The sequence below is a fragment of the Rhinolophus sinicus genome, linkage group LG12 (genome assembly GCF_036562045.2).
Source record: "Rhinolophus sinicus isolate RSC01 linkage group LG12, ASM3656204v1, whole genome shotgun sequence".
NCBI lineage: Eukaryota > Metazoa > Chordata > Mammalia > Chiroptera > Rhinolophidae > Rhinolophus > Rhinolophus sinicus.
Genome location: NC_133761.1, coordinates 5,642,208 through 5,714,296, shown reverse-complemented (window position 1 = coordinate 5,714,296; position 72,089 = coordinate 5,642,208). Strand labels below are relative to the sequence as shown.

Here is a 72,089-nt window from a genome sequence, read left to right as displayed (position 1 = left end):
GGAAAGGTTTTGATTCTAATGCATTTTAATTGAATGTCCACGTCTAAGCAATCGGCGGTAGCCTGGGGTTGTGGTCATGTTGCACACCCATGGCAGCAGCTCTTGTGTTATTGGGTCGATGCGGTGGAAGGTTCCAGTAGAAATTGCTGGAGGCAGGGCAGCATTCTACAAAGCTTCAATACATATGTGCACTAGAGAATATTTGCACAAAACGAAAAACTAGAAGAACACAAGTGGAGAACACAAAGGACCCTGCTTCCCAGAGGCAACCAACTGGAATATCCTAGTATATTTCTTAATTATATTTTCTGAATGCATGTTCCATTACATGGTTGAACCATATCACATATACTAAGTCAAAGCAGAGATAACAGAGACAAATTCTAGGTTTTAGGTGGAAGAGGATATGAAGAGGGATTTACTATCAGGTGATATTCAACACGGTGTGGGGGGTGGAGGGGTCATTAGTTTTTCCAATTGAAACAAAATTCAGGGTGTTAGTTATGAAGTTTAAAGTTGCAATGTGTATGCTTATATAAAGGGATCTCTTCAACACACTAAACAACTAGTGAACTCCCTGTCTCCCCCAGTTAAATATTTGTCACCTCTTGAATAAAACCCAAACTCTTTGTTTGAGTCAGGAATGCAACCTTCTGTCAACTGGCCCTTGACCTTTTGTGCTGCTTCCATCTCAAACCCTAGGCAGATTCATCTGATTAAAGTTTGTTCATTGGCTCATTTATTTACTTAGTCATTCATTACACATTTACTAAGGTAGGCACTGGAGACAGAAAAATGAGTAAGACACCTCCTTTTCGCTTGAGGGTAGTACACAGCCTATCAGGGAGGAAAATGAGTAATCAGGAAACATCAATAGGGTAGTAAATGCCATGTTAAAGAGAGGCCTCAGGTACCCACCACTGCACAACATCTTAAAGACCTTGTAGAATTTCCCAGGGCAGACGTGGGGAAGGCCCTCTGTAACCTGACTTGGCTCACACTGCCCAAGGCTAGTACAGGTCATGCTCTTCCCGTGCCAAATTTCCAGGAAGTTGGCACCTAAACCTTTGTACCACCTCCCCTGTGGCCCTCTCCTCCTCTTCCCTTTTCCCATTTCCCATTTCTTCAGCTTCCTCTGCTTCCCAGAAGAGGAAGCGTCATGGAAGGAGTTAGTGCCTTTGCTTCATGGCCACCTCGCCCCCCTGCCCTCCTGTGCCTATTGCAGCTCATGCTGCCCGAAGGGCTGCCTGGCACACTCCCTCTCCACGTCTTCCAGCCCACCTACTCCATTTCCAATGCCCACTAACAGCGCTCTATTTAATGAGGTCAGGCCTGCCTGCCATGCATCTAAGCCATCATGCCATTGTCAACATTGACATTTCACTTTTCTAGTTGTTGAGTTGCCTTCTGCGTGTATAATTGCAAACCTTTTTCCTTTTGGGTCCACTGCTTATTTGATAGTGGAGCCACAAGAGGAAAATGCATCTAGTCAGTGAAATTACGATGGAGAGCATTTAATGCCTCTGCCACCGTGTCTGCACCCAGGTCGTTCTGAATGCAGAGAGAAAAGAGGCTTCCGGTCCTCAAATGAACAAGGGCTGACTGGGTGACTAGGTTGGGAGGCAGGCAGGTCCCTGGACTCTGGCATCAGACGGACGTGTGTGTGCCCATCTGTGTGTCCATGCATGTGTGTGCAGATGTGTCTACAGAGATACGAGTGGGCCTGAGGTGGTGCTTGCATGAAGGGGATAGTGCATCACCCATGTTTTAGGAAGGCAAGAATTCATTCACTCATACACGTTATTCACCACCAGCAAAGTATGTTGGATTCTGACTCTGTGCCAGGTCCTGAGCTCGCACTGGGGATTTAAAAATGAATACATTGAGATTTCCACCCTCAAGCAATACTTATACACTCGGGAATGGAGTTTCTCAACCTTCATGTGATTGACATTTTGGGCCAGTGAATTCTTCGTTGGGTGCAGAGCTGTTTGGGACACAGTCAAACATCTAGCAGCATTCCCGACCTCCACCTTCTAGACGCAAGTAGAAACCCCCACTCCCAGTTGTGGTCATCAAACCTGCCCTCCAGACAAGGCCAAAGGTCAGGAATGGAGCTCAGAGGAGAGGGGAGGTGCTCTGTGTTGGTGACAGGGGAGAAGGAAGGCTGGACGTTTGAAAGGGCAGGTGACCTTATCTCAGGGGCATTTCTAACCCACTGGAGAACCAAGCTCAGAGTAGGGGACTCCTCCCTGGAAGACAGTGCTGGAGGGCTCAGTGTGGAGAGCCTGGGGACTGGAGAGAAACAGAGTTTGCCACCCCAAAATATGCCTCTTTGGGTATTATTTTAGGCTGGTTATTTTTAAGGAACAGCAGACATGCGAGAAGCTCTGAAAACCCAGTAGAAGTTACTCTTTCTAAAAGGACATTTATAAGGGAAATCTCTGAAGGGGACCAAAGTTTTGCCACCCCTAAAACTGTGCCTTTTGGGATATTGATTTGAAACTGGTTATTAAGAAACAAAAGACTCAGAAAGAACTTCTGACCATCCCCCTTCCCTAAGAGATTCAGATGGAAAGGTCTGTTCTAGGAAAGCAATCTTAACATAGTCACCTTAACATTAGACAGGAAGGCGCCAGGCAGGGGTTGGTAGCTAGACACCCCCCTATGTCCCATTGTTTCTGGGTTGTCTAGTAGGAGTTTCCCTGCTGCGTGTGTTACGCTCTTCCTCAGCTACCTGTAAATTACCTATTTCCTTCGAAATCTCAGACCTCTGCCTCCTTTCTCCTCGTCCATAATGGCATATAAACCCCAACTACCCAGTGCGTTTCAGGAAGGTGGGAGGAAAAATATTTTTATTAGCCCCCACTTCTCCATTTATAAGAGTATTTCCTCACTGTACCAGGCCTGCCTTCACGATCAATGTGGAAGACACAGACTTAAAGCTGCATAACCCTCTTATCCTTGCTTACCGTGCTTTTCCTGGTAACCCCCATAACTGCCTCTCCACACCCCGGCATCTTCTTTTGTCTTTAGCTGAAGGTGGTATTTAAGGTAATGGCTTCTGCCATTTTGGCAAGTCAATCAGCTTTCCTGGGTCTCTCCCATGGAAGGAGAGGTGTACATACTAAACTGTAACTTGTTTTTCTCCTGCTAATCTCTCTCATGTCAATTTGATTGTGAGACCGGCCCAAAGAACCTTGATGGGTAGATGAAAATTTTCCCTCCCCAACAGTACAGACCCAGCCCCAGCCTGCTCACTACAGTGCAGTGCGGGGAGCGTCTCATGGGAGCTCAGAGACTCGCCGCTCATCCTCCTGGAGGCTCCGGGGGAGACTGCGTTTCCTTCCTTTTCCAGCTTCCAGAGGCAGCCCACATTTCTTGGCTCGTGGCCCCATCACTCTGACCTCTGCTTCCCTTGTCAAATCAGCTTCTGTGAATGTGAGCCTCCTGCCTCCCTCTTAGAAGGATCTTGGAACAACATCAGGCCCACCCATCGAAGGTGCAATAGAGTCTGCATTCCCGGGCATTCATTCAAGGTCAACCACGATTTGATCTCTGCCTCCCTCCAGTTGGTCTCTCTAGTCCTGGCTCCTTTCTCTACGAGTATGTAGACACCTCTTACATGTCTCTTCCTGCAGCCACACCAGGACTCCCAACCACTGATACACAAAGAGAGCTCCAGCATAGCTACCAGCATCTTTGCTGACTTTTGGTAGCAGTTTTCTACTATCAAGCTGCTGGGCTGGGGGAAGCATTCCTGGCCCAGGTGTTAGGGTCCTGGTACTACATCATGGGCTTGGGTTTGCTGGTGAGAAGTAATCAGTAGGCTTTTGAGGCGCATGATCTGATATGTAGACCTGATTCAACTAGCTCTGGTATGACTATGGACAAGCCATTTTAACTCCTTCACCTGGGAAAAGGTGCTAATGAGCCCCACCTGGAGCGAACTTTAGGGACATTGGATCCAACCACTTTCCCAATTGTTTGGCAAAGGAGCTTAGTTTCTTCTCTGCAATGGAAAGCATATTTGGGTTCAACAGAGTGAATATGAACATAGTCACGGGCACATAGAAGGGGTTCTATAAACAGGAATTATTATTGCATAATTGTGCATGTTGGTCTCAAGGGCATTTTACGTTCTGCCATTTGTCTGAGCTGCTACAATCAACAGGACCCTTTAGGACACTCCTTACCACTTCTGTTGGGGTCTCCCAAGGTACCCTATCGTCATCGCAAGAGCTGCTCTGGTTGTGTCTGGAGTAACAAGACAAATCTGCCTGGGTGTGAGTTAGAACTAGTTATAGACATGCTTATCTTCCTGTATTCTGCAAACTCGGAGTGCAGGGATGGATTTCTCTCCCTGGCTGCATCTAACCACATGGTGCCCAGAATTTGCCCCATCCCTTCTCATTAAGTAAACACATTCATTCTCCAGTTCCATTTCGATGCGAATTCAGCTATCACTCATAGACCCCTCCTGGTAAGACTTTGCATGCCACGTGGCTTTAATGACCATGACCACCCGTGGGTCAGATGCTATTGCCATCATCTGAAAAAGCAGGAAATAGAGCTCAGTTGAAAAGTTCTGCACACGGGGCTGAGCTCTGCCCGAGAGGAGGGTGGGCAAACACAAGACATGGCGAGAGTGCAGCCAGGAATCAGCCCTTCCTCTGGCCGTAGTCTACAAGTCAGGGACACACAGGAGGCTGGATCAGGAGCCAACTTGAGTGTATTTTCTGGGTGGCAATGATGTGAGTGTCCTCATTTCTATAACCAAAAAAAAAAAAAAAAAAAAAAATGCCTTTGTTTCTTCACCTTGGTGATCACGGTTTTCATTTCTTTGGAAATGCTTCTGGAGCAATAGCCATTTGAAACGATTTATTGCTGAAATGAAAACTTCAAGAAGGTGAAACAAGAAAATGTCTGCTGAGGTAGAATATAATTGCTTGCTGTGGAGCAGGCCTGCTGCTTGGTGGTTGCCAGGGTTTAGTGGGTGAAGATGAGGAAGGGGGCATGATGGGGACCCCAACTCCAGTCGTCGCTATGGGCAGAGTTGTTGGTTTCCTCTGGGCCTCTGACACTGCCATCCCCCACACACATATTAAGAAGGTTACATATTTTCCTACCACCTTTTAGTTTGAGGGATAATGGAAGAACATAGTTGTATACAGATAGCAGCTGTCTTTTAATAGATACGCTGGATAGTCCTGAGAAGAGAAACAGTGGCTGGCCTTTAGGAGAAGGGAAGAGGCATGAGCTGAGGGAACCTTCTGGAAAGTGGGTGGCCGGTGGATAAATAAGTAGGAAACAAGGATGCTGATGCAGCCCTGAGGTAAAGGGCACAGGCTGCCAGATGCAAGGCCTGCTCCTCTCCTTCCTAGAGACGTGGCCTCAGGGAAAGGTGAGAAGGTGGGGAGATGATTCTGAGGGGCTCCAGTGAGGGGGAAAGTGTCCCGGGGGATTCCAGGGTGACACCCTGGGGCTGAGGTCCCCTCCCCCCAGCCAGCACCTAGGATTCTGGCCTCGTGGCCCCACAACCGTCCCACGGCCTTTGTGGCCCTGGTGTCAGTGGGTGCAGAAGGTACCTGCCTGAGCCCTCATGCCACATTCTATTAACAGCACAGAGGATGAGCTGCTTCACAGGACAGCTCTGCATCTCCAGTGACAACTGTGGAGCCACATGGCCCCGCAAGTCTGCCTCGCTCTTCAAGCTCCCTCTCGTGCTGCATGAGGGGCGTCGGGAGAGCTTCTTCTCAGTCCCTGCCCTGGTTCGGATGCTGAGCTGCTTGGCTATTATCTCCGTCTTCCAGTCTTCACGTTGCCCTTTAGAAGGGATGCTCCGCCATAGGACCCTTCTTTCAGGCCTCAGAAGAGGAAGCTCCCAAACTGTTTCCAGGGATATTAATTGTATGCGTGATTTTTTGCTATTTTCCCTGAAATTCAATTCCACAGTCCTGCCTGAGAGGAGGACATCTCCACCCCGTGATGCCTCCCAGAGACTTACTGGCCCCTGGAATTTCTGTGATGGAAAATGCAACAGTCTTTTCCAAACAGCAAAGAATGCGTCATACATGTACTCAAAAGTGGCAAATACATGGTTATAGATGGGCTTTAAAGGGGGAAAAAGAAAACCAACTAGAGTGGCTGAAGTCCTTGAGTTACAAGATGAGTGCTTTGACGCATGGGAAAGGAAAAGCAGTTTTACTTCTACGCTTCTAAGTTTTCCGGCTGAACTAATAAGCAAATGGACATGAGACAGATTAACAAGAGAAAATGACCAAATTTATTACATATGTACCTACGGGGGTTCCATAAGAATATGGGACCAAAGACACATTGGGCAGTTGAGGGTTATGCTGTTCTGGAGAAAGAAGTGAAAGGAGACAACTCACAGGTAGATGAGAAAAAGCGAACCTGCGGCAAACAAATTCTTGCTGTCCACCCAGAAACAATGGGACACAGAGGGGAATCCAACAAACACACGTTGCTTGGTTTCTCCCTCTGTCACACTTAGTTCATATTATGTTAACATGATAGCTCCCTTGAAGCAGGTTTTTCTATCTAAATTCTGTTAGACAGGTAAGGGGGAAGGTCAACAATTCTCTCTGAGTCTTTTGTTTCTTAAAAACTAACCAGCTTAAAATAACCAACATCCCAAAAAAGCATATTTTGGTGTGGCAAAATCAAATATATTAATGTCTTAACTAAATTAACTATATTAATTAAATTAAATTAATGAAATAAAAATTAATATATGTGTGTATATATACATATATATATATACACACACACACACACATACATACACACACACACATACATTTCTATGGCTAAAACATTACTATTTAAAATGCATATACCTATATTAATAAAATGTTAACAAGATAATAAAGACCAGACCACAAGTCACCAAAATGTCAATGATATTCATTACGCCTGAAAACACCAAAAAATCTATCATACAATTTATGGTCATTTAACACCCCGAGGAAAGACTGAAGGTAGGGAATATATAAAATGGAGTCACTTAACCAAGCTGCTAAAATTATTAACATTATGAAGATTGAGGCATAAGAAGAGACTCTATTCTTATTCTAACCAGTGTGGGAACTTAAACTTTTTGACTTTCCACTCTTGCGTCAGTGCCTGGGTATACGTCAGGCCTCCAGATAACCCTCTGGTGACCCCTGGAAGAACTCAGGTATTCAGATCATCTGCCATCCATTATCCTCATCACCTGGCATCTGATTGATAACCATCTTGGACCAACCCTAGGGCTAAGACTGCAGGACTGACCATTCTCAAGAATGTGCTTTCTAATAGAAGAACTCATAACTTTGCTTTCTTCTTCAGAACACTTCGGAATTTCTGCCGTGCTATGCTCCCAGTTTGAGAGCTCAAAGACCCTTGAATAAAGGAATCTCTATCATTTATTGCTAACAAAGCCTCCAGACTCTTTTTGAGTTCGTTTAACAACCCCTTGTGCCCTGGAAACAGTTCCAGAGCTTTCTCTTCTGAGGCCTTGAGGAGAGGTTTGCAAATGTGTTTTGTAAGAATTAATATTCTTTATAAATTATTTCCAGCTCTCCACCCTCTGGTAAGATTGCACTTCTAACCTCTTTAATTGTGTCCATGTGACTGGCTTTGGTCAATGACATGTGAGCAGAAGTGACAATGTTACATCTACTGGGAGTGTTACACGCCAGTGAGCAGTTTGCCCTGCTTCCTTCCTATTGGCAATCACTGGATATGAATTAGACAGGGGCTGTTCCATTTGCCTCAGCCTGGAGTGAAGCCAGTGTGAAGCGGACCCCCTGGCCCACCCTTGAGGGGCACCTAGTATGAGACAGAGGTAAAACTCAGTGTTTTTAAGCCTCTGAGATTTTGCATTGTTAAATAACTAGTCTATTCTGATTGAAACAGCTCGTTTTGGCAGATACTAGTCTTGTTTTGTGTGTCTCGTGTCTTCTGTTTTTGGGTCTTGGACAAGACAGATATAACACTAGGCGTACATATTGAAATGGGGACTTGTGGCACAAACAGTAGTAGTACCAGGACCCACGGGGGTTATTCGTATGATACAACTGCTCACAGAAATGGAGTAGATAGAATTTGAAGGTGACCCCTGTGGATAGAAAAGGGGTTCTGTAATAAATCTGACAAGTCCAGTGACTGAAACTAACCTCACAGGGTGATCTGATCATAAATTCCTAGCAGGGCAGGTCACGGTGGGTAGTCACGCCCCAGGCATCTATCTTCTTTAGTAAAAGTGTTATCTTTGCCTTACCCAGCCCTGTCAGTTGTTTCTGTGCATCTAGGTCAACATGCCTTTGAAATACCAGAATAATCCTCTTTTCCAGACCCTTCAGAGGCATAACCACCCTCAAGGGAGCACATTATCTTGTTAACTATCCTGTAATCCAATCATAGGGATTTTCTCCTCGCTTTCTCCCACCTTCATGTAATCTTCCTTAAGTTCCCTCCTGAATTCCAGATATACCAAAGGAACAGCAAAACAGACATTCTCCTGAGCATCTGAGAGCTTGCTTTCCATCGTGTCATCAGTTTGGCTCAAATGCACACTTATAAAAATGCTCTGCACGTTTCAGCGTTTCTTACACCAATATCCTCATGATGTTTGTTTTATGGGTCTGCTTGGCTAGGCGGTAGGACCCAGTTATTTAATTGAATCTAATCTAGTTGTTGCTGTCAAGGTATTTGGTAGAAGTGGTTCATGTCTACAATCAGTTGACTTTAAGTAAAAGACATTTCTCATGATAGTGCAGATGGGTTTCATCCAATCACACCCCCAGCCTGCCCGTTAGAGGACCTTCCTAAACAAAACACACTTACAAGAGACATCGGCGACTTGCAATTTCTCTCAAGAGAGCCTAGCTTCTCAGCATGCTCTCTGAGACCATCCCTGCCCCGGCTCTTGGCTGCCTCCCGAGCATCCTGCCTGCGCTGCCCCTCCAGCCTGCTGTCCCCTCCCCCATCCTATCTCCTGCTTGGTTTTCCGTATGGACATCATGCAACTTTGCCCCAAGACATCTTCAGCACCCACTCACTCTGTACCAGATGCTTGTGAAATGCAACTGGTTTTCTACCCAGTTTTATCCAGTCTCCGTAAGGCATCTCAATTCTTTACAGAAATTAACAAATGATTTCAACACTCATCTTGGCATCCAGGGTGCCAAACATGATACCTGACCCAAGAAGGGCAGGGAGAGGCTGGGCTGGACAAAGCAGTCTGTGCCTGCCACTCTCAGGGCATAAACTTGGCGTGTTATTTCACTGCTCTGGACCCATATATGAAAGATGCCTCGCCATGCTTCCCAGGGAGTTGGAGGATTAAAGACATGTGAGTGCCGAGTGCCGTCTGGATTGTGGTTTGTCTCCTCTTTTGTGACAATTTTCTTCTCAGTTTCCATTGAGCTTTCTTCCTCGGAAAAATCTCAGTGAGTCAAAGGCAAACGTTAATGTTACATGAATGAAATCATGATCATGTTATAACATGGCCCCCCTTTCCGGCAAATGCTTTACTGACTCTTGAGGCTTGACTGACTCTGTGCTGTGCTGAAGGAAAAAGCTTCCTCAGGTCCCCACCCAGCCCAGTGGATTCCTTTTTGACATCAGACAGACTAAATTAGTAATTACCATCGGACACCTCCGCACTGTCGAGGACGGCTTTCAATTAGCAGGCAGCTGCTGCACTCCCATTAGCTAATGTCACCGTCCCGGTGTTTTTTCTGAATGATAATTACAGTGTGCACCAACGCATATTTTTAACTGTTCCCTTTTTTTTTTCCTAAATGGAAAGAATGTCATTCTCTTTCTACAGAAGTGCAGCTGCAGCATTGTTGTCCCTATTAAGAAAATTAAAAATAAAACAAAAAACCTGGACAATTTTCCCCTAACAAGTGGCCACATGAAACCCCAGGCTTTCAGCCTGAAGAGAAAATGTTGTATATTTGTAACCAGTTTTAGCAGCTTGCAGTGTATGTGCGCACGCGTGTGTGTGTGTGTGTGTGTGTGTGTGTGTGTGTGTGTGTGGCATATTTGCAGGAATAATAACTATACATTGCTTAGAATGAAAATTGTCCCCAAAGTTTCTTCTGGACCCCTCTTTTTGGAGTGATCATAAGCTATAAGGGAATGCCCATGAAATAGGCAGCTGGAGCTTAGGAAACCTGTTTATTTTTATTCTGTTTTAAACATAACATGGTACGTTCCTTTGCACGCTTCATCCAGCTTCCCAAATATGATCGAAACTAAGAAGTTAGTATTGGTCCAGGACTCTTAACAGACTTCATTCAGTTGTTCCTTATTTTTCCACTTATGTCCTTTTCCTGCTTGGGATCCAACCCAGAATCCCACATCACACTTAGTTGTCACATCTCTTGTGTCTCTTCTGATCTGCAACAGTTTCTTAAGCTTTTTCTTTCATGCCTTAGACCATTTTGAAGAATACTGGTCATGCATTTTGTGAGTGTCCTTCCGTTTAGGTTTGTCTCATTAGATTGGGGTTACAGATTTTTGAGAAGGTATCACAGAGGTGAAGTGTCCCTCTGGTTGCATGATATTAGGGCGTATGTAACGCCACCCTAAGTTATCGCTGGTGGTGGAACTGACCATGTGGTTGAGGGTGCGTCTGGCGGGTTTCTGATACCAAGGTATTATTTTTCCCTTTCTACACCATATTCTTTGGAAATAAGCCTCTAAGTGTAGGCCACAACCCAGAGGAGAAGCATGAAGCCCCACCTCCTAGTGGGGGGACATGATATACTATTTGGTGGAGTGAAGATTTGGGGAGCCTGGCTCTAATGGTAGATGGGTCTCTTACACAATCTAGGGCCAGTAATTCACACTGTCTCAGCCTCCGTTTTCCTGATATCATATGCTAGTCTGTATAAGCCGCGTCCCATAGTTTGCCCAGCTTGAATGCCCAGTGCTGAGACGGTAAGTTAGGGCGATGGACTTTGCAGTTAGAAAGATGGCGATTCACCCTCCCACCACAAGCTACCAATGGCCTTCGGTTAGTTTCTTAAACCCCATAACCTTCAGCTGTCTTGTCTCCAAAATGGGATGCTAGTGATATTGAGAATGGAATCAAAGGAGTTCATAGAATTATTTCCCTGCCTGTGAGCTGGAAGAACAATTTCGGGTCCTTTTCCAGCTTTGTTGAAACACAGTTCCAACAGTAGTAGCGTGAAAACACTGCACACCCATCCCGCCTAATCCCCGAGTTGTGCACAATTACAATTCTGGTGAAGAAGATGGAGTCTGCATTGCATGTCAGGTGAAAAATAGCTCTGGATCAGCTCTTCCACTGAGTAGAAGACTGTATGCCAGTTGGTACCTCAGTTTTCCTATCTGTTAAACAAGCATGACCAGTGCAGCCACGGGCACAGTGCCCGCCACTTGGCAAACATTCAATTTCTGAGTTAAGTAGCCGGCGTACCCATCACAGACTGCTAATTGCAGAAGAATAGGTGGGTTCACAGCCATGAACTCGTGAAAGGCATAAAGTATCATGACATCCAAAGTGAGTAGCTGAGATCACAGCAGTGGTTTGATTTCAGGTAATATAGTTGGCGTCTATTCTTGAAATAGACAATAAAGGCTTTGAAGGGTGATTAGCCTTTGCCTTAAAAAACTAAATAAATGTACAAATGTGTGGACCATTGGGTAAAGTTTGTTATGTAGAATACATCAGGCATTTGGTGTTGGTAAAACTGGTACACTTTTACATGCTGATGGCTCAACTCTGTTTAGAAAGAAATGCATACATAGTGTAGACAGCACGTCATAAGACTGTTATGTACTTTGATCCAGTGAATGCATTTATGGGCCTCAAACCTAAAGAAATAGCTCAATTGAAGAAAAGAACAGCATCACAGATGGAGATATTTCTTGTTACCTTATATATAATCATGGGGGGAGGAGTTAAGAACTTCTATTCCAGAAATTATTCTGCACCACAATGTTAATTACTAGAAATGAAACAACATATGAAGTACTTATGATAGATTGTTTAGTGCAAATAATACCGTGTTTCCCCCGAAAATAAGACCTAGCTGGACCATCAGCTCTAATGTGTCTTTTAGAGCAAAAATTAATATAAGACCTGGCATTATATTTTATTAGATTTAGATTAGATCCGATCTTATATTAAAATAAGACCAGGTCTTACATTAATTTTTGCTCCAAAAGACGCACTAAAGCTGATGGTCTGGCTAGGTCTTATTTTCAGAGAAACACGGTAATAAGGAATGACATACACATCATGCTTGGAACTGTGAAAATTTGGGAGTGTGTGGACAGACTCGAGAAGACGATGTGCAAAAGTGAAAACATGCTTCTTTTAAGAGAAAAAGAAAGTAATTAGGTAAAAGTTAACCAAACACTCTTTTATGATAAGTGTTCAAACAAATCGTCCAAACTTGAAAAGTTACAAAAAATAGACATAAATGTTGTTCAAATTTCCCAAGGCTCGAAACAAAACACGAGGCCCTCATGAACACCTTCTGCTGTCCGTAAATATTTTTTTCAACCTCCTTCTGCCCTTATGTGCCCCCTCCAAGCTCCTAAATAAAATTCATACAGTCAACCCAACCATTTTTAAAGGATGAAGAGAAACAATTTCAGGACTCTATGGAAGGAGGGAGAGAAAGAGCTTCTTTTCTTTCCATTTTTCTGCAGCTTGTTAGAATCTCAGAGCCTGTGTTATTGAAACCCGAGGGTGACAAGCGTTAAGGTGAATCTATTGCCGAGCCTGGGTCCTTTAATGAGCACATTGATCAGAGAGAAGCTCAAGAAAGCACAGTCCGGTGACACCTGAATGAATATAAATTTAGCCCCGATTGAAGATCTCGCACAGTCGGCCTGTTCCCTGCTGACCGCGTTAGCGAGAGGAAAGAAAAGCAATTTCAGCCTTCAGTCTTGATTCTCTTCACGCTGTTGGCAGTTCTGAAGAAGAACAAGTTATGACTATTTTACCTCTAAAAGCAATGGGAACTTGTCAAAGATTCCTTCCCTGGAAGTGACAATCGAGGATGAGTCTCCTCAGGACTGATTTTGAATCTGAAATCAATCCATTTGCCTGGAGGACGAAGTGCTTCAAACCATAGAGTTGTCCAGAAATTGGACAGGCCGTCCCCTCAGGGAGGGAGCACCCCACCACTGGGAGAATGCAAAGGGGGCCAGGTTGGTCGGTGGGCAAGATGTTTCAGAGGGGCTCAAGCATGAAAAAGAGATTTGGGGAGAGGTGGTGGGCTTGATACTGGTACCTTTCAGAGCCTAACGTTGGCCCTTCATCATTCTAGAAAACCAGCCAGTGGACTGGCAGGAATCACCGGGGGTTGCACCCAGACAGATGGAGTTCTGGATTCTGGCTTTATTATTTACTACGTGGCACTGGCCGGCTCCCTGTGCTGGTCTGTATGTACCTCAGTCTCTGTGTTCATCAAACGGAGATTAGATTATTGTCTCACCTGTAGGGTTGTCATGAGAGCTTTTGTGAGATAATGCTTACAGGGAAAGCGCTTATCACAGTGGCTGTGTCACATGGTCTCAATAAATGTTATCATGACTACGATTATCCAGTGACTTTGCTCTACATTCAATCATTACACATCGAGCCCTTCTTAGGAGCTTGGTGTTTTTACCCACAATGTTTCACTTAAACTCCTGATACGGGCTGAATTGCATCCCAGAAAAGTGCTGGGTTGAAGTCCTAACCTCCAGGACATCAGAATGTGACTGGAGATAAGGCCTTTAAAGAGATAATGAAGGTAAAATGAAGTCATATATGAGGTAAAACCTAATCCAGAATGACCGGTGTCCTTTTAAGAAGAGGTGATGAGGACACAGACACACCCAGAGGGAAGACCGCGTGAGGACACAGGGAAAAGACGGCCATGTACAAGCCAAGGAGCCCTCAGAAGAAACCAATCCTGCCAACACCGTGATGTTAGACTTCTAACCTCTGTAACTGTGAGGAAATACGTTTCTGTTGTCTAAGCCTTCCACCCCGTGGCACTTTGTTGTGGCAGCTGAGGGAGCTAGTATACTCCTTAACCACCTTGGGAGGCATTTTCCAAAAGAGGACACAGGTTCCGTGAGGGCAGTGAAATCTTCGAGCCCACGAAGCTCCCTCAAGGAACTGTGGTGTACACTGAGGTTCACACTTAAAGTGCCTACTACGGTATTTACAGAAGTGAGGGCCTCCTGGAGACAGAGCCGGGACTCATCCCCCTGCTCCATCACCCCTGCTCCGTCCTGCTCTGAATGCTCGTTCTTGCTCACTCCCTGTCCCCGCATGACGAGGCTACCGACCCTTATCTTTTCCTGGCCTTTCTCTCCTTGCAGACTTTGGCACATCAGCACCCTTTGACTTCTGCAGCCTCTTCAGAAGTATTTTTGACACAAACAATAGTTCCGAGTTTTGCTTTTTCAAGAGGCATCAGCACAATCCAGGCAGAGACACTGGTGACTCATTTTGATCATCACCTTAAAGCGATTCCCTCTGTGAGGCCGGACCTGACAGGTCTCACTGTGCCGTGAAATCTCATACTATTTTTATACCCTTTAATCTGTCTTTGAACAGCCTCCTTGTTTGGAATGCCAGGCCCTGGATTCGCAGAAAGCACGTTTTCGAGAGCGGTGAGGACAAATTTGGCCTGTCCTAATCAAAGGTGCGGGGAGCCCCAGTCTGGGGTCCTCAGCTTTTCCAAAGTTCTCCTCCACTGCTTCCTTGTATGGTGGCCTCAGTGGGAACTCCCTGGTCACTTGACAGGGCCACTGGCTGGCTTCGTCCATCTTAGTAACGCAAAGCTCTCCAAAGCAGGATGCTGTCAAAATGTTTCTAAAGGGCTTGTGCTGTTCAGCTGAGTCACTGTTCTTGGAAGGTCATTAGGAAAATGACATTTCAGGGTGAATATCAGGGAAGGGGTCAGGCCCTTGCAATGCCTCCCAGGCACCCTGAGGCCTAGAGGGTGATCGGCTTTTCCCTGGGTTCCTTAAGAGCTTTGTACATTTGTTTGTGTTTTTATTTCATTCAATGTAAGAAGCACCCATGGAGACTAGGCATGAAGCTCACTATTGCATTCACTTCAATGTCTTTCTTTTGGATGATACAGTGAGTTCCTTTGTCTTATTAGGAATTTAAGGTGGGGGCACACTTCTCCTGCCCGCTGGAGATCCAAACCAAGAGAACCGCACACACGAGCATGATAGCCAAATGGGAAACGACTCCATTTAATTCAGAGACTAGCTGGGCAGGCAACTTGTGTGTTTTACTGCCAGGATAGCTGTGAAAGCTGAGTTGGAGAAAGGGGTGTAGCCTTGGGTCCCCCATGGATGCTCTGACTTTCCTTAGGACCCTCCACTAGGACCCATCTGCTTTGGCCAGGACTCAAGAGAGGCCCTGAGACCCTAACGTCACCCCCAGAGCGGAAGAAGGTCAAACAAGACCCCATGGGACAAGGCCTGTCCACAATGCTTATTGCATGGGGGAAGAAAGGGAAAGAGAGCCAGCCCCGGACGTGGGGTCTGCAGGACTTGAGGCCGTGGCCCTGTCAGTCGAGCATTAACTCTTCTCAGTGATTTGGGAGGTTGTCAGAAAAATTCCCTTTTCCTTGTGGGAAGAATGGGAAGAGGTATTTCCTGTTCCCATGTATACCAGGAGTAACAGAAACGTAAGCAGAAAATGCAGAAGGGCACAAAGCCCCTCGCAAACACTACATCTGGATGGGTCCTCCAAGAGCATCGGGTCTGAGTCACCATTGTTTGGGTGGGAAAGCACATGAGTGAAGGGACCTGCCAAAGGGCCACACGGTCACTCCTAGCAAAGGGGTGGTTCGAGGGTGAGTGCCCTATTCCCCCATCTCCTCTGTCCTGAAAGCCTACTGATTTGGGGACATTCCTTGTCTGACGACTATGGTCCAGCCACTCTGAAGTTCACTCTGCAGTGAGGAATGAGCTGTGATCTTCTTGAGTTCCTTTCTCTCCTTTAAACTTTCAAATGAACATGCGTCCTTGGGGAAGAGGAGATCTCTGAGAGCCAGGAAGGAACCTCCCTCTGTAACCAGCCTCTCCCCCCGCCCTCCAAACCACGGGGTTGCTAATAAACTTGTTTTCTTGCAAGGGGACATCAAAGCACTGAATTTCCTTCTCTCCACTGGCTCTAGCTTTATAGGCCAGAGGTCAAGCCAAGAAATGCAGTGGAATGTCACCTTCTAACCAAGCAAATAGGACAACAGATGAGTTTAATGGGATGGGTTCACGTTGGGGATGGGATTCAGCGACTGGGGGAGTTGAGACATGGATGGTAGAGCCCGGCTCAGTTATATGGCCGGTCTGCCTAGAGCAGGACACTTAGAGTAGGGCTGTAACCCCAGGTCCCAACACTTGGAGACCAGGTTCTTCATCCACAGAGGGACGAAGCCAAAACAGTGTTATGCAGGACCATTCATGTTTCCCAGGGTCCCTGCCAATTACTCAGCTGAGCAGTGAACACCCATCTCTGGCCAGTATGCTTAGAAGCCTTACCTCCTCCACATGGGAAGGGGTGCAGGTGGAGCTTGGAAGAGGCAGCACGTGAGCAGCTTCTTGAAAGGTGACATTCAAGCTCACTAGTGGGGAGGACAGTTCCTGCGGAACAGAGGGAGCGGCACAGGCAATGCACAAAGGTGCAAATTGTCACGGTGAATTGGGAGCTTTAAACGATTATGTGTGGCCAGAGTTCACGGTGGGGGTGAAAGGGGAGAGGGGATGAGTCTGGGAGGATGATCAGAGACCAGACCACCGAGCTGCCTACATGTCCTTCCAAGTTGTTGGCGGTTTTCTCTGAAGGCATTTGGAAGCTACTGAAAGTTTTAAGGGAAAGAATTTTCCGCCTTCCAGCCAAGATGGAGTAACAGAGACCAGACTGATCTTCTCCCTTAAAACAACAAAAAAACAAAAAGCAAGCAAACAAACAAAAACCCAACTGGACAAAATCTATGAAATAGTTTTCAGACATTGGGAAAGGGGCAGTATAGGACAGCAAACCCCGAGGGAAGGGGAACAAATGAAGTCAGCTCTATGAATACTCCTGCATGTTGCCTGGGAAGTTTCCAGGCTGTGGTACAGGGAGACGGAACCCAAACCCCATCCAGCGATCCAAGAGTTTGGAGACAGAATTAAGAGTTGGTGTAGGGCAAGGTGGCTGAAATTGTCTGAGCAGTGCTCCAGAGAGAATACGCCACAGACAGAGAGGCTTCCTGTGTACCTGTGGCTGCTCAGGGGCAGGTAGGGCACTGGGGGGTGGGCCCTAATTCTGTCTCCAGGCTTCCAGCCAATCCCCATCCCCAGCCTCGCTCTTCCTTCCTAAGTACCCCTGCTCTGCGTGTGGCACCTTTCAGAGGTTCTGCAGGACCGTTCGGCACGTTTCCCATCTCACATATCTGTTCTCTGCTTTGGATCTCATTTTCTCCTCTGTTACCTGAAGTTAACGATAATCTTAGAAATCTTAAAAGAAGTAAATGAGGTGAAGCTGGTACGGAGCCTGGCACAGGGCTTGGCACACGGATTGTGGATGAGAAATGTGTCTACTTCCATCCCCTTCCACCTTGCCCCACTCTCCCCTCTTCCTTCCTTTCTTCTTTCCCTCCTGTTACCCTTTCCTCCTCCCAAGTATTATGCATTCATATATTTCAACCACCTCAGGCTGCTTTCAGGACAGCGGTTTGTAATTACTGCAGCATGGTGTATAATGTCTGTGGCAAATTTATTTCCTTTCATACTTCTTGTAAGTGTTGCTGACACAGAATGAACGTCTCAAGTCACTCAGAGGCAAACAAATGAGACGGAAAACCCGCCAGCAATAAGGCTGGGTCGGGAAGCACATACAGGTTTCAAAAACTGCTCTCGTCTTTATCTTAAACTGTGTGGTAGTTAGAGGCTTGTCTGGGAAGATAACATGCTTCCCTGTGAACGGGCCTGACCCTGACCTGGGAGGGACGATGGGAGGTTTAGCGCCGGCTCTTTGTCAACGGCCCTGTCCAGAGTTTACCAGAAATGGGAGGGAGCTAGAGGTGATCCGACCCACACAGTGGCGCTGACCCGTCTCAAGGCCAAAGCATGCAGCGGGTGGGCCTCTCACACCCTCCAAGTTTCGCCCTGGCCCACCAGGCTCCCCGTCTTATTTCTCTAGTCTACACTTGTCCCTAGCACCTCGCCCCTTGCTTTTTATTTTTCATTAATTAATTCAGCAAGTATTTATGGTTCCCATCATGGGGCCAGGTGTCCTTCTGGGCACTGGAGACAAAAATGAATGCGCCTCTGTGCTTTCCGTCCAGGTGCTCACAGGTGGCCGGGAAGACAGGCACTGAATAGGCCCTTTCAGTTCTGTGAGGCTGGTGGCAGCACACAGGTAGTTTGGGGACAGCAGAAAAAAACAACCCCTAAGCCTGCCTGGGGGGCCTCCGCGAGTTTCTGGGAGAACTGAATTTTAAAAAGAGAGGAAAACATTTTTTCACAGCCAAGGAAACCATCACCAAAACAAAATGACAGTCTACTGAATGGGAGAAGATATTTGCCAATGATATATCTGAGAATAGGTTAATATCCAAAATTTACTTAAAAAAAAAAACTCTTACAACTTAACACCAAAAAACAAAAACAAAACAAAATCCAATTAAAAAATGGACAGAGGGCCTGAATAGGCATTTTTCCAGAGTACATACAGATGGCTAATAGACATATGACAAGATGCTCAATGTCACTAATCATCAGAGAAATGTAAATAAAAACTACAATAAGTTATAAACTCACACCTGTCAGAATGGCTATCATCAGTAAATCAACAAACAACAAGTGCCGGCGTGGATGTGACGAAAAGGGAACGCTTGTGCACTGTTGGTGGGTTTGCAAACTGGTGCAGCCACTATGGAAAACAGTACGAAGGTTCTTCAAAAATTAAAAATAGAACTACCACATGACCCAGCAATTCCACTCCTGGGTATTTATCCAAAGAAATCTAAAACACTAATTTGAAAAAAAAAAAAAATGCACCCCTATGTTTACTGCAGCTGTATTCACAATAGCCAAGATATAGAAACAACCGAAATGCCCACCAATAGATGATTGGATAAAGAAATTGTGGTACATTTACACAATGGAATATGACTCTGCCATAAAAAAGAATAAAATCTTACCATTTGCAACAAAATGGATAGACATAGAAGATATTATACTATGTAAAATAAGTCAGATGGAGAAAGACAAATACCATAAAATCTCACTTACATGTGGAATCTAAAGACCAGAATAAACAAGCAAACAAAATGGAAATAGACTCATAACTACAAAGAAAAAACTGACAGTTGCTAGAGGAGAGGGGGTTTGGGGATGGGGGAGAAGGAGAAGGGATTAGAAAGTACAAATTGGTCAGGGGAACTTGAAATATAGTGTAGAGAATATAACTAATAATATTGTAAAGACTAAGTTGGGTGTCAGATGGGTACTGGACTTATCAGGGGGATCACTTCATAGATTATATAAATGCCTAACCACTGTGGAGTACACCTATAATGATACTGAACGTCAACTATTATATATATATATATATATATATATATATATATATATATATATATATATATATATATATATTTAGATACATGTATATACATGGCCAAAAACATGTATATACTTTTTTTTTTTTAATTGGGGATGGGGAACAGGACTTTATTGGGGAAGAGTGTGTATTTCCTGGACTTTTTTCCAAGTCAAGTTGTTGTCCTTTCAGTCTTAGCTGTGGAGGGCGCAGCTGAGCTCCAGGTCCAGTTGCAGTTGCTAGTTGCAGGGGGCGCTGCCCACCATCCCTTGCGGGAGTCGAACCGGCAACCTTGTGGTTGAGAGGACAGGCTCCAACCAACTGAGCCATCCGGGAGCTCAGCAGCATCTCAGCTCAAGGTGCTGTGTTCAATCTTAGTTGCAGGGGGCGCTGCCCACCATCCCTTGCGGGACTGGAGGAGTTGAACTGGCAACTTTGTGGTTGAGAGCCCACTGGCCCATGTGGGAATCGAACCGGCAGCCTTAGGAGTTAGGAGCATGGAGCTCTAACCGCCTGAGCCACCGGGCCGGCCCCTACACATTTTAAGAAAGGAAAAAAAAAACTATTAAAACTATAATACTCAATATATACAGACAACAAAAGATGAATACAAGTCCTGTTTGACTTCTGCAATGACAAGAGGTGCTCAGAGTGGTTGCCATCAGCGTCTAGACACTTCTGATTATGGCAAACGATTGCTGGAGCAACGCTGACCAACGTGTCCACTTAGATACATTTTTTTGGCACCCCTGGTATATGGTCACAAGATGTAAAGCTCAGCACAGGGAATAAATTGACGGTATTAGAATAGCTATACAGTGTCAGATGGGTAGTAGACTTGGTTGGGTTATCACTTTGTGTGGGGTGTAAATGTCTAATCATTATGTTGCTTTGCACACCTGAAATTAATAAATAATAATAATAATAATAATAAAAAGAGAAAACCAGAGCTCGTCTAGGAAGCATTAGGTTGAGGAGTAGAAGCCACTGCTCCAGGTGGGAGAAGAACCTGAGTGTGATGGTAGAGCTGAGATTTGGGTCCAAAGGCCAACCTCTCTCCTCACGGCCACACCGCGTCCAGAGCAAGAGGCCATGCGGAAATGGGGGCGCTATTCCACTTGGTGCAAGAGACAGTCCAGACAGCTCACACTTCACGTCCCAAACCTCTTCATCTTCAGGCGTGTCTACACCCCACGACCAGACCATTCTTTCCCCAAACACGAAACGAGGTAATCCTCCAAGACGTTTTTGGACTCGGTCGTGGAAGGTCCAGGGTCCAAGCTTCTTGCCTTTGTCCTGCTCAGTTTCCTGAGGGAAACCACACAAGTGTGGTGACCAGGGCAGTGGCATCCGGACGTGCAAAGCACCTAAAATCCTCTCCAGGAAATTGCTCGCGGGGTAATAACAGCCTTCTGCCCGGTCCTTGCCCAGAGCCAGGTAACGTGTGAAGTCCTCTACACCCCATGTTTTCACTTACTGAATCCTTGGAGCATTCACAAAGCAAGTGGATTTTTTACCATCCCCATTCTGAGTGGAGAGAACAGCAGCTCAGAATGTTTAAGAAACCTTCCCAAGGTCACACAGCCAGTAAACGGAAACCCAGAGGTAGATACAGATCTGACTTCAGCATCCTCCCTCCCACTCCTGCCACATGCAACACAATGGGAGTGAAGTGGACGTTTCCTTTAGAGATCCCAAGTCATTTCTCCAGCATCAATATACAGCCCCAAAGAAAAGAAAACAAACCAACAAACTCCCTGAACAAAAATCTCCCTGGGATTTCACAGGGATCAGTGTAAAACCAGATTCGGGCTTGAAACCTGCATTACCTTTATAATAGACAGGAGAGACCTGGCTCAGACAGATCATAGGCGCAATATCAGAGGATTTGCCTGCCATGTGGCGGTGTCACCCAGATCCTCGGAGCATTCGTGAGTGGCTGGTCATCAGGGAAACAGGAACGGCACTGCGCTGAGCTCTGCTCAGTCCCCACCCGTGGAGGCTGAGGCTTTAAAGGTCTCTGATGAGGGGCAGAACAGGCTGCCTGTGAACGAGTCCCCTTGTCCCTGGGAGTGTGCCAGCAGGGCAGAACAGGTGCTTGCTGGGGGACCTGGCGGGGACCCCTGCCCTGGAGAGTTAGCTGGGCAGATAAAGCGAAGCCCATGAGAAAGGGACTGTCTGGAGGCCTCACAATACTCTGAGGTCAGCACCAGGCTCAGGTCTCTCCCTGCAGAGTCCTATGGGCATAAGGAGTCAGGGAGAAAGGTGGCACGCAGGACACTGAGAGCCCAAAGGGCACAAGGCAGAGCCACCACTTAGATTAAGACCCTCAATCCTGTCCCCAGTGTTACCCGGCCCAGGCCAACGCCCAGGACTTAGGAAGTGGAAAGTGGATATTATTAGGGAGCAGGGGGTGGGGATACCCTTCCACACGCTGGAGCATCCACAGAAACCAGGATCTACAGGGACAATGAGCCTTGAGCTTAGAAACAATGGACTTAAGGCCACATTGCGCTCCATCAACCTCTCCTTGGGGACTGCATGAGACTGGTTGTTGCATGAAGCCATGGCTGTTGTCACCTTGACTGATGGATGGGGCAGCAATACCAGGCACATTCCTGGGACAAAGAGATGTGCTTGGCCTGGCAGGAGTGGGTGGGAGGATGTTGCTGGAAACGGGTTTAGCTATGAAGCAGACCCTGTGTGCACGGGAAGAGTCAGCAAATATGTGAATGAAGGCATCTCTGTGTCCAGCTGGGAGGGAGGCAAAGACTAGTTGCACCTTATTCCGGCAGACAGTTTGGATGGGTCAGGAATTGGAACCCAAATACGCCTCTTTATTGTATTTTATTATTATTATTGACTGCCACTTCGGCTAACAGCAAACTTAATTCCTTTTTGGAAAACACTTTCCCATTTGGGGGACTGTACATTGAGGTGCCGACTCGGGCCTGAAACTAGACCTACTGAGTAATCTCTCAGGGCTTGCATCTTGAAGAGTAAGACAAGAGCAAAGACAACAATAAGAAAACAAACACCACCAGTCGGCCTCATTCCACTTAGAAGCATCTTCCTGCCATTGGAGAGCCTCTTTGAGTTGCAAGAAATGGAAAAGGCAACTCTTACCTGGCTTGAAAAATAAGAAGTACATTGGCTCAAATAACTGAAAAGTCCAGGCATAGAGCTTGATTTGGCTTACAAAAAGTTTGAGCCAAATTCATTAAGAATTCGGGATTTTAATCTTTTACACTAGTACCCACTACATTGCATTCATGGATGGTCAGTCACTCACTCCATTCTCTCTCTCCACCACCCCTAGTACCAGTGGTTCCCAGGACTTATGCCTTGGGAACGGGCTCAAGTCAGCCTGCATTTGTCAAACTCAGATAAAGGGGGAGGCGCTTCAACGGGAATTCCATTTCAAGGTCCATTTCCGTGGGAATTTCAGACAGAATCTAGGAGTGTTACAAACATGATTGATACTGTGAGAACCAGATTCTGGTCTGGATGAAGCCCTGACATCTCAGAAACGGCTGTGGTTCCAAGCTCCTTCCTGGAAGCGGTTGGGAGGTTTTCACAGATGCAAGGAAGGAGGACTACCCAGTGACGGGGAGCACGGCTGAAATTCTCATTTAGGAAGTTATCTAGCAAAGAGGGAGCAGGCAGCCTGCTGCCATTCATTCAGTAAATACCTACTGAGTGCAAAATTTGTCTAGTTGCTATTCTAGGCCCTGGGGACAGGAGATGGACAAAGAGACAAAAATCACTGCTCACAGTGGCATGTTTTCTAGTGTCTTCCTGTCCTTGGTAATATTCTGCTCATCACTGAGACCCACCTGAAACCATAGCATTCATGCATGAAGCGTCCACACATTCATATATTCCATCAACATTCTCAAATGTTTACCATGCAAGGCATTGAACTTTGAAGAAGCATGAGAAAAGGTCCTTTATGCCAAGAAGCTCACACTGTGGAAGAGGAGAGGTGGCAGGTAAACAGGTTGTGGTCTCGGTGCCATTGGGGCAGTGGAAGAAATAGGACAGACTGCTATGGCAGCACAGAAAGGCTCCTAAACCAGACTGAGAGTGAGGGCATCATCAGAGGAGGTCTTTCTGGGAGAAGATTGGTGAGAAAGGCACCCAGGCTTGGGGCGGGGTGGTGCATCTCTTCTCCCCGTGGCAACCTTCTCCATCCTGTCTAGCTCCCCTTCCCACCTGTGAGCTCTTGACTCCCAACTTCACTGTCCTAAAACCCTGCTTCCCTTCCTCTCCCATCCAAGCCGTGATCTTGAAAACATCCCCTACCCCCCAAAATCCTCCTGCATGCTAATTTCTATCTCAGCATCTGTCTCTCTGAGAATCCAGACTAAGGCTGCAGTGAGTTTATCTGAGCAAACATCAATCTGAATTGGGCAGCGCTAAACTGAGAGTGGTTAGGAGTGCTCCAAGGACAGGAGCCAGGGGAGACACTGCTATAGGGAAGACACAGAAGAACAGCAAGAAAATTATTTCATTGGCTACAGCTTGAGCAGGTGCCTTAGGAAAGGTTACTTAACTGTTTGTGATTAGTTGTGCTTAAGTTTCATTTTCTTGAATTCGAATGCATTGACTCTGGCTTAGGTTTTGGTTTGCATGTATGGGCTATCAGTGCATTAGAGCCACATCCCAGTCTAATGGACTCCTTGTTTAATTTATTTAACACTACAAATCCACAGTAATCAAGACATGTAAATCAACGGTACAGCATTAAGCATCCACAATTAAATTCTCACATTGTTGATCAACTGATTTTCAACAAGTGTGCTAAGACCATTTGATGAGGAAAGAATACTCTTTCCCACAGAAAGATGCTGGGGCTACCTGATATCCACATGCAAAGTATGAGGTTGTGGAGGAGACCCAAGATGGCTGAACAGATAAACACTGTGCCTGCTTCCTTCCATTAACACATGGAAATCACAACTAAATTGCAAAACAATCAACCTGGAAAACCATCTGAAAGCTGGCAGAACAGAAGTTTTTTAACTACAAGTATAAAGAAGCCACAACGAGACTTGCAGGAGTGGCAGAGACACAAACTGGGCTGGTCCCAAACCTCTGTGGCACATGAAAGTTGGGAGGGAAACTTCAGCCATGGACGTTCCCCCCAGAGGGGTGAGGGACCCCAGCCCCCAGCTGGCACCCCAGCCCGAAGTACTGGTGCTGGGAAGAGGAGCCCGAACACCTGGCTGTGAAAAACAGTGGGGATTCTGACCATCCAGGTGGGATGGAAAGTGGCAAGAAACCCAGGTGTCCTCTTAAAGGGCCCTCACCCACCGCACAGACTCATTCGCTCGCAGACACTCACCTTGGGCTCCAGCGGAGGGAAGGTGACTCGAGGGACATCAGAGGCACACGGTGAGCAGACTGAAGTATGTGGCTTCAAGGCCAGCGCTGGAGGACAGTGCCATTTTCCGTGTGAGATGCTCCTCCTCCCGTGCAGCCGGCAGGCGGCCGCCATCTTTAGCGTGCTGAGCCCACCCCCTACGCTTAGGACCAAATCAGAATCTGATTGGTCTGCTGAGCTCTGAGGCTCCACCTTGCTGACTCACTGAGACCCTGCCCCACCCAATTCCCCCAACACCTGAGGCACTTTCTCCATGAGCAGCCAGCCCCACCAGCATTGCACGCTTTCTTGGAAAACAATCATAGTCCACAGGCCCCAGGCAGGCAGTGGCTGCCCTCACTGTGCTCTGAGACTTGCTGAGTAACTCCAGGCACAGCACTGGGACCAAATCAGAGTCCATGATAACCTGGTGACCACAACACTTCCCACTGTAGTGACTCTCTGAGACCCTGCTTTACCCAACTTGCATACCGCACGAGGCTTTGTCAGTGACTGAACCTTAGGGGAGTTGGCAGGTGGCAGCAGGACTCGGGGTGTCCTAGCTTTTAGCAGAGCTACCCAAGGCCCAATAGTGGTGGCAGCTGTCCTCAGTTCACAGTGTGGCCTCTCCCACATGCCTCTAGGTTTAGCACAGGGAGCGAAAAACGGTGGATCACTTTGTAGCTCCTTCCAGGTAGTCCCTGGCTGGTCACAGGCAGTGGGTGACCTGAGCCTACACCAGAGCCTCTCCCAAGAGGCCCCAGAAACAACATACTTGGAGGCTGGCTTCAGACCATAACAGAACGCCTCTCAATTAGCCCCACAAGTGGCACACACAAAGGGTGGTCTCAACAGGCACCAGAGCCTGTTGGGGTGAATCCCACTCAGTGGGGTAAGCCCCATACATAGAGCCTGTAAGCTATGGACATGGCCAAACCCCACAGCCAGTCAGCCTAGGGGTCAACCCCACCTACTAATGTGCCAATAGCAATTAAGGCTCAACTATAACAGGAGGGCACATACAACACACACAAGGGATATTCCTGGAGCAGATGACCAGGGAGACTGTGCCAGGGCCCCACAGGGCACCTACTATGTAAGGCCACCCGGCCAAGACTGAGAGACATTGCAGATCTACCTCATACATAGAAACAAACACAGAGAGGAAGCCAAAATGAGGAAACAGAAATGTGTCCCAAATAAAAGAAAAGGAGAAAACTCCAGAAAAAAGAACCAGACAAAATGAAGGTAAGCAATCCACCAGAGACAGAGTTCAAAACAATGATTATAAGGGGGTTCAAGGAACTTAGTGAGAACTTCAACAAAGAGATAGCAAGCATAAAAAAGAACATAGAAACCATAAAAAAGAACCAGTCAGAAGTAAAGAATACAGTAAGTGAAATGAAAAATGCACTAGAAGGAATCACTAGCAGACTAAATGAAACAGAGGATCAAATCAGCAATTTGGGAGATAATGTAGCAGCAAAAAGAAAAAAGAATCCAAAAAAATGAGGATAATTCAAGAGACCTCTGGGACAACATCAAGCATAACAACATTTGCATCATAGGGGAACCAGAAGGATAAGAGAGAAAGCAAGGGATTGAGAACCTATCTGAAGAAACAATGACTGGAAACTTTCCTGACCTGGTGAAGGAAATAAACATACAAGCCCAGGAAGTGCAGAGAGACAAAACAAGATAAATCCAAACAGGCCCACACCCAGACACATAATTAAAATGGCAAAGGTTAAAGACAAAGAGAGTCCTAAAAGCAGCAAGAGAAAGGCAATTACTAGCTTATGAGGGAGCTCCCATAAGCTCGTCAGCTGATTTCTCAACAGAAACTTTGCAGGACCAGAAGGGATTGGCACAGAATATTAAATGTGATGAAAAGCCAGGACCTACAACCAAGACTACTCTACCCAGCAACGCTATCACTTAAAACCAAAAGGACAGATAAAGAGCCTCCCAGACAAGAAAAAGCTAAAGGAGTTCATCACCACCAAACCAGTATTACAAGGAATGTTAGAGATTCCTTTAAGACATAAAAAAGGTCAAAATTATGAATAAAAAAATGGCAATAGCTACATATCTATCAACAATTACTTTCAATGTAAATAGATTATATGTTCCAATTAAAAGACAAAGGAGGGCTGAATGGACAAGAAAACAAAACCCTTACATATGCTGCCTACTAGAGACTCACTTCCGATGGAAAGACACACATAGAGATGAAAAGTAAAGAGATGGAAAAAGATAGTTCACAAATATGAAAACAAAACCAAACAAAAAGCTATTGCAGCTAAAATTATACCAGACAAAATAGACTTTAAAACAAAGGCTATAACAAGAAACAAAGAAGGACCCAGTAATCCCACTTCTGGGTATTTATCCCAAGAAATCCAAAACGATACTTGAAGGGGACGTGTGCATCTGTATGGTCATTGCAGCATTGCTTACAATGGCTAAGATGTGGAGTCAGCCTGGCTATCTGTCGATGGAAGAATGGATAAAGAGGAGGTGGTACATATGTACAACGGGATATTTCTCAGCTATGGAAGGGAATGAGTTCTTGCCATCTGTGGCAGCATGGATGGACCAGAGGGTATTGTGCTGAGTGGAGTCTGTCAGACAGAGAAAGACAGATGCAATGTGATTTTGCTTTTATATGGAATCTAAAGAACAAAATATACAATCAGAAATAAACTCATAGATACAGAGAACATTTCTCATGGTTGGCAGACGGAAGGGGGGTTGGGAGTATGGGTGAAAAACGAGACGGGATTAAGAAGTTGTTAGACAGAAGTCATGGGGATGTAGGGTATAGCATAAGGCATATAGTCAATAATATTGTAATAACTGTGTCTGGCATCAGATGGGTACTAGATTTATCAGGGTGATAGAGGAGAGGGGGCTGGGGTGCCAGGTGAAGAGAGCGAAGGAGTTAAGAAGTACAAATTGGTAGTGACGAAATAGTCATGGGGATGTAACTTAAAGCATAGGGAATATAGGCAATGATACATCAATAACTATGTATAGTAACAGTATTAGACTACTCGGAGGATCACTTCTTAAATTATATAAATATCTAACCACTAGGCTGCACACCTAAAATTAATATAAAGTAATACTGAATGTCAATTGTAATTGAAAAATTAAAAAGGGAGGGGAGGCGAAGGGCAATAAGTGGTCCAAATGTCCAGGTATAAAGCAAATAACATACAGCATGTGGCATACAGTCAATACTAGTGTGATGGCTGGTACAGCGTCACAGGGTTGCTGGGTTTATTGTGGTGATCACTTCTTTAGGTATAAAAAGTTGAACAACTATGCTCTACCCCTGAAACTCATGTAATATTGTATGCTAGCTATATTTGTAATAAAAATCTTTTTAAAAAGTACCTCTTCTTCATACTGCACAGAATTATTTCAAAATGGATCATAAACCTAAATGGAAGAGCCAACACTGTAAGTGTCTTAGGATAAAATATAGGAGTAAATCTGCAGGACGTTGGGTTAGGCAAAGCCTTCTGAGACTAAAAGCACAAATGGCAAAATAGATAAATTAGACTTCATTAAAATTAAAAACTTCTGTGCTTGTAGGATGCCATTAAGAAGGTGTAGAGTGACCTGCAGAATGAGAGAACAGATTGGCAAAGAGAGACTAGATATGTCTTATAAGGAACTTGTATCTAGAACATGTAAAGAACTCTTACAAGTCAGTAATAAAAAGACAAATAACTCAACTTAAAAAATGGGCAAAGGACCTCAGTGGCTACTTCTTCACAGAAGAGAAACAAATGGACAACAAGCACATGACAAGAAGCTCAACCTCCTTCCTCTTTGGGGAAACGTAAGTCAGACCTCAGTGGGATACTGCTTTGCATCCACTCAGATTATTATAATAAAAAATACAGACGGTAACAGGCGTTGGCAATGGGGAGAAACGGGACCTGTCATACTTGTACAGAGCGGGTGTCTGTAGCCACTGCGGAAAACAGTCAGGCCTTCCTCAAAAGGTGAAATACAGAGTCACCTGCGACTCAGGCGTTCCATTCCTCGGAATACACCCAAGAGAAACAAAATTATGTCTGCCTAAAACACTTGTTCATGAAAGCTGAAAACAGCATTACTCAGAATAGTCAAAATGTAAAAACAACCCAAATGTCCATCAGCTGATGAATTAATAAATAAAATGTGATGTATGCATACTATGGAATATTATGTGGATGTGGAAAGGAATAAAATACGCATATAGGCTACAACTGTGTGTGTGGTGTGTGCATAGGGTCACCCTGAGGACGTTACGCGGAGTGAAAGAAGCCAGTCACAACAGGCCACACGTTACAGGAGCCCATTTTTAAGAAAAGTCCAGAATGGGCAAATCTACAGACAGAAAGTAGCTTAGTGGTTGGCTAGGGCTGGGGGGAAGGTGGGGTGGGGGTAGAGTGATGACAAAAGCATAGCAGGTTACTTCAGGGCTCAGGAAAATGTTCTAAAATTGATCATGGGGATGGTTGCACAATTCTGAAGATACAAACACCCACTGAATTGCATACTCTCAATGTGTGAAGTGCACGATAAGACAACTGTATCTCAATAAAGCTGTTAAAAATGAAAATCAGGCCTCTAGACTCTAAAGTGTATGCTTGGTCCTGGCAACAGGTGGCTTCTGGAAGCTGGTTTTCCCCGAGACCAGGGCAGGAGTGGGGGGACCGGAGTGTCCTTTACTTCTGAGTGAGCAGGAGGGGGCTCTGGGTTAAGTGCAAGTGTGGCAAGGACATCTCCGGGGGTCGCTCCTGGGGTCCTGTCTCACTGCAGACCTGCCTTCTCACTTCATTTATAGTCAAACTCCAGTTTTTCCTGCGTCACTGGGGCTTCGGCAGCACACAAAACTGGCTTTGAGTTCGGCTCGGCTGTGGGAAGCTCTGAGACACTGGCAATTTCCCTGGTCTCTGTGGGGTTCAATCTCTTCATCTGTCAATTTCAGGAGAAAAAGAGGTGACTCGCAGCAAGTTTGAGAGCCTTAAACAGATGAGGCTTCAAGCAGGGAGTTCGGTGTCTGGGCCACGGTGAGTGCCCAGCAGTTGTCTCTTCATTCCGTCTCCCTAATGGGGGACATGTTGGCACTGCTTTTAAGCACCTGGAGAGATCCTTGTGAATAGTGGGGCAAACTCATCTGTTCTCTTACCACAATGATAACGATGATAAAGAAACCGCTGTCTCTTAGCGAGGGCTCTTCCATTTTCAAGAAGGTTTGCACATCTAACGCATTCAATGCTGGCTCAGCCCCCTGCGAGGGGCCTGGGATGAGGAGGCAGGAGCCAGTCGTGGGGGTGCCTTTGGAGAACTTTCAGGACAGTTGAGTTGGCCTCAGATGGCCCAGGCACCACCCCATGTCCTCACTTTTATCTCCAACCTCTTGCTGGGTCCAGGCTGCTTCCCCATCGCCACTGGCACATTCGTTCCTCTAGTTTGGAATGAGCAGTTCTGATAAGTCCAACTGATGCTCGGAATCCTTGGGAGGTCAAGGAGCTTGGGACCCATGTGTCATCTGTACAGTGATGGAAGCCAGATGCTGCAGAGGGACTGGAGCCAAAGGGAAAATAAGAAGCTCAGTGAAAGGTCTAGGAGCCCGGATGCCTCCCCGACCCCTGGGTCAAAAAGGCAGAGGAAACGCTCACAGCTCTGCTCGGACACCCTGCATCTCCAACACTTCCTTTGGGTTCCCATTCTGAGCACCTACTGCATGCAACCCAGCGGTGCCCTGGGAGGGGCCCAGGAGGGGCAGGGAGAGGAGTCGCTTCCCATCCGGTGCAAGCTTCTTATCTTACTGCACAGGGGACACTTTGAGGATTGGTGACGGTCCACGGGCCCCACTGAGGAGTGATTGTCTCAACCACTATTGCCCAAACAACAAAAGAACAACACGATATAGCAACAGCTTACAGCCGCTATCGGATATTAAGCTTTTATAATGTGTCAGATACTGAACTAGCGCTGTATATATGTGGTCTCATTTAATCCTTAAACAAAGTAATCTTACCCTTTTTTTCTCAAATGAGGAGATTGAGGCTCTGAGCAGCACATGACATACTAGCTTGTCACACAGCAGGTCAGTGGTGGCACTGGAGTCTGCACCACCTCTCATTTTGATCCTTACTCTGCCCATCACCGATGGTAGCGACTAATTGTCCCATGGCGATGGGGCCACGTGGTCTGTGAGGAGCAGGACGAAGAGGTCAGCTTAGCAGCTCAAGTCTGGGTGGGCTGACGTCAAGCCCAACGGTGTGACCCAGGGCAGTGGGGCGGCAGGAAGCCGTGGGTGGAGTCAGTTGGAATAGGTGACCTGGAGCTGTTCTGTGAGGTCTGTCCCAGCCCTGCCCCCTTGTCCAGCATTCAGTGGGGTATGAGCTGGGGTCCCAGCATTTTGGGGTTGGATCCCAGCTCTGCTACTTCTGAGAGTGGTTTGTCCTTGGCAAGTCCTTTCACCTCTGTGCTCCTTTCTTCATCCATAGACTGGAAAGTCTAGTCACATCTACCTCCCCAGTGCCATCGTGGGAATGAAAGATGCTCCACCTCAAACGCTTACTTAGCACAGTGATAGCTCACCGGGCCTCCTCACGTGTCACTGATGTTGTGACAGTCAACTGTGAGTGCGCTCTTAAAATGGGTAGCGATGTCAGCTCGTTTTCAGCTCTGAAGATCAAGCATTGTTCTTAGAGGGGCGTGGTAGATAATGAATGTTTGACACAGACACACATCTTTTGTCTGAGCACAAAATAAGCTCACGATACCACATCCTATTTGGTACATGACACCTGAAATAGTCACCACAAAGCACTAGAGGAGAATTGAACTTCTTCCCTTTGTCCTGTCTTTTGTCCAAAGCCTGTGTCAAAAGACAGTGGCAGACACTCTAGTTCACAGCTAGGAGACGATGTGGAGGCAGGAAATTGATCCCAGAGGAGATGCTTCAAGAAGAGAGAAATAGACGTTAGCAAGGACTGGTGTCTGTCTAACTGCAAGGCCATTATTCACGTTATTCTGTGTGAATGGTGCCCTGGACTTTCACAACATGGTGGCATTCCTTTATGTTGTGCCTTTAAGTTTGTCTTACAGGGGCAGCTCCCAGAGCCACACGGCAGAGTTGGCTCACCAAGGGACCGGCTGCCTGGTTGTGTCTGCTCTCATCATTGTTAGAAAAATGGATCCCTCGCATCTGCCTGTTTCTCCAGGTAACTCCTTTCTAAATCAGTCTTGTGTGGATTCATCTGACTGGCAGACCTTAAATCACATGGCTGTACCTAAGCAGCAAGGGAGGCTGGGAAATGTAGTTTTTTTGGTGTGTGTGTGTGTGTGTGTGTGTGTGTGTGTGTGTGTGTGTGTGTTTAATTCTCACTTCCCTCATGAGGAATAGGCTGGATGGCAGAATTTACTTGGAAGAGAACAATCAATACACAGAGAGTGTGTACAAAAGATTTTAGACAGCTACAAAAGATGGAAATGAATAGCTATGAAGTAACTAAGTAGGGTCAAGACATACTGGCCCCTCCTGGGATAAAGAGACTCCATCGATCCTGAGAGAAGAGAGAAGGAAGAAAATGTAGTTGACACTGGGGGCTGGTTCTGGAGTGGTCAGGCATCTGAGGGGCAGCTCAGCTGACTCCTGAACCCTCAGAAGCTCTCACACCTCTCCCCTAATCCCCATCACCACCCAGGAAACTTTTGGGTACATGGGCCTGGCAAGTCAGCTGTGGGGCCACTTACCAAAGCATTTGTTCCTTCAATGTAGAGACACGTGGGTCCTCCCTCTCACCAGACGCTGTGCTGGACCGGTGCAGATGTGAGTAAGAGGTGGTGCTTGTCCTAGAGGTGTTCTCTGTGTAGTGGGGGAGAAAGCACCTGAGCAAAGCAGCAAGTGCAGTGCTGCCCAGGATGAAAGTATGAGTCAGGAAGGCTTCATGGAGGAAGAGGCACTTGAGATGAGCCTAATGTAGGAGTTTGTTTACAAGGCAGAGAGCGATATGGTGTGGAATCATTAGAGCTGTTCATCCAAATATTGCTGGCTCTCTGCTCTCTGGGCCAGGATAAGACAGGATTCCCAGGCCCCTTGAGTTGCTTTGGCCCATGGAGCTGAATGGAAAGTTGAAGGCACAGTGCATGGTTTGCCATGTTTGTTCCCACTGCTGTGGTTCTGCAAGCACATGCTGAGCCTCTGTCTGCCTGGGTCACAGAGGGATGACAATGAGAAAACACTTCCTAACCCACCTCCCTGTAACACCTTGGAACATGTAGAACAAGGTTTAGGGGATGTTTGTTTCAGTAGCATTACTTAGCTCACCTTGACTAACACCTAAGAGCATCCCCATGGGCAAAGAAAACAGCCCAAGAAAATGCCTGGAGGTGAGAAATACCCCCATGTGTCTGGTGAACCTGGAAGTTCCATATGGCTATTGTATAAAGTAGGAGACAGAAAAATGGAGAGGTGGGCAGGGCTGAATATCGAAGGCTCTGTTAAGCTTTACACAAGGGCTGAATCTTGTTTTCTTGTGAGCAGTGGGGAGACAGTAAGAATTACATTTCAGAAAATTTTCTTTAATTGTGGAAAATGGATTGGAGGTAGCTATACCTGGATACGGGGAGATCAGTGAGGACCTTGCTTTAATAGTCCAGGTGAAACTATTAAAGGTGAGCCTGGGTTACAGCCATGGCGTGGAGGTGGAGAAGAGGATCGCATGGAGAGGACGCAGAATCTGTAGGACTTGATGACGGCCTGTACCTAAGGGGGAGGGACAAGAAAGAGGGCAGTCTCATCACAAAGCCTGTGCTTCACCATCCTCTAAGCCAGTTTCCTTTTGATAAACGCTTTTGCAAGCATCTGTTTTGATGCTCAAAATTGCCCTCGAAATCCGGTTGAGCAAATACTGTTTTTACTTTATACATGAAGAAACCGAATCTCAGAGAGGTGGTGGATGGGTTACTTAAATGTCAAAAAGCTTGAACTCGGGTCTCCTAATAGCTAATCTGTTCTTTTTTCATCTAAATCACCCTGAATTCATTTACTTAGATATTTTAGGGGTGAAATTAGTTTATATGGGGGGTGGGGAGCAATTAGGTAAGAGGGGATTGATAGTTGGTGGAGCTGTTGCTTTTCAGCCATAGTTATGCCCCTGATTTATCTGCAAGGGTTCAGGCATATGCTACACACATAAAAAGCAACATGCTCGAAGGAAGCACCATATACCACAGTCTGGATTTATAAGACTCAAATGAGTGAGTTTTATTCCGCTGGTAAAAGCTTTTTTTTCCTTCTTACTCTATCAAACTATTCCTCACAGGGTTTCTTAAAAGAGCAATCTCAGTCTCCCATGATGCTTTTAAAATGCAATTTATTGCACACAGTTTATTAGCATTCCATGGCTTCGTAATGCAGACCATGTTCAAAATGGCACGCATCCACTCGTAGAATTATGCCAGCTTGAGACGTCATTAGTTTGGTATTTCTAGTTGTCTTCTCGGTTGTTTTGGATAGGGACACAGAGAGCCCAGTCAATTGTGTGTTTTAAAATAGCTTAATCTCTCCAAATCAAACTCAAGGTGGAATACTCTATGGAACGTCATGAACAGAGAGGCGGTGTGGGCACCGGAGAGGCCACCATTGGGAGACCTGGCTTCTGGTGTTCCCCTTGACCTCCAACACGCTGAGACCTGGGCCAGCATCCCGTGTGAATCTCACTCTCCTCTTCTGTAAGTTGAGGACATGCGAGGCCAGTGGCTTACACTTATGCATTTATTCCTTTAATGATCTGTTCATTTATTTAATGTTTTTCAGCTGCTGAACCATTACCAACCCCCCTCTACCCAGAAAAAAAAAAAAGAAAAGAAAAAAGAAAACGAAACATTACGCAGAAACCCAAAGTATAAAGCAAATAAAAGCAAACAGCTCTGGGTTGGGGGGTCTGACTCTCCTGGCCATCCCTTATTCCCATGGGAGACCGTGGCTGTGGGAGTTTTTCGGTTTAGGTCATCATTCAGGTACCTTCTTGTTTGGGGTCCTCCTGGAAGGTGTGAGTCTCCACCCTGCCTCAGCCACTGAGTAGCTCTGAGAGCTCAAGTAGGTCACGAAGCTGCTTCAGGCCTCTGTTTTCTCAGCTGTGAAGTGGGGTGGTAAGAAGCATATGACACTTGAAGGGCTCTGATAAAGAAATCCTAGCACATCACTCACACACCCCCGGGGACAGACAGCCTGTCTTCATGCATTCCTCCAGCATGAACCCTTGGCCAATGTTTGTTCTTTTCCAAAACTTTTGTTTTCCAACAGACATTTACAGGAATTTTACCAGATGAGATAGAAAAGTTATGAGGTTTTAAACTCAGTTATCACACAGCTCAGAAGGGCTAGGGCTGAGGGCTTGGCCCCACGCAATTGCCCTGGGCATGGATTGTTTCTTCAGTACTGCATTTTAATCAATCTGAATGGCAGGGTTTTAAGACATCCTATTAGTGGAGATGTTAAAATGTTAAAAAAACAAAACAAAACAAAAACAACCTGTCTTAGACTCAAGGAAACAGAGTAAGAATGATATGCCCGATGCCTTGAGCCTCTTTTACAGACGGGACAATTGATTCTCAGTGAGTCTAAGTATGTCCCACTCAAGGTCACACTGCTATTAGTAGTTAGTGGAGTGTTGGCCTTGAGACCCAGCCATGCGTCTCCTGTCCTGTGTCTTCCTGGATCACATTTGATCCCAGAATCATCACTTCCCACCACTGTGCTTTACACCATAAATAAACTCCTTTTTTGTTGGGGCCATCAGGGACCATTCTCAAGGAAGTGGGGTTAGGCAGGAAGGATATTCTGTCCACAGCTATTTCGAATGAAACGAAAGTTTATTCTTACCTTAACTTCGACAATTCTGGGGCTTTATAACAAAAGAAGGGTGCAGAAGTACTTCGATCACTCTGTCAGTTTTTTCGTTTGTTTCTGTTTTTTAACTCTTTCTTCATTTCATCGCTCTGCGTCCCTTCAGGACTGTGCACTTGGGCGTCAACCAGGGCAGTGACAGCTGCAGAGGAAAGGGCAGGTGGCCTCCTCTGACCCCTTCAGGCCCAGGGCCCACACGGAGGGCCATGAAGAATGTGGGGGCTTTGCTTTCAGGCACCGTTGGTGGCCCTACCTTAGCTCTATCTATAGGATGTACCAAAAAAGTAAACACAGGGAACACTGCATGTGTCTTCAGGAAACACATTTTCACACGTCAGCAAAAATCAAATAAATTGTGCAAATATTTGACTAATCCACCCCTATCTTTAGAAGCAGGAGAAGTCAAGGACCTCAGCTGTTTGGGGATGTTTAAACTATCCAAATACAATCATGGCACTCACGCTGTGGAGGGCAGAGAGATAAATAAATGCCCATCCCTACAACCGAGCAGCAACTCCAGATGGAACATTCTGGTTGATTCGGTGTGGAGGAGAGAACGTGGACTGTGGAATCAGGCAGAGCTCGGTTTGAATCCTTTGTGAATCATTAGCAATCTAAGGAGGCTTCACAAGATGCTCCAGCTCCCTGAGCCTCAGTTTCCTCCCCTGTAAAATGGGGATATTAAATTTAGCCTACAAACCATCTGGAAATTCCATGAGCTGGAATTGTTCTTGACACATCTCAGGTACTCGATACACTGGTTTCCTCCCCTATAAAATGGGGAGAGATTTTAAAACTGAACAGCGGACCATGGGGCAGGATTGAGACACGAGGAATCCACAGGCACATGCCTTTGATTTGCCTCAATAATTTGTCAGGTCTGAGGGGCAGTTTTCAAACTTATCTGGCCATAGAACCCCTTCCCCCCACATGACGTATATGTAAACCCTGTGGAACTAGATTATAAGGAGTTGTTGACCTGTGGGCCTATCCCTGAGCCCACTGGAATCTTGGTTTAAAAAGGTTCTCTACCAAAGGGAACATGCACCAGTCTGCCACCAGCACAACGGCCCCCGGAGAGGGAGCCACTCGGAGAACTTCATTCTGAGAGCTTGCGCTCTGTGGGGATCTGGTTGGGTGACCTTGGGCAAGGAGCTTCACCTCTCAGAACTCCAGTTTTTCCATCTGATACACGGGGGCAGTGCTAGCCCTCCTTCTGCAGAAGTCGTGAGCAGGGAGAAGGAAGTTTGCAAAGTGCTCAGCGAGGTAGCAGGTCCAGAAGGGTGGCCTCAGAGCTCCAGCTTAGAGCTCTTTGTGCTCCAAAGTCGGGCTGGCCCTGCTGACAATGTGTGGCTTTTTTCTCAGCCAGCATGAGCCTGTTGGGACATCTCTGTCTGTGCTTCCTCCTTGGAGGCTGGGCGGGCCTCTTTGAAACAGCTGGCGTGTGCGTTTCTGTCCTCGAAGCATTGTCTCATAAACCATCTGGCAGAATGGTGCTCCACGCTACCCAAAGGGAGGCTGAAGAGCCCGTCCAGCGTGGGGCTGGTGAATCGCTAAGCCCTGCCAGGCCCCAAGCGCTCGCTGTATTTCCTGGTGAAGGAGGATGTAATATCATTTAAAGAACTGTTCAAAAACAAATGAGAACAATTGATGGAGCTGGGATCCATTCACGTGGAAGAGAAGGAAAAAACATGACTAATCATAGCATGGTAACGAACCTCATATGCTTTTCTGTTTGCATTTTTCCAGAGCAGTTAGGCACGTGTGTGCTGAGTTATCGGCCTGTAATTTCCTGTCCTGCCCTATTCCCCACCTGACACGGGGAACCATTTTCTCCAAGTCCCCTATTGCTGCTGTGGCTGACATTAGGGTTAGATAGCCACCTGCAGCCTTGGGGACTGAGTCACCTGGTCCAGGCAGATTTGCTCTGTCTTTTCAGGGGTGCACATTCTTGCTTCTTCTGCCTCGTTGTCAGCCCAGGCGGCTCAGGGCCCAGGCCGCCCCTCTGGAGTCAGGCCTGGAGGCCTACCCCTCTCTCCTGCTCTCTGGACAAAGGCTGCTGGGATTAGGGTGAGATGAGTGAGGCACTCAACTCAGTGTGAAATCTAAGGGGGTCCCAAAAACCTCAGGTATCACGGTCAATATTTTACTGCCAGATTAAAAAATAAAATCAAAATAAATGCAAAACATCTATGATGAACAAAATATCAAAAATTGTAACAAAGACAGAATCTGATGCGTCTGCACTTACTTGCATGTGCCTAACCCTCTCCCCATTGGACATGTCCTTATTTAAAAGACATGAGATTTTACTCAGCATCATGTAGTTTCTGCATTAACTTTGATTTCATAGAATATTGAATTGAACGTTATTTATCTTGATGACTGAGTTTCTCGGAGCCGTGTTAATTTTCACATAGGAGGGAAGTACCTCTCTTACCTAACCCTAGTCCTTGCCCTACTTAGGACGCAACGGACGAGAGGCCACGGTTCCCCTGAGGATACTGGACAAGTATCTGCCCATGCTCCCTAGGAGCACGGCCCCCAAGCTTTAGAGTTGGAGTGAAGGGTTTGGGTTGTGGGGGGATGTTGTGGGAAGCCTCACCGTGGTTGCAACTTTCAACAGAGCTCTCCCGTTTGGTACCAACTCTAAGCCTGACTGGTGATTTGTTCCAAATATCTGGTGGCTGCTCGATTTTGAAACCTCACTGGTGCTCAAACCTGCTTACCGGATGCCTGAGGAAATGAAGAAATAAATCCTCAACTGCATTTTCAATTACTTGTAGAAATCTCCCTGAAGAACCCCCGGTCTTGTCACACTCACCATGCCCAGGTTCTACCTCATTATCGTTTCTCCAACTGCAGATGTTGGAAGAGAAAGCTCTTCCCTGGGCGACAGCATCGCACAGGTTAGTGCAGTGGCCAATCAGGAACAGTAGTAGTAACCCAAAGTATAGCAGCTCTATATTAATGGAGATACTGCATTGAATTTTTAAACATTGAGCAACTGTGAACAGATAGAACCAGCTTTCTCTGCAGCGTATAGTTCACCCCTCACACAGAGAAACCAACTTTCCCTCTGAAGATCATCGGGAGGTATAAAAGAACAAAAACAACATTGACTCAGAAAGGTGAACGAGAACGAGAAGCCAGAAAAAGAAAGATTGAACTATTTTTATAGTCACACCTGGCTGAGGGTGTCACTAACTCTCCAATGAGAAGAGATTTGAGTTCAGCAAAATAAAACTGTACAAGGGAATGAATGCTAAATATATTACTGGGTTCAAGTTAACTTCATAGTTTATTTTTTGGTGTGGTTGATTCATTCTCAACTAACCTTTGGATGTTTGTATAAAGCCCTGAGAAAAGGGATCCCTTAGGTTGTGGGTAATCTGAATTGATTAGCCCGACACTGAAAAAAATGCCTTAAAAATTCTGGTGCCTGTGTTGGGAGAAGCTGGTAATAAATTCATGCTGGAGAAATGTACTGAGCATGGCTTATTCAGGGATGGGGTACCCTGCACCATGCCAATGGTCTCTGCTGTTTTAGAGCTCCTACGGGGTATTGGGCCGCATGTAGAGCACGGAGGATGAGAGGGGTTAAGGCTCAGTCCTGGGACCACAGTCTGTGAGGTGAGGCAGGTGTGCTCACCAGCATGGGCCCAGTGACAGAAAGGTCATGGCAGCTGTGTGCCAAGGATAGAGGGCCCCTCGGTGAAGACCTGATGGAATCTACTTTCCCTGAGGGGTTGGGGATGCTGCTGCTTCAGAAAACCTCTGTACAGTTGGGGCCATTCAAATGGAGTCTTGAAGGAATGCTGACCATATGGCAATGGAAGGTCGAGCAGGGGCCACTCCGTAGCCTTGGAAGGTGAGTGACCCTTTCCTGTTAGTGGCTTGCCAGGCTGACAAGTGCACAGGGACGTTCTAGGTGGAGCAAACCCCCACATCAGGAAGTTGTGCCTTTGGAGACTTGAGTTTCCTTGGGGTGCAGGAGTGATGATGGTAAGGGATGTGGTTGATGAGGAGAGGGTGTAGCTGGTTCATAAAGGGGCTTGTGTGTCTCACTAAGAAGACTTTCTCTTGCTTCTAAAGGCTGTTAGCTATGAGAGGTTTGCATTTGGACCATCAGGCAGTTGATCTCAGGGAGGACAGAGGCAGTGGCTCTCTGATTGCCTCAGGGTCAAAGAGCTTGTTGCCCCCTGACTTGGGGCTCTGATTTTCAAGGGTTTTTAATCTGGTAGGGGGACTGACAAGCGCCTTCTCTGCTCTAGCCTTTTAGAAGAGGTTGGCGTCAGCCTGTATTGCAAGGTGCTGTTCAGCTTTATCATTCTCCAAACGTATTTGCAATGTGCGCCTGGCTCTGTGCCGGAAACATCAATATGGACTCTCCCAGGTAATTCACATAACAGCTGGAAAATGGGGCATCGTGGCCCCATGTTGAGAAGAGGAAACTGAGGCTCAGAGGTCACATGTAGGACAAGAGGAGCTATGGCATAAATCAGGTCTTCTGACTCTGACGTTTCATGCTCTTTCCATAGATACACATTGCCTGGTAAGTCCCTTCCTTCCTTTTCCTTTCCTCCCTCCACCTTCCACCCTCCTACTCTTTCCTTCCTTCCCTCCTTCCCGTCTCTCCCTCCCTCCCTCCTTTCCTGCCTCCCTCCCTCCTTCCCATCCCTCTACGTTTCCCAATCGTTCATCTATCACACATTGACTGAACAACATGAGCCCCCACCTTAGTCCCAGGGTCATCAGCTACCTGATGCGACTCTTCCAGCCTGAGTTCAGTTCAGCAAATATTTCTTGAGCAGCTTCTATGTGGCTGGCATCGTCCAAGCCCTGGGGATTCCGTGATGGATGAGACAGGGTTCCTGCTCCAAAGACCTCTGCCTAATGCAAGAAACAGATGTATGCACCAGAAATTACAGTGCACTGAGATAAGTGTTACAATGGGCTATGCACATACCCCTCAGGACCTCATTTCCCCCACATAGTAAGATCAATGATTTATTTCCAGTTCTGACACCCCTGTGCACATGCTTTTGGAATGAAAAGTCAGAGCAGGCTGTGCAGGGTCTGCGGGCCTGCGTTTATGCCCAGATCCAGCTTTCATGGTCTCTGGTGTCTACCATTCCGAATTCCTTATTAAATAAGGGGGGAAGCTGTGCAAAGTTTACATTTTAAGTTTTAATGCTCAATGAAATAATAATAAAACTTGCACAGAAATTTTCATTTGAAATGACAGAGTTCTCTGTGTCAGTGAGTGATGGAAGGATGACTCCGGATGTGCTGAGTGTCTTACAAGTTCAAATGATAAATCGGTTCAAGGGAGATGGTCAATATTTATATGCGAGAGTAAAAGTTTGATTCACTCATTAAATATTTTAAAGAAGAGAAAATTAAAAAGTATTGACATATGCATAGGAAAAACTAAAATAAACATTAAGGCGATCAAACAAAATGTTAGAGTGTTTGTCTCTGGGTCGGGGGGTTATACATGGTATTTATTTCTTTTTCCACATTTTTATATGTCTTCCAAAAATTCTGCAATAAGCATGGATTGCTTATAGTTTGAGAAAATAGACATTACCTTTTCAAAAAACTCTTGGTGGCTTGAATATTGAATTCTGTGAGTGGGCTTTCACACGCCCAGACCTTTCACATGGAAGGAATTCAGAATTGCCTCATGTGATGCTTTTTCATTTCTAAAATGAAAATTAAATAGGTTTGAAATGCATTTAACGAGCATACTTCCTAAGTAGACCTATGCAAAGTGAGCTGGGGGAGCCGAAACGCCAGGCTTCTGTAGGACAACCCCCTGCCACAGTGCCTAAAATTCCACTGGCAATTATGAGACCTCACAGGGACATCACACATGTTTAACGAAGTGGATCAGAAGTGAGTTGACACCTCTTCTCACAGATAATAATAATGAGATAATTCCTCTGGGGTAACTAGATCTTGAATTATTTTGATTATTTGCAACCCAAATGGCTGCCCCTCTCTCCTCTCATTCCTAGATGTACTGATAAATGTTCAGAGACGCTCTCTCGTTGTTTTGGAACGTGTCACACTCTAAGGACATGCCATGAGAGGAAACAGATCAATACGCTGACTATTCACCTGATGAAGGAACTGGGGATGGTGCGTTGGATAATTGGTTGTAGAGAATGAATGACAGAGAGGCCAGGTGGCATGGGGTGGTCAAGATCATCCTTTTGCGAAGTTCCTGGTTTCCCTAATTCATCCTCTGCCCCTGATGGCTGCATGGTGGCCCATTGTGGGAGCGATGGAGACAGAGGGCATTTGGTATCAGAGCATTGGGACCCTGGCTCCTTTCCACCACAAGCTGCTGTGTGACCCTGTGCAAGAATTACCCTCTCTGTGCTACAGTTTCCTGACTGGTACAATTGAGAGGATTTAGTCCAAGGGGATGGAGTTCAATTCTGCAATTCCAGGTACTGACGTCTCATTCAGCAATGAGGACGTGATCAAGATTCATCCCGGAGCGCCCTTTTAATCTAGCATTTGTGGTCACAGAAACAGGCTTCTTGTAGAACAAAGATCAGACACTGGACACACAGGAACCCACATCTGCCTTGTAATGGGGTAGGTCTATGGACACCACGACAACCAGCCTTGACCTGGGACACCGGGCCACATTCAGCGCTGATGCCCTCCCAATGCCCTTTCTGCACTGCGAGCTGTTCGCTGAGCGCCCCTCGTTCACACAGTATCAGATAGGAGATCTGCTGCCTACGACAGAAATCTGACCGCAGTGGCGAAAATAAATAGGATTTATGTATCTCCCAACACAGGAAACCCAGGGGGAGGCCGTGGAGGGCCTACCGGAGTTCTCAGTGATGCCGGCAGGCTCCTCCCTCCTAATCCTCTGCCATTGCAACCTGGTGTATAGAACGTACTCACAATCGCAGAAATAAGGCAAATGTTGCTTCACTGGGAAGCCGCCTTTATTTTTCTCCAGGCGGCCACAGTGTAATCTAACGCATCCCAAGACACATTATACAAAGGTAACATCGACGACCTTTGTCCTCGGTCTAATCCTCACATATCCTGGACATCGCCAGTGTTATTAATTCACGGCCCCGTGATAATGTGGATGGGATGGGTCACACTCCAAGGACATGTCATTTGAGGAAACATCAATAAGGCTGACTATTCTCATGGCAAAGGAATTGGGGACAGCACGCTGGTTGTAGAGAATGAATCACTACAGATTGGCCATTGGCTTGGAGGGGAAAGGCCAAAGCTCCTGAGTCAGCTGTGTCTCTTACTATTTGGGAGATCCCTCCACTCTATACAGAATCATAGAACTAACAGTAGTAGACAGAGAGTAATAGAAGCAATGACGATGGCAACGGTGTTGATGTCAATTGAACCTTATCGGATTGTTTTGTGAACTACTTAAAATGAGTTAAAACAAAGAAAAACCCTAAAACCCAGAACACTGACAGACCACTCTTGTGATGGAAATAAAGATCAATTATTAGGATTACAGTTCTTGGAAATGCTCAAACAAGAAGAAAGAAAAAATGCTTTGAGGAGCAGTGAGCTGTGATACGGGGAAAGCTTTGCCCCGGAGCGTGTGCAAAGCGATACCTGGCAGAGTGTTCGACTTGGAAAACATTCCTCTCTGTGAGCCAGACCCGGGCTCTGTTCACCTTTGCTGCCTTCGGACACTGGCCCCTTAGTGCTCGTGGACACTGTCTTGAGTCGGCCTGTTATGGTCAGGGGCGGGTCTTCTTTTCTCCAGGGTCATGTACAGAACAGCGATTCTTCCAAGGGGGCCGGGCAAGGGGTGTTTTGTATTAGTATCGAATGGACTGAGGGAGGGTCTTTGTCAGATATATTCCCTTCAATTCACCCTTAATTCAGGAGGCCACTGATAGCAATGACACTTTGACTGTCACTGTCATGAGGGTAGGAACCAGGCCTGCACTCTCAGCAGTATCTAACATATAGTAGAGCCCCAATAAATATTTACAGAAAGAAGGAAGGAGGGAAAGACAGAGGAGGAAAGGAACCCCAGGTTGTTGGGACAAGAAAATGACTTCCCCAGGGTTAGAGGTAGTATTGGCTACTGGATTTGGAACTTGAACCAGAGTACAGAGACGTGTTCTGTGTCCTGCTCCACCTTCCCTCTTGGAGCCTTGGTTTTCCCTCTTCATCAAACAGTGAGGTTGAATTAAGAAGAAGAAAAAGGTCACCTTTTCTGACACCTGATGTATCAAGATGGCGACATCTAGAAGACTTGCGTCGGGCTCTGCAAGCCTCCCTCGGTGCTGACCTATCACGGGTACTGGGATGAGGTGAGTGCCAGCTGTATAACTGTACTCACAATAACTGATGTTTATTTCCATCACAAGAGTGGTCTGAATCCGCGTGTGCTCAGTCTGATACCTTGTTTACTCCTCATGAACATGAGGTGACTTAGGTGTTGGATCATCCCATGTCACAGATGAGGAAAGTGAGAGGCAGACAGGCGAGGTATCTTGCCCACAATTGGTGACTAAGTGGAGATCCAGTCAGTCCGTCAGCCCTTCCATGGGCCGTTAGGGCCCGGGGACCTGAGGACTGAGCTGACCAGTCTCCAGGCCGAGCACACAGTCCTTTGGAGAGAGTCCACAGAAAACTGGAGGAAACTGCTTCCGTCTTCGCAAAGTCTGTAAGCGCTCTTTGCAAAGTGACCCACCTGAAAAGGTGCCTGGGCTCTGTCAGCGTTTCTTTCCCTCCTGCCTTCATTACCTGCACTGCACTTCTCTTCCCACTTCATGAAAGAAAGCCATCCCTTTTCTCCATCCTGAACCTAGCCGCTGGGACAGCTAACAAAGGGAGGGACTCAGTGAGCGCCAAGCTAAGGAGTTTCTGTGAGAAATAGTGGAGGCGGCGGCATCTCATTACATCCAGACATCAAATGCGCGCTGGGGCAAAGCTCTGTTCTCCTCTCTCTCTCTCTCTTTACCTTTTAATCTATTTATCTTCTACCTATCTATCTACCCATCTATCGTCTCTCTACTCATCCATCCATTTATTCATCCATATATCCCGTCTTCCATCTCGTTTAATGTGCGATTTCAGGCAGGAGAAAGTTAACAGTTCTTGTGCATTAACACATCTATTTGAATTTTAAAATAAAGTCAGACTTTCTCTTCAGATAATAAGTTGGATCTGACTGAAGTTTTGAAATAAGGACTAGTTTTGCCGGTTAGGCTATATGGAAGAAATTTTCTATTTATTAAATAAGCAAAATAAGAAGCTCCAAGGTTTTGATAAAGTTGGTTTAAAGCACTTCAAAAACGCTAGAACTAACTCTGTCCACTATGCATTGTCCACTGGCCACATGTGGCTACTAAACACTTGAAATATGGCGAGCCCAAATTCAAGTGCACGTAAGTGTAAAATACACACTGGACTCCAAAGACCTAGTGTAAAAAAAAAAGAGTGTCTTGTTAATATTTTTTATAATGATTACATGTTGAAATGATTCAGTAATATTTTTAATATATTGAATAAAATAAAATGTATTGTTAAAATTAATTTTACCTGCTTTTCTCCTCATCGTAGCTATTAGAAAGATTTAAACTTGCACACAAGGTTCTCATATTTCTACCGGGCAGTTGCAGCTTCAAAAATAAATCCCTTGGGATTATTTAAATATGTGACAACATTTTTAGATGTCTACCTAAAATGCCAAAGTGGGACATGGTTTTCAAAATTCTCTTACAATTAATTTTTGTACACAAGCAAAGACTCCTTTTCATTTTTGTTTTTTTTTACAGGTGGGGGCATTTTGGCCTAGAGAAAGTGCACGACTTGCCCCATTTTGTGGCTGTGTGAGAATTCTGCAAGGGTCACAGAAGATTCACTTGCATCCTACAGACTCTTGACAACTGTTAGGGAAGCCGGCCTTTAATAAATTTTCCAGACTCCGAAAGAAGTGTTCCCTTAGAGAGCGTCGCTTTCAGCTGTGCTCTGAGACCTCCCAGCATTTGTTAACTATTGCATAAGGAGCTGTCTGTCATCTGGCCATGCAGCTCCTGGTCCCCTTCCCCAGAACTGAAAGAGAGTTTGGGCTCGGGGAAGAGTGCAGGCAAGAAGGTGCAGTCTGGTGCCATTTCCAGTTGATAATTTGCTGAGTGGCCTTGAGAAGTCCCTTCCCCTCTGAGTCACACATAGATGATTTATAAAAGGATAACATTAAACCCCACTGAGCTACATGATCCCTAAGTACTCTTCCAGCAGTGACATGCTGTGACTTGTCACCTCAGTTTCCTCATCTGTGTGATGGGCATAAATAATACTTCCTCCTGCCTCCTGGGGGGAGTGATTCAATCTGCACACATCACTTGCTTAGAACAGAATGTGGCACATGGTGTTAAGATGTATTTGCTCCTTCATGAGGTCTTCTCAAGTCTGTGAAAGCACAGTTGTCCCATTTTACAGATGACAATGCTGAGGTCAGCCTCAGAGACACGCAAGTCCAACCAGCATGTTAATGCCGGGGCTGGTCAGGATTCAACCCCAGGAACCCAGACTCCATCCCACAGGCTCCGCTTACATTATTACTATGCTTGTGGGGAACTTCATATAATATCAAATCTACCATTTTAACCATTCCAAGTGCGCAGTTCGGTGGCATTAAGTATGTTAACATTGTCGTGCAACCACAACCACCATCATCTCCAGGACTTTTCATCCTAAACTGAAACTCTGTCCCCATTAAACAATAAGAGCCCATTCTCCCCTCCCCCCAGCCCCATTCTCCTTTGACTCTGTGAATTTGGCTACTGTAGGAGTCATGACTACCTGCGCTTTTGTGTCTGCTTTTTCCTCAACATAATGTCCTCCAGGTTCATCCATGTTGTAGCAGGCGTCAGACTCCCTTCCTTTTGAAGGCTGAGTCATACGCCATTGTATGGATATACCTATTTTGTTTGCACCATATTTTGTTTGTCCATTCATTTGTTGATGAGCATTTGGGTTGTTTCTACCTTTTAACTACTATGAATAACACTGCTATGAGCATGGGCATACGAATATCTGTTTGAGTCCTTGTTTTCGATTCTTTTGGAATATACCCAGAAGTGGAATTGTTGGGTCATATGGCAATTCTATGATTACATTTTTGAGGATCTGCCATAGTGTTTTTCCACAACAGCTGCACCATTGAAACAGGCCCAGGTGGCACCCCCATAGTAGAGGCCTTGCCACGTCCCTGGCCTCACCTTTCCTTCACCTTCCTGTAGCTTAACAATAGATCAACCCTCTGTGGCTCCAGCTCAGAATGTCCCCGTCCCACCCAGTTCCCTGTTTTAGAAAATGACCCTGAAACGTATGATTAATGCCCTTAGGCTCACTGATCACAATTTCTGTGGTCTGCCAGGCTACTCCTACCCTTGTTCTTGGGTGGCTGGCTCCACCAGACAATCACGTAGCCACAGGAAAGTCTCCACCAGTCCCCTGGAACCCACAAATAGCCTCTGGAGGAACGCCCAGATTTCCCCTTAAATACCCCAAGCCGGTCTGAGAATGTGAAGGCAGTTTGTGGAGGTGTTGACCCGCTGCCTTCTCAGACCCCCGGTGCTCTGACAATAAACGCTTATTCTATGGCCCAAGTCCTGTGTCGGTCTATTGGCTGAGGGGTGCAGGCAGCACTAACCCCGGACGCGTCAGGCCTCCGGTTTCACCATTACACTCCCACCAACAGTGCACATGGGTTCCGGTTTCTCCTCACCCTCACCAACACTTGTCTCCTTTGTAATTCCAGAGAAGGGCCTAGCCACAAACTCTGGCTGCTCAGCAAGCTTTGTGTCGCCGTGCCCACCGAAGGGGCCTGGCAGCCCCTGTGGTGACGCATGCAGGCCACTGGAATGACTGGAGCCCAGGGCCACACGTGAGCGTCGGGACACCAAAGCCCGGTCTCCAGTCAGGTTTTTAAAGTCAGGCAAGTCCCCTCTGTGTCACTGTGTATCTATTTCTGTCTCCCATAAGATTTAGCACCCACCCTAAACAGTAAGACCTCATCTCAATTCTAGCCTACATTACACCTCCAAAGACCTTGTTTCCAAACAAGGTCACATTCTGAGGTCCCAAGTGGAGTTTTGGGAAACACTATTCAACTCACCACACCCCCCTTTTTCCTTCTTGCACTTATGGCTGCCTGATAGAACCTCTACTGAGTCGTTTGTTTTCTGACTCCCAGACAAAAATATAAGCTCCAAAACGGCAGGGATTTGAGTCTGTTTGTCACTGCCATTGCCTCCCAGTGGGTCCTGGCAGGTGTCGCGGGGCTCCATAACCATGTGTGGGCTAGAAGATGGAATGCTGATGCCCCTCAGGGGCTGCTATGTCAGCCGTACCCCGTTAGGCTACAGATTCTCTCAGTCTCTGGAGCCCGGGGCCCCCTACACTGTGGGCACTGTCCTTGCGCAGCCATTGAGAGAGAACTCTCAGGGACTGCCCCCCAGCCAGCCCAGCCCAGCAGGCAGAGCTACAGGGACTCCTGCAGCTTTTAAATGGATGACCTCTCCATGCTTGTTGGCTCTGATTAAAATGGGAAAGCATGGGGTGAAATCGACCAGGTGGGTGGGTGATTATTAATGCTATAGTGTAGGGTTTGTCACTTGCTTTTACTTTACTTTTGGAGTTTAAAAGAGCCAATCAAATCAAATCGAAAGGTAATGCATCCTCACTGAGAAGAAAAAGAAGACAAAAATTGAACAATAACATATAAAGAAGGAAAAAAAATAAAGATCATCTACTGTCCATGACCCATAGGCAAGCAGGCGTCTTTGGCTTATTCTCAACCAAATCGTTTCCTATGCAGTGCGAGTCCTGGCTGAGATGATACCCTATGTTAGATTTTAAATCATGCTCTTTTTCCTTTACAATTAGGCCATGAGCATTTTCCACATCATTAAAGACTAATAATAATTGTTACCATTTGTGGAGTGCTTATACTGTGGCAGGTGTTAGGCCAGACGCTCCACCTAATTTGCTTTTCATTTTCACAACTGCCGCACGTGGTAATGACCAAAGGTTGTGGTTGAAAGGACAGGCTCTGGAGCTGGATGACCTGGTGTCAATCTGGCTTCATGGCCTCTGAGCTGTGCGGCTTTGGCCAAGGTGGGTGTATTCGTTTCCCGGGGCCACTGTAAGAAATTACTCTGAACTTGGTGGCTTGGCTTCAAACAATAGAAATGGATTGTCTGGCAGTTATGGCTGGAAGTCTGAAATCCAGGGGTCTCTGTAGGCTCTAGGAGGAGGCTCTTCCTGCTTTTTCCAGCTTCGAGTGGCTGTTAGTGATCCTGGGGCTTCAGTGAATCATGGGTTTATGTGTCTGTGTTGTCACGTGGCTTTTGCCTGCCGTTGGATTCCGGACGCACCCTAATGCTGGATGACCTCATCGTAGTGAATTATATCTGTCATGCAGGGTGTCATGGAGGGTCTCTGGTCCCACTCCCCGCACAAGAATGCAGGATACGGTGAGGCCAAAAAGGAGCACCATCGGAAGCGTGGATAGGGGTTCATACCACTATTTCTCTCTGGTGGCTGGTCGAGACACAAAAGCAAACATCGGCCAGTACCCCAACAGGGGGGTCTTCCTGTAGCTCAGTCTCGCTGGTGGCTGGGTGAGACACAGGAAGTACGATCCACAGGATCCGCAATCCGCCATCCACGCTTGCTAACCCCACTTGCTAGCTGCAATCCGCCGTCCGCTTCTCTGCCAACCAACCAACCCCTGGCTAACTGCAATCTGTGCTTGCTAGCTCAGCCACAGCAGTTATATTAGTGGCCAATGGCTAACTGGTTACAGCTGATGGCCATCTACTATCCGAGCCAGCACCTTTCCAAGTGAGGCCGAAAGCCTGGAAACTGCTCTCTGGGACTCTGTCCCCACAATATCTGCAAATATTCTATTTCCAAATAAAGTCACTGTCATGCATGGTGCCATGCGGGGTCTGTAGTCTGGCTCCCCACATAAGAACACAGGATATGGTGAGGCCAAAAAGGAATACCCATGGAGCCACAGATAGGGGAGTCACACCACTATATTCTCACTGGCAGCTGGGTGGGAGACACAAGAAGCAGGATCCACACCATCCGTAACTTGCTGTCTACTTCTCTCTGCCAACCAACCTCATTTGCTAACTGCAATTCGCCATGCTAATCTGCTCTTGCTAGCTCAGCCACCATCTTCTTGCCAGCCCCCATTTTCTGCTAGCGTAGCCATGGCAGTTATATTAGCGGCCAATGGCTCACTGGTTACAGCTGATGGCCAACTAGTCACAGCTGATGGCCATCCAATCACAGTTGATGGCCATTTACTACCCGAGTGAGCAACTTTCCACGTGAGGGTGAGAGACCGGAAACTGCACTCCTGGCTCTGTCCCCAGAGTCACATTCTAAGATTCTGGCTGGACACAAATTTGGGGGGGTCCTATCAACCCAGTACAGTGAGTAGCCTCTCTAGTGGTCACCTTCCTCATGTGTCAGGTGCCTGTCTCACAGGGCAGTGATGAGGGTATGTAGGTGTACATACAGCGTAGGACAGCGCCGGCAAGCTGCAACTTCCAGGCCACATTTGTTGTAACCATGAGGCAGTCATTCGGTCATCCCCATCAGTCTGACAGGAGGCTGTGCCTCAGTAGGGCTAAGGGATGTCGGCCCTTCAACCCAGCATGACACAGCTGGCGAGGGAAAGCTAGAGCTGCTGGGGATATTCTTGGGAGGGCACAAAAGACTGTGTCCCCCCAAATTCATATATTGAAACCTGTCCCCCAATGTGATGGGCTTAAGGAGGTAGAGCCGTTCGGAGGTGGTTAATGGAATCCAGGCTCTTATCAAAGCGGTCCCAGCGAGCTCCCTCACCTCTTCTGCCCTGTGAGGACAGAGCGAGCAGACAGCTGTCTCTGAACCGGTAAGCAGGCTCTCCCCAGACACTGGGTCTGTTGGTGCCTTGACCTTGGCCTTCCAGCCTCCAGAACAGTGAGATACACATTTCTGTTGTTTCCCAGTCACCCAGGCTGGGGTATTTTGTTACAGCACCCTGAGCGGACAAAGATAGACATGTCACCTTTTCAGGAGACAGTATCAGAAAACAATCAAGGGAAGAGGCTTTTACACCAGCCGGAGCTGAAAGGACTCTGTACTCTAGTCACCAGCTGTGTGGCCATGGGCAGTCACTTAAACTCTCTGAGGAGGTTGGATGCAGCCCTAACTGCACCCAGGTCACAGGGCAGTTATGACTCAAAGCAGAGCTGCATGGGGCTCGTAGCCCACCAGGAAGCACGTGGAAAGCACTCGATGACAGCTCTTATTATTTTAAATTGAAATCTAGCCTGCTGATTTGACATGTTCATTTGTTTGTTTTAAAAATACCCTCCATTGCTTTTCTCATTACAGAAGTCATTTATGTTCATGATAGAACAGTTAGAGCGCCTAGATACGCAAGGGGGATCACCCGTGGTGTCACCACCCAGAAATAAAACCTACTGATTACCCTCTAGTAGTACATTTACACAGGTAGGAACATAAACACATGCATTACGCCGGGCTATTGTGCTCTTTTCCCAGCTGCATTCTGTGAGTATGTTTTTCATGTGATATGTGTACACGTATTTATCCTGGTATCAGGCAGCTGTATTGCAGGATACGGAACCACATCCTTATTTAGACATTGGGTGGTTTCCTGTCTCACGTTTGGTTCGTTTCCATAATGCGTCCTTTTCCACAGTGGTGGCATGGATCTGTGATGTAATGATGGGGTTTCTTCTGTGTCCAGACCAGGGCCCACACAGGAAACTGGGAATGTCATCAAGGATTCATTTATAAAGCTTCTCAGCGTTCCCAGATCATCTCCATGGCCCGTCCCAGTGGATCTTTGCTACGCGAATTTGGGCTTCCCTTTTCTAGGTCAGGGGAGTGAGGGTTCTGAGAGGCCAAGAAAATGTCCCAGGAAGTGGATGGCAATGCCTGTACCTGAATGCAGGACCTCTGTCTCTTAGCAGAAGCTGTGTGTGTAGCAGAGGTTCTGCCACACACAGAGCTGGGGGCTTAGTGACAGGGCACTTCTGCTTATGCTCTCGTCACCATGGCTGGCTCCCCTGGGCCACCCACCCAGGGGAATAAACAGACAAACCCTCACTGTGCTTTAGGGGGGGTCTCAACGTCTTCTACCATTAGGGGAGCTTGCATGTTTGCAGGAACATGTAGAGAAGATGCTTCTCCACCCTCCTTTAAGCTCTCACTCTGCAGACCTCTATCACAACACGGCTGTTTGCCCTCTGCTTCCTTCCATAGTCTCTGAGCATTTTGAGGTGGGCTTTTTGTTTTCTTCAGCCCAGACGCTGCGCCTAACACAGAAGGGAGTACAGGAAGAAGTGTGCTGGTTGAACCCAGTGAATGAAGAGAGATTAGTGGTGGAATGTCAGGTCGTAGCTGCTGCCTGACCAGAGCCTTCCCTCATCGCATATCAAAGACTCCTCATGCTTACCTGCTTTATACGGATTACACAGGGTTTACTTATATCCATCATCTTATAAGGAAGGCAGAGTTTAAACTATAATGATGTAGTTTCATAATGAGAACGATTTTTTCCCCTTTTGTATTCACTTTCCTCCTCGATTTTATGTATCACGAGTGGCACCCTAGGTAGCACGGTGAATTCTTATTTTTAAATATTAATTTAATGGGAGTAAATTGGTGCTTTGCTCATTAATTGATTTTTGGCAAGTTTCTGCAGTTTAGGAAAGTGCTCGTTTCTGTTCTTTTCTCATTCGTATCTTGTAGTCTCGTTATACTATTTTTATTGCCTGTTTGCATGGGTTCAGTGCAAGTAAAGAATTTAGTCATGAAGACTGTAGTGGTGACAACTTTCCCCTAGATTATTTTCTGTTTTTTATTGTAGTTAAGTGCTTATCTTCATAAGCTTAGCATTTTTGCATAGCATTTTAGAGTCCTATCTCTTCATTTTTTTTCATTTGAAACTCCTTAAAAAACTTTAAAATTTACAAAGTCCTCCCTGTCAAACAGATTTCGTAAGAAGTTAATCTAATTTAATATAAATTTTTATGTTTGAAATTCTCATAGTTTACTTTTGATTTCATCTAGAGGTTAGTTTGGTGCCAGTTATGAAGTAAGACTGCAATTTCCACTTATTGGTTTATCTTAGCCATGTCGTAGCCATCTACACACACACACACACACACACACACACATTCCTTTATGTTATTTTACACATAAGAACACTGATAAATAGAGAGGCAAATTTTCATGGACTCACCCAGTTAGTTAGTGGGAGATCTGAGAAGTAAGCGCATCTGTGTGGATTCCCAATTTCATCCTGTTCCATTGATCTCACAATTGTCTATCCTTTATCTCACAGACACAATTTATTAATGTCACTTATTTCTACTATCTTTCCAATCAGACCTACAGTAGCTCTCGAGTGCCTGAAATGTGGCTAATCTCCGCTGAGATCTGTTCCAAGTATCAAACACACACTGAGTTTAAAGACTTGTGGTGTGTGTATGTGGCGTGGGGAGGAGGAGGATGTAAACTGTCTCGTTAACACTTTTTATATTGGTTTACTTGTTCAAATGATGACATATTCGATATATTGGACTGAGTAAAATATACCACCAATGTTCATTTCACCTATTTATTTTCACTATTTTTAACGTGGAAAAATAAAAATTCTGTGTGTGGCTGGTATTATGGCTCTACTAGACAGCACTGAAAACTCTATGTGGCTCAATCCTGTGCGGGGATTGTATTTCGTTTGTTTGTTTTCTTTTTATCTCACCATTTTATAACAGCAATGAGCACAGTTCCCAGCACATAATAGGCACTCAGTAAATATTTGATAAATGAGTGGGTGTGTGACTAAGTGAACTACACAACTACAATCAAACTCCCTTCTGAAAGGACCTGATTTTCAAAGGTCATGCTGGCCAAAAGTCAAGCTTGAAGGGATTGGTTAGGTCACATGATAATGATCAAAAAATGTCCCTTAGTCATGAGGGATCAACAGGAGCAATCCAGGAGGGGCCGCAAACTCAGGCCACACAGGCAGCCTCCTTGAGAACCCTGAATTTGCAACAGGGGTGTCTTCCTCCACGGTCTGATGTCACCTTGGCCAAGCACGGACAAATCGTATGTTTCTGCTTACATCAGTGCCATTTGCAGTCTCTCTCTCTCCTTTTCCTCTTGAGCAAACAGGTATCACCCTATAATCAAACTCTCTCTCATCTCTTCTTCCTCAACTTCTGTTTAAGCAAGTCCGATGTTTTCCTTGCTCAGCCCACCACCATACCCACAGGTGGACAGCACAGCAGCGAGGGCTGCAGGTTCAGGAGCTGGAGGACCAGGATTGGAAGCTCATCCTTCCTGCTTATCAGCTGTCTGATCACGGGCAAGGCACTTTACCTCTCTCTGCCTCCCCTCCCTCATTTATAGAATTAGCATTGTAGGTTTAGGACAGTGTGGGGGCACAGTCATTTCTGGATAGATGTGAATTCTCCCCATCAGAAGATGGCAGGGCCACCTCAAACTCATTCTAATTCACAAACCACCGTCACCTTTTTGTTTATCTTTTCTCCTGCCTGAGTCCCATGAACCACAGTCTGGAAGCTCACACATTCCATTCCCCCACCAAACTCCTCATTGGTAAGAGGGTGTGCAGTGAGGACAAAAAGTACAAGGCATGTCTCACCAGACAGACAGAAGGCATGGGCTGGCCATGGGGGGTGATCGAAAGGACCCTAGATGGGGAGAAGCAGGCCTGAGATATTGCCACGGCCCTGTTGCTAATCTATCATTTGTAATTTTCTCTCTCTGGGAATCAGTTTCCTTATCTACAAAGAGGAAGGTGTGGAAGCTGATAAGTGTTTCCCAAAGTGTTTTCTGCAAAGCTCAGGTCCTATCAAATGGTCATTGAAAAACGACCTGACTTAGTTTGTGTTGCCCCAAAAGCACACTCGGAAAAAAGGGTTTCGTGACAAGTGAATTCATCAGGAACTGATCCCAAGAAACACAACGAGGATTGGAGAAGTGAGACAAGGGTGACAGGAAAGCCAGCAGAGGGTGTGTCAGGAGCCAGCTGCCAACGTGGGGAGGTGGGGCTCCATCTTCCTGGGACCCTCTGAGAGACCGAGGAGAACATCCCCTGGGATCATTCTGCTGAGGGATGGGGAACAGGGGGTATTTAACACCCATTGTTGGTGGGTTGTTCTTGGCAGCGTTGATTCTGTCTGGGCTGAGAAAACTCAAGCAAAGAGAAAGAAGCTGCTTGAGTTCAGAAGCCACTGGAGTGGACACATGGTGTCCACCACGGCCCGGGGCACTCCAGGGGGACCAAGGAGGCATGGGCTGGGACCACGTCCTCTGTGACACAGGCCAAATGCCTCTGTCACTCCACCTTCCTCGTGGGGAGACGGATGTGCCACTTTGGGGGGCAGCAGAGGGATGGAGGTCTTGAGGTTGGCTCAAAATCCTGTCCCTGCCACTTAATGATTGTGTGACTCAGGGCAAGTTTCTTAATCATGTTAAATGTTACTTCCCTTATTTGTCAGATAAGAATGAGTGTTGAAGCAAGGATTAAAAGAGAATAAAACATACAGAGCCTTTTCCCCAGTGCCCCACATGTACTTAAACACTCAATTACTGTTGCATATTTTATTTTATCATTATTATACTGAAAGTTATGCAATAGTCTATGGGAATGAAATTGGTATAACTAGCTTTCCCTTCATGCTTATCTACAGATATTTTTCTTCTTTTTTTTTTTTTTTTTTGCCATGTGAGATGAGGCCTGACTTTATGATTGTCTGTGAGACATGAAGAGCATTCTCCTGCCACAGGACATTGACTCAGCAACAAATCCAGGAATGACGTTGGCTGGAAATTTCCTAATTTCTTGGGAATCCCTTTGATGCCTCTTCATAGAAAGACAGTTGTGCAAAGACCCCTGCATCCTGATCTGGTTTAGCCAAAGCACACAGGGCCACCCCCACGTCATCAGTGACCCAGAGGCCCTGTCCTCACACCTGTTTCTCTGCTTGTTTTTTCAAGGGAGTAGATGAAAACCAGGCAGTTCTGGTTTGTTTGTTTGTTTATGGTTATAATTAGAGAACATCCATCTGCAATGAGATAGCACTTCTATGTGTGGCCGTAAAAGGCTTTAAGTCAATCTACGTGACAGAGGTTTACTAATTGTAGGACCTGAGGAGAGTCTCCTAATTTTGTGCATTTTGCTAAATGGGAGAAATAAAACCTACCACTCAAGTCGTTTGGGAGCCAAATGAAAGAACATACGTCGATCCTCTTTGTAAACGCTAATGGACTAAACAAATAAGTAAACTGCTGGATACGTGAGCAGTTTATAAACATGTCCAGAAGAACAGAAAAAGGGTTGGTTACTGGCATGTGAGACTGAGTTCGTTTTAAAATGTATAGTGGAATGCTGGTTGCCAAAGGCTGGGGGAACAGGGGGATGGCGAGTGAGTGTTCAATGTGGACAGTTTCAGTTTAGGAGGATGAAAAGTTCTGGAGATGGATGGTGGTGATGGTTACACAATAATGTGAATACTTAATGCCACTTAACCGTACATTTAAAAGTGGTTTAAATGGTAAATTTTGTTATGTCTCTTTCACCACAATTAAAAAAATAAAATTAAAAAAAAAATGAAGGGGAAAACGTGTGTCCATGCAGTAGGGTGTCAATTGGGATCCGAGACACCCGAGACGCCTGCAGGGTTCTGCCCACCTTCTGGTATAGAAGACGGTAAGGTGGAGGGAGCGCTATGATCCAGGAAGAGAGGGGCTCAGACTGAAGACTCCACGGCTCTGGACGCACAGAGAGCCCATTGGGGGGGGGGGATGCTGGATATGCTTCCTGGGCTTAGGTCAGGGGGATGGATTTGATCCAGGCAGAGGGAAAAGCCAGTCTTAAAGCTGGAGACAGGAGAGAGCCCAGGACATGGACATGTGTGGGAGCCGGGGACAGGCCCCGTGTGGCAGGAGAGGAGAGGGTGAGGGGGGAGAGGGTGAGGGGGGGGAGGATGGGGCTGGAAAGTGAGAAGCTGCCAGATCAGCGGGGTCCCCTTGAGTCATTTCCCCCGAGGGCACTGGGAAGCTAGTGGAGAGCTTAGGAAGATGAATGACAGACACAGTCAGATGAGCCTTTCTGACAGCAAAGTGTGGCAGCAGCACGGAGAATGGAGAACAGGAATGTTTGCCATGCAATGCGGCTACCTCCGCAGCAGCGGCAGTGTCCACAGAGCTAAGCGGACAGATGGGAACATGGCGAAGGGTCGAGACGGGAGGAGGAGTCATAGGTGGGACATGGCTTCCTGGCTTGGGCAACCAGATAGTGGAGAGCTGGCTGGGTATCTGCTGCCTGGACATTTGGGTGGGTGGCTGGCTGGCTGGTGCTCCACCATTGCACCTCTGTGCCTTTGAACACACTGTTCAACTCGAGATATTCTCGGTCCCTTTAGTCCTCGAAAATGCATCTCAGGCCGCCCCTGAGCAGCTTCTTCCACGTACCCTCTTTGGGTTCCATGGCACCCTGTAATTCCCGCTTCCTACCCACTTGGTTAGACTTGCCGGCTCACTTCTGTGCTGCTATGCACATTAACGAGAGGACGAACTGTGTCTTTCTTCTTTGTGCTCCCTGTGTCCGCCTCATAGAGGATGTTAGTTAGCGCACGATGAATGAACGCACAGGTTCACCCAGATTTCCACTTCACCAGACGATCAGCCCATCAGAGCAAGAGCCATGCCTGCCTCGCCCCATCCTGTTTGTACCTCACAGGAAGGGTCTGATCATGAGTCACTGGTCCGGTTTCACTGGCAGGGCTGGCCTCATGCAGAGGTAGCATATGGATTTTCTTGAAGGGTCAGATATGAAAAATGTATCAACAAATTTTTGCTCCGAGAAACTTCTCTAGTACCACAGGACTCCGCACCCCAGCATTCTTTCTACGTCTTTCTTACATGGACCTGGGAGACGGAACTTTCCCTCTCAGGGCTTTGGGCCTTCGAGCACATGCTTATGAACTTCTTCACTCTCATTCTTTTCCTCCCTCCCTCCCTCCCTCCCTCCCTCCCTCCCTCCCTCCCTCCCTCCCTTCCTTCCTTCCCTCCAACACCTTTAATCTGCTCTGGCTACAAAAGCCCAGGTATCGGTTGGCTGATTCTTGACACTGTCCCTCACCAATGAAGGGGGTGATGGCAGATGGTGGTCTTCCTGAGGGTGTGGCCCTGGGCAGGAGGTTCATTTGAAAGAACACTTAGGAGGTACGTGACCGCTTCATCATACTTCTAAAGATCTGTGTGAGAAACAATAGTCTAGGCAAGTTAGGGAAACTTACCTAGATGTCAGCTCCCTGAGAAGGAGCCCCAACCCCGAAGAGGGGGTGCCTCTCTGTGAGTTGGGGCCCTCAGCTCCCTGTGCACTTGGGTGGGTGTGCTTCCTAGAGGCTGGGTATGATTTAGGCTGAGGCGTATGTGGTTATCTTCAGTGTGGGGTCACGGGTGGGATACAGCTCGGAGAAGTTTCTGCAATCCTAAGGCTGCATCTGTTGCAGTATTATATTCCTTCAACCCATCCCCCACATTTTCAGCTAACTTGTTAGCATCTTGAATGGAGGAGCCATATCTCATAACGCCAAGGCTGTGGTCCCAAATACGTTGGGTTTGAATCTTTGCTTCCTTAGCTGTGTGACCACAGGGTAGTTGCATAACCTCTCTGAGTCATAATTTCTTCCTTCTAAAGCAGGGAACCCCCCAACTGCCTCATGGGTTGCCATGAAAATTACATGAGATACTGTATGTGAAATACCCAGTGCCCCCTCTGGTACAGAATAGGGGAGCAGGGAGCCATAATTATTTATTGACTCTCAGCTCTGCATCTTTGGCATGTGAACTTGGAGAAAATGATAGAACCCCCCTTGGGGATTGCATTAGTTGACATACGCAAAACTCTCAGAACGGTGCGTGTCAGTCATATGTGCAGCACTAAGCACTACACACGGTAAGGGTTAGCAGTGACTATTACCTGCAGCATGTCCTACACCCTACAGATCCCCAGCCTGTTCTCATTAGAGCGTGTCCTGTAATTCCCAGTCTTCACCTGTCTTCTCCACCACCCGCAGTAAGGCCTCCCTGCGTCCCCTCTCCCTGTCTCCTCCTCTCCGTCACCTGTACAGAGCCTGGATCATAGCAAAAGTCCGAGTCAGCCATGGACATTAATGAATGAAGAGGCCACTATCACCAGATACTCGGCTTTGCAGCCCTGTGTCCAGCTCATTTACTGGATTTCCCAGGAGCACTGTCTGAGGAGCCCAGACCTCAGGCCAGGGCCCCCACACTGCACGGCTGGGGGAGGTCCCAGGCACATCAGCGTCTCTGCAGATGGTCCCCACTGGGCACCCTGATTGCTTCGTGAATGTTCTCCCTGAGAGCTGTGCAGCCTCAGTTCCCTACCTGCAGTGCAGGCTCTGTGTAGGGAGCCCTGGCCCCCCAGGGACACCCAAGCATGGGGTGCAGGGCCTGGGGAATCAGTGCTTCCTGGCAAGCCATACTATTTAAACTGAGTCTGTGTGGTGATAAAATATCCTAGGAAAACATAAAATGCTGGCAGCCACATCTCATTTGCGACTCTGCAGCTGGGTACAGGCTGGGGTTGGGGCAGATAAGAGAGAGAATGCTGGGGGAGTGTCTGGAATTCCAATTAGTCCTGGGTTTCTCCCAGGCTGGACCTCAGCGACTCAGGGCTGACCCTGCTTTGAAATATTTGGCCAAAATGGTGTTGACATGAAGCTGTTTGTATGGTTTTCCTGTGGGAACCAAGGCCTGAAAGATGGGTCTCCGCGGGACTTATTTCCTACCCCTCGTATGGAGTCCCATGTTGGGAAACGGTGTGGCCTCTCCTGGGAAGATGCTGTGAAATACACCCAGGAGTGTGTTTGGGCGTGCGGGGTGGGGAGGGTGGAGCCCTGTATTTTGAAGTTTGTGGATTGTGTACAATATAAACAGACCCCAATTTGCTCAACAAAGCCTAAAAGGTTCACTTGCTGGAATGGCCCTGGCTAGCTCAGGGACGGAAGGAGGAGTTGCTCAACGAAGGTGCCCAACGGCAAGGGACCATCGCATTTTGGGACAGCGGTGCAGCAGGCGTATGGGGCTTGCTCAGAGCCGGGGCAGGTAAACGCTCTCTGTAAAGTGCACAGAGTAAATACCTTCCCCTCTGGGGCCAGCTCTGACCTTTCAGTGCCAAAGCAGCCATAGATGACGCATGCACGAAGGAGCACGGCTGAGACCCAGGACATTATTCACAAAAGCAGGCGGTCAGCGCTGGGCTCTGCTCCAGCTGGAGCTGAGGCACGCAGCCCTTCTGAGCCTCGGCGGCATGACGGGAGAGGCAGGGGGGCTCCTGGGAGTAAGGACTACGCGTGACCCCTACCAGGGGCTTCAGTGAGACCCTGTGCCCTCTGCGTATCAGGGCTCTGTGAGCGCAGTGACGGAGGGCAGGTCCCAGGTGACAGCGGCCTGGGCATTTCCGGGACAGTGAGAAAAAGGCCTCCACATCTCATCCAGCACCTTTACCACAGGACCTCTGAGTGGGAGTCGGGCAGCTCCAGTGGCCATGGGCGGCTTTGGAGCTCCAGGTCCAGAGGATGACGTGCTCAGGCCTGTGGGGGCCTCCATGGGGAGCACCCAGAGGACTTTCTGGGGTGGCCTGTAACCCGGCTACCTGCCTTCCTTCCTCAAGTATCTATTTAAAGTGCAGAGCCCTGGGTAGGGCCCTGGGGACACGGCGATGCCAGCCACAGCGCTTCTCCTACACACCTCTAAGCTCAGTGGTGGCCTTATGTAGCTCTCTGGGCATCTCGGAGGTGGGGAGGGATGTTCCCTTATTCTAAGGTTGACAACCGTGAAGTGGATACCCACAGCAGCGGATACTTTGCACGCCAGGGACACAATAAGGTCCACTCTCTGCCCTGGAGACACCCCCTGTTCTGGGGACACAGAAGAATGTGTCATGCAGCACAGGGACAAACCAACCCAGAACAGAGAGGGTTTCTAATGGGTCCTCGCCATGGGCTCAGCTCTGGGCCAGGCCCTGTGAGGAACGCAGGCTGAACACATCCTTACTGCTGTGTGGGTGTCTCGGGCCTCGGCTGTGTGGGGCCATCATTTCCTATTTAAATAACGAGCTCATGTGTGGACGAGATCCAGACTCCTCTCTCATGCTGATAGCTCCCGGGATCCTCAAGCCTTCCCCTTTGCCTCAGTTTCCCTTGCTTTGGTTTCATACTTTGACACATGATGCTAACTGTCACAGGCACGTCCTCCTTCTCTGTCTTGCTTTGTGTCCCCTGAGACCCTGAGACAATGATTCAGTATGTTGTTTGTTGGGGAAATCATCCGTGCAAACCCTGGTCCTGGAGCAGGGAGTTAGATAGGGGAGGAAAAAGGGTCAGGGAAATAAATGAGCGATCAAGCCAGGTACCCCTGCGGGGAACTGGGGCTCTGTCCACCCAGAGACTATGACAGGCTGCGGGGGACGCGTTACACATTATCCTCACTGAAGGAAGCTGACACAGGTACCGAGCGCTCTCTGTTACTGGCTGAGGGCTGGTTCTGGGGGCTAACGCAGGCTGAGCGTGCTTCCTGGCCATAAATGTATCCCCCAAAGGAGCGGCATGGGTGTCTTGGGGGGGCCTCCTGCTGCAGACCTACGGCACCGGCATTTAATGGTGGGCACTGTTATAGGACGTGGGGCTTCCACCGATGCAGAGTGGGGTTGGCACACACCTGCTGTGTAGACGTGAACCTAGTCTAGAATGCTCACAGGTGGGGTGGAGGAGGGGTGGAAGAAGAGGGAACCCACTATTGAGCAGAGCCTTCCTGCCAGCCCCTGCAGGGACACTTTCCCTTTGTATTCACCCTGTCCCTATGGCCTAGCCAGCGTTTACAAGTGTGGCTTCCGGAGCCAATGCTCAGGCCGAAATTCAGGCTCTGCCAGCTCCTAGCCATGCAGCCTGGACAATATCTGGAAACCCGTCTTCTGTAAAACCAGAAGAACACCAGCAAAGGCCTCGTAGTGAGAGTAAATCAGGGGTGCATCATTGACAGTCCTAGATGCCCTTGACACCTGGAAAATGTGAAATAGGTGCTACCAGATATCATAAAGATTGCTGACATCGTAACCACAGCATTCTAATTCTTAACTCCTCTAAATCTATTCACTCTCATTTCTATTTTGCAGTTGAAGGAACAGGCTCATACAAACCGGACGCCTTGCCAAAGTCACAGGGAGAGCACGGCAGAGCTGGGTTTCTCAACCACAGCTCTCTGGCTCCAAGTGCTGAGCACTTTGCATAAGCTCTCTTCCCTCTGTGTATCCTGACGCAGACCACTCCGGCTGTCTGTTCCCAGGGAATCCGACTCCTGCGCCCCCGGCTCTGTCAGTTCAGATTCCCAGCTTGCTTTGTGACTCTCTGCTTCCATAATGAGTTCTCTGTCAATTACCAGCTCCTGCCCCGGCCGGCTCCAGGTCAGGACAGGCTGATTGTTCTGTCAGGCTGGGGTCTGGGCAGGGCATCTCAATTTGGGCAGCTATTCAGTGGTCAATCCCAATCTAAAACAGAGACAGCAGGGCAGCCTTACGCCCAGTGATTTCTGGAAACCAGCCAGCCCTTCTCCCCAATAAGACACTCAATTTCTCAGCATGGAGTTTTCCACGAGACATCTCATGCTACGCCAGGCTAGTCCTAATTGTAACTGGTGCTGGCGAATTCCCACAGGAGCTCTTCAATTCTTTATCTGCCGACCCTCTGGGGCTATTTTCTACCTTTGGGAAAGAACCCCTGTACCCCCCCAAAAAGATGTTTCTTCTGATCCTGGCTAGAATATATCCTCTGATTCCTGCCCCACCTCATTCAAACCACTGGCAGTCTCATTAATTTTTTTTTTTTTTTTTTTTTTTAAATCTACCAGAATATTAGCTTTGGTCATTGGGGTGGTGGCTGGATGGCCTGTGTCTGATTTCTTTGTAGACCTTAAGCCTGGGGCTCCAGACATCTGGTTCTCTGTGGGGAATATCTGCAGGCAAATCAACCTTCTCCTCAATTAGGGCGAGTCAGTGGAAGCCTGCCAAGTTAGCCTCATGATTTCCACAGGTTTAATGGACGTTTATGGGTTTCAACACGTGCCGTCGCTAAGTTTAAATAATTTTGATTTCGTTTTTGCCTTTTAGCTGGCTATGACTTCTCATCAGCCCAAGACTTGCACTTGATATGCACCTGACACATCCATCATCCCATTTGGTCCTGCGATTGAGTCTTCAAAGTAAGGATTATTGTTTTCTGTTCACCGGAACGGGACTCAGCATGGTTAGGTGATTTGCCCCAGGCCACACACTTGTGACAGACCCCAGGTTAGAACCTGATGTCACTTAGATGCCAACCCTCTTGTTCTGTTCGTCCTATTTTTGGTTTATCCACTTATTCCACACATGTTTATTGGGATCAGACCAGACACTAATCTAGGCACTGGGGTGAGATAAGCCACAACAAGCAGTACTGGCAAGTGTCCATTGCTCCTCGGAGAATTAAAACAGGCTATGCCTGGTGTCAGGGCAACCGGGGACCACCTCTGCAGAGGGCACTGGTGATCACTGTCAAAACGTCATATGCATGTTCATTTTGACCTGGCACTTTGACTCCTGAACAATTTGTCCTACAGGCCTGTTAGCATATGTGCAAAGCAATGGATACCAGGATGTCCACGGGACCACTGACAAGCAAAACGACTGTCCGTCAGAGGAGGGAGGGCTAAATAGAATGCAGCTAGCTCCTTAATGAAATGAACAAAATTATTCATGTATTGTGTCTTACAAGGATTTGAATTGATTAGGAATTCCTCGAGGGCTGCAGCTATTTTACTTTTCTTTGGATCCCCACAACCTAGTTTAGTTCCCGAAAATGAGAAGATGCCCCAAACGATCGGAAGCACAGGCACATGAATAAACATATAGACATATGTGGAGCCTGGGGATTTCTCCTCTAAAGTTTCCGGAAAATTCTATTTCTGTCCTATGGCTGCCTCTACTTTCCCTTTCTCTATTCAACATAAACCTCTACTTATTAACTTCCCCCTAGAGAAGAAAGCTATGATTTTGTTGACTATATAGTTCAATATTCTAAGGTTTGAGCAAAATGCACATATAGGAAGAATTTCCAATGAGAAACATACAAAGCTGGGGAAGGACGCTTTAAACTTTGTACTAAACATTGTTTTGTTTTTTGTTTTGAGCAGGCGTAAAAGATTTTCACGAACATGATCTCAATTAATCCTAAAAGCAACCCAGCAATGGATAAGGTTAGTATGATCAGCCCTGTTTTACAGATGAGGAAACATCACTCAGAGAATGTAAATAATTTTCCCACTGGGACAGAACCAGGAATTCAATTAGATGGAAGACTCCCCCGGCCTACAGTTTCTAGCAAATAGAACCTGAGTTCAAAGCTTAACGCAAACTCTTTTTTCTGTTGTTGTTGTACAATCCCAGGGAAGCAGGAGGGAAGGGAAGGGAAGTAAGGCAGTGAAAGAGGACGATGCCATGGTAAGTGAGTGGGTAGTGACTTGGCCACAACTTCCCAACATTCTTTGAGCGAATCCGCATGAAAACTCTACATAGTGCATAAGGAAGGAAGGGAGACCCATTTATCTGAGCTCCTGGCTCCTAAGCTCACAGGATGTCAATACCGTGGCACTTCCCAGCTGTACCACCTGGCCCCCCTGGCAGCCTCCAGGAAGCGAGGTCCAAAACAGCTATGGAGTCATTCTCAGGACAAACCCACAAGTTGGTGCAAGCCAGAAACACTCCGCTGCCTTCCTCGAGCCTGCAGTGTGGCCTGGCCAGGTGTAAGCAGCTTTGGGGCCATCTTACCCCTCAGTGGCAGCAGGGATGCCCCAGGGTGAGCAGGGCAGGGTGCAAGAGGCACAGGGCTTAAGAGGCAAGATGCTGCCTGGCCATGACCCCCAGCCACACGAGGGGCCAGGTGCCCCTGCCACGGCCCGCATGGCCAGCTGAGACGGAGGAGGCCCCTTCACAAAAGATGGCGATAGAATTCTGTTGCTTCCTGTGTAAAGATCTGAATCTACTCTATAGCCTGCAGGAATTATATTGTTTGCAGGGGCGTCCTGGATGTTCTCCAGTAACTTCAGGAGAACCACAGCTGAGTGGATTCAGGGCGGCATTAAATGGAATCCAGTACAAACACCAACATCAGACATGCAAATCATCAGTATGAAAATTCCCTTCATTTCACGGAATGCATTTTTTCTGGGATTCCAGTGGTGAAAAAACAAGTTTCATTCTTTTTTACACTTTGCCTTTGTCTAAATGGAGAGAGGAAACCCAGAAGGTTGCTGGGGTCTGTACCAAGGGGTCAGGATGAAGCTTTTCCTATGCAAGGTGTGTGTGTGTGCACACTTATTAGCAAATGTGAGTTTGCATTCAGTGAGTGTGATCCATGTGTCTGTGTAAATGTGTGGGCTTGATTTTACCTAATACATGTGCATCAGGACACGTGTGCATGGATGTCTTTGCATAAGTATAGCTTTGTGTGTTGGCATGTCTTATCCACACGTGTGGATGTGTGCATGTGTCTGAGTATGCAATGAGCGTGCACTCTACTGTATGTCTTGGTGGCTGTCAAGAGGCCTTGTGTGTGGGTTAGTTTGTGTGTGGCCTGCTCTGCAGCTTTCCGCCTACCCTGTTTACTCTTGGGAGGACCTTTGCTCCAGAGCCCGGAGTCTCTGCATACTTCTGGGTGCCAGAGAGAGCGAAGCTTTCTCTCCAGGGGAGCCACCCTGACCCACCTCTCAGCCCCAGGGCCCTGAGTGGGACAGTGAACTTCCAATTGACTCCATCCTGAAGGAAAAGAGAAAAAATAAAAGCCTAACCTCAAAGCATATACTCAACAGTATGGTTTTCCTAGGTCCTGACTCCACTCACATAAATGAACATCAGGACGGTAGGGGGGGCCAGGCCAGCTGGACCTCGCTCACCACCCCTTAAGAGTGTATGTCTGCATGGTCCCAGAGCTCCTGCCACCCTCGCACCCTCTGTGCTCACATCTCGGGTTGTCCCTGCACCTGCCTGCACCTGCCCCAGCCCCGTTGGTTTTAATCTGTCTGGTGTCTAAGTCTCGGCCCCTCTTGGCCTGGCCAGTTCACTATCATTTGGTTCAACACAATCATTTCAAGGCAAGTCCACATCATTGTAAAACAAAAATGAAAAAGAAAAACAAAACAAAACTAAAGCCAAAGCCAAAACCCTTAAAACCAAAACAGGTTTTGAGAACGTGGAGTTCTGCAACTCTGCGCCTGGGCTTTGGCTTTGGGGCCTTCGTGGAAGAGGGGTTTGCTTTCCTGCACACACCTCGAAGGGAGCCAGTGAGGGAAGCAGGCCTGGGAGGGGAGAAGGCAGACTGACAGGCACTTGCGTCAAAGGCCTCAACCCCACAGGCAACTCTGGGCCTCAGAGTTGTCACCTTGTGAGGAAAGGGGGCTGGGTCTTTGGAATTCCAAATCACCGGTGGTGAGGACACAATGTGAGGCAGTGATGCTCCCACCAACGGCATTTCCTGGCGAGGTGTTCAGCATGCAACACTCCAGGCGACCAAACGGCCAGGCGGATGGGCGCCTCAGTGCTGAGGGGGATCTGAGAGGCACGCCGCAATAGCCAGTCCGGGAATCATGTCAGGTCCTGTTGATACCGAGAAGACAGCCTCTGTGCTGACCGCTAGGAATTCTCGATTGGAGGGATGACAGGCATCATAATCAGGAAATCAGTACCATAAATCCCGGACGAGCAGCCCAGCATACATAGGGACTGTACCAGGCAGCAGGGGGTGCACAGAGGAGGGGTGGGTGGTGCCAGGCATTGGGTCTCGGCAGGGGAAGAGCAGGAGGGTAAGGGGACACATCATGGAGGAGCATATGCCAGGATTTTTTTTTTAACTATTTGGAAGTGTGGTAAAATACATAGAACATAAAATTTGCCATATTAACCATTTTTAAGTGTACAGTTCAGTGGTAATAACTACATTTACAGTGTTGTGCGACCGTCACACCATCCATCTCCGCAACTCTGTGTCTGTTGCAAAACTAAAGCTCTATGTCCGTTCAGCAATTCCCCAGGCCTCTGGCAACCACCATTCTACTTTCTGTTTCATGAATTTGATTACTGTAGGGACCTCATCCATGTGGAATCGTACAGTATTTATATTTTTGTGGCTGGCGTATTTCACTTAGCAAAACGTCCTCAAGGATCATCCGCGTTGTAGCAGGTGTCAGGATGCCCTTCTTTATGAGGCTAAAGAACATTCTGCTTTATGTAAACTTTACGTTTTGTGTATCCAGGCATCTGCTGATGGGCACCTGGGTTGTTCCCACCTTTGGGCTATTGTCAGTCCCACTGCTATGAACAAGGGTGTCCAGATATCGGTTTGCATCCCTGCTTTCAGTTCTTTTGTGTGTGGTCCTCCAAACGTGGAACTGCTGGACCACATGGCAACTCTCTGTTGAACATTTTGAGAAGCTGCCATAGTGTTTTCCACAGCTGCTGCCCCATTTTACATTCCCACCAGCGGAACACAAGACTTCTCATTTCTTACATCTTAGCCAACACTTAACATTTACTATTCTGTTATTATTTTGTTATAGTAGCCATCCTAATGGGGGTGAGATGCTAAATGGGGTTTTGAAACATGGAGAGAAAGGAGTGACAAGGGGACAGGCGTAGATGCAAGGTACATTGCCGTACCCTGTGCCACAGGACCTGGGGGCCGTCTGTGATGGTGGATACAAGGGTGCAGAGTAAACATTACATTGCTACACAAGATGATTAACTCGGTGGGAGAAAAGAGGACCACAGAGGCAAGCTTTGAGTCAGGGTGACTAATTGAGTCTGACGTGCTGACTTTTGGTCTCCCCTTTGACATACTTGAACTGACCACATTACTGGAACCACAATCTGGAAGTGTAACAAGATTAGGCACCTTCTCGTGGGACCTGGAAAACGTCCTGTTCTTTTGTATCTACTTGCTCGCCACAACCCAAAGTACAGGCGTGACTTGTTAACCTACCGAGAATCACATCTGGAAGGAAGTCAAGGGCCCAGCCAGGGCACGACCAGGGCCAAGATGGTAACACCCCTTCGTGCCCAGAAGCAGAGGTCAGGCCTTGCAGGGTGGACAGAACCCAGCTCAGGACGTCAGGAGACCAGGAGCGAGTCCTGAGGCCCAGGACTCTGTGTTTTAGATGCTGTGCCAGGACATGGCAGAGAAGAACCACTCTCTGCCCTGCGCTGACTTCCAGTCTGGCCACAGACACACACTATTGTAAACACACCGTTACAACGCAGTGAGTGCTGCTGGAAGGCAGAGAAGGACACCTGCTCTGCACAGCCTGGGTGGGGGTCACGGGAGGTGCGGGACGAACAGAGGAGCTTGGCGAGGGTGGGACAGGAAAGCAGAAGCATTGCGATCAATTACAGACCGGGGTGTTGGCTCTATTTCCAGGCTCCAAAAGACCATTGTTGTTAACTCTGTGGGTGATGCGATGGCTACCAGTCCAAAGCTGAGTCCCTTCCAGGCAGCCCAGGAACTGCAGCTGTGACAAACGCTGTTGAGGTGGATGGAGCCCCCATGCTCACCCCTCATTACGAGTCAACCCCGCAACTTCACGTGGAGTCACAGCGGGTGAAGGAGGCTCAGTGAGGAGTCTTACTCGCTGGCCTCCTGCTGTCTGCAAGATGGGATGTTTCCGTGTCTTTACACACAGGGTTTGGGACAAGGAGACATGACTGAGTTTTATCTATTCTGCCTTGTCTCCCGGACGAGGGAGCGGGCAAAGCGGTGGGAAGGGGTGTGCCCTGGGGGAGCGAGTCAGGCATGACTGTCCGGCAATGCAAGCAATTGGAAAGCAAACACTAGGCCTTGTTTACTCAAATGGGTTTTACGGGACCATAAAAACAGTCCTGGTCAGAAGCTACGCGTAAAGAAGTAATCCCTTCTCACTGTAGTCAGTCTTCATTGGGAACTTAGGCACTTTTACCCGTCCGTCTTCACCATCTCTGCCCAAAACAGGAAGGCTCCCGGGATCAGGTTGTTTTTTTTGAAAAATGTAAAACCAACTTCAAGATCAACACCACTGAGGACCTTCAAAGGGACGTCCCCAGGCCCCGAAGCTGTGCTGTTCAATACATAGCACTGACCACACATGGCTATGGAATACTTGAATTATAGCTAGTACGAGTGAGAAATTGAATTTTTTTTTTTCATTTTAAGTGATTTAAATTTAAATCTAAAAACTGAGAGTAAAACATTGTTTCCCATGAACACAACAGAAGCACAGGAACCTCAGCATTCCTCAGGGGCGCCATGGCTGGAGAAACTAGAGATCAGTTGGATAACAGGGGTCAGAATTGTGTTAGGGCCATCAGCCCCCCCAAGTCTGTGTCCTTCCTCAGGAGTCAGTCTCCTGGTCACCTTGCCCTTCCCCGCCCCTTACCTGCCCTCTACCCCCATTTCCTTCCATTTCATTTATTTAATCAACTTTTTAAAAATACTCAATCCACGGCAGGCACTGGGCTAGGTGGGGGGGTTGCTTAGACTAATGAGTCTCCTTATTATTTACTGATGAATCACATCCTTCCACGTCAGTAGATAGAGATGGATATGTCCACGCCCAAATGTGATTCAATGTGTACCTAACAGTCACAAAAATGTTTCTCTACCTACTATTCCTGTCACATACTGGAAAGGGCCCGGGACTTGCACATGGGTCTGCATTGGAAAGCCTGACTCTCTCATACAAGACTGGTGTGCACTTGGCTGAGTCACTCAGCTCCTCTGAACGTCCACTTTCGCATCTGCAAAACGAGGGTAACAATACCTATCTTACAGGGCTCTTCTGAAGAATAAATGAGGTGATTCAGGTAAACCCTAGTGGAGCACCTGGAACAAATCTGGAACTCAGCAAGTGTAATGCTAGTGAGTAATTTTTAAACTCAACTTGTTGAGGTGACATGGTTAATAACATTTAAATTTCAGGTGCACAATTTTAGAATACCACATCTGTATACTCCATTTTGTACTCAACACCCAAAGTCTAGTCTCCTTCTGTCAGCATACATCCGACAGGTGTTGCCCTCTTCTTCCTCCCCCTCCCCCTTTCCCCTCTGGTAACCACCATACTGTTGTCTGTGCCTAGCAGTTTTTTGTTTTGTTTGATGTTTTTAGTTTTATATCCCACATATGAGTGAAAATCATATGGTTCTTGTCCTTCCCTGGAATCCTAGCCACCTGAAGATGAGGATAGGCTTTCACCTGCCTCAGAGTAAAGGACGGTGCATTCATTGAAGGGGCACCCAAACCAGAGGGGAGCAGGGGAAGGTGTCTTCTAAGGGGAGATCTGGGGAAATCAGTGGGGTAAGGGGAAAGAGGGAGGAAAGGAGGTATGTGTGCATGTATGTGCACGTGTGCAGGCACGCGTGTGCGTGTGTGTGTGCGTGTGTGTGTGGGGGGGTGAGTAGGGACTAGAGAAGTAGGGAAGGGTCAGGGTCCCTAGGGATGAGTTAAAATACTGTGTTTATCCCATTGCAAAGCATCAAGGGACTTTAGCTTGATCATATATGCATTTTGGAAAGATCACACAGGCTGCTCTGTGGAGAAAGGATAGCAGAGGACGACTGGAGGCGAGGCGACCAGGCAGGACTGTATTGCCAGAGTCCAAGCGAGCCATGATGGGCCCTGACGCAGGGAGGTGGGGGAGGGGCTAGAGAACAAGCACCCACAGAGAGATTCCGAGGACGTGGCCAACTGGAAGCCATGATTTCCGATCCAAGACCACTGGTCCTCACATCCACAGTGGGGGTAGCTGAGTCAGCTCAGGTGGACTCACAGCTCAGGGCTTGTTTCTGAGTGTTTCACTCCAGCCTTGTCTTGAGCTTCTTTCCTTGATGTCAGTGAACCGTGTTGTCATTGGGGTAAAACTCACTGTATAAACACACCTTAGGCTGGGCGGCTGTGTTAGGCAGGGTAATTAATGTCAGTTGTTATAACAAAAAACCCCACATTTCAGAGGCTTACCACACTCATAACTTGTTTTTCCCCAGCATAAAGTCCAACGGGGTTGGGTGACTCAGTAAACCAGATACCTTTCCATCAATGGCGTGGGTGTCCCCGGGACCTGAGTCCCTCTGGGACCATCCTGACCTTCTGCATCCAGCTACCATGTGATTCCCATAGGGGATGAGCACAGAGAATGGTGTGTGAAATTGGGGGACAGGCTTAGAAGTGTTATACTCGTAGATCATGGAGCCCCGTATTCTGTTGCTCAGAAGTAGTCACATGACTCAGATTCGAAGAATCTGGGAAATACAATTTGACTGTATTCACAAAAGAGAAAGGTGGGTCTGGTGAATACCTCGCCAGATCTGGCAATGTTGGCAGAGATGCCATCAGCAGGGGGAAGACTCACTTCAACCATGTTCCCTTTCTTTAATCTAGGTGCTCTGAAGGTTTCTTCCTTCATCTTCAGTAACGACAACTCAAGGGAAGAAAGCTTCTGGTGTGTTTCAGGCTGGCCTCATCCTCCACTTGGTTTTTACATATGGGGTGAAGAGTAAATATAAGGACAGCGGAATGGAGAGATTATGGCTAAGCTCAATTGAAACTCTGGAAATGGTAATGAAAAGGTGAGCGTGATTGACTGGCACGTTGCAGCTAAGTGTGAAAGCCGGGACCTCCTGGTTAGCACACAGAGGATCTCAGGTCCTGCAGCAGGCGGGCAGAGGAAACTGAGGACTTAGTTCTCAGAATGCTTGAGCTCCAAAGAAAGTAAAGTCCCCACTCAGGCAGGTGTGCTGTGCAAGGTCAGGGCCTGGCTGGGAAACCTCTGGGCAGATGTGTCCTCCAACCTTGACTGCAGATTCCCCGGACCTCTGGGCCACTGCACCCTGTTAAGAGCTAGCTCCCTCCGTTTGCTCTAAGATGATGCAGAGGCCTGGACGCTGCAAGGGGACATCAGCTGCCCTCAGGGTCTGCATCCTCCTCCCCCACCCCCTCCAGCTCGGCTGAGAAGGG

At 47.2% G+C, this 72,089-nt stretch overlaps 1 long non-coding RNA gene across 4 annotated transcripts; it reads right to left on the bottom strand.

The window, feature by feature from the left end:
* Window positions 1-27,297: 27,297 nt before the first annotated feature.
* On the bottom strand, window positions 27,298-53,378 carry LOC141567835 (uncharacterized). Of its 4 annotated transcripts, XR_012490702.1 has the most exons (9): window positions 53,204-53,378; window positions 41,489-41,603; window positions 40,658-40,788; window positions 35,872-36,037; window positions 35,011-35,123; window positions 33,601-33,750; window positions 32,739-32,897; window positions 31,015-31,942; window positions 27,298-30,557 (listed from the first exon to the last, which is right to left on the bottom strand). It is a non-coding gene; the product is annotated as an uncharacterized LOC141567835 (long non-coding RNA). The 4 variants fall into 4 exon arrangements; XR_012490700.1 differs by lacking the exon at window positions 35,011-35,123; XR_012490703.1 differs by lacking the exon at window positions 35,011-35,123 and having other exon boundaries at window positions 27,298-30,546.
* Between the last annotated feature and the right edge of the window lie 18,711 nt (window positions 53,379-72,089).